We start from the raw sequence: 71,610 nt of genomic DNA, 5'->3' as shown, positions 1-71,610 counted from the left end.
CCCAGAGCCCAAACATACCCCATGAGGGGCTGGGAGGAAGCAGAGGCCTCAGTGGCCCAGGCAGTGGGCTTGATTCCTGAGGGGCCACACTGCGCTCTCTGCTTCAAGGCAATGCCGTGCCCACAGGCCAGTATCCCTATTGGAGCCTGACAGGGACTCAAAGTCCTGAAAAAGCTCAAAGGCAAATGTCTCCTACATCTGGAGAGGCCGAAACTGCCCTCACCAACAACAGTGAGACACATGCACCGTTCACACTGGCGGCTTGAAGCCTGGGGTCAGCTCCACAGAGTCCCATAGGGCCCCATAGGCAGTGATTACACAGTGTGCTAGTGTGCACTGGCAGGCACACGCACATTCATGGGATGGAAGTTAGAGGCAGAAGGCAAAGGCAGGAAGCCATCAGTCCCTTTAGCCGCAAAGGATCCACTCTCTAGGCAACTGGAGAAAGAGCTCCAGAATGCTGGACCTTCCGGAAACAATCTCTGCATCCCACCAACCATGGCTCCAGGAGAGCACCAGGATCAATTGCAAGGGGCCTTTGTGGGGAACACAGGGCCCAGCAGGCTGGGGAACATCCTCACACACTCATACTCGCTGTATAGACACCCATTCACACCCACCCACACTCACCACACACAGGCTGACCTCCACACACTGCCGCACACAGGTCATGCACACACTGCAGACACCAACATGTGTGTTCACACACACCCCATGCTCGCACGTGTTCTCATGCATACATTCACACATACACACTCACCCACGCACACACCCACACACACATTCACACACACCCCCACACTGGCTCACACACAGCACACGTACACATTCACAGTCACTCACACAGACCCAGCACAGCTTTGAGCCAAGGAGTGATGCGGAGACAAGACCTTGTTCATTTATAGTTTCTGTGAGCGTGGGGGAAGTAGGACTCTGTCCCCTCCCACCCTTGGAGGTGTTCAAGACAAAGGGACGCAGAGAAATACCCAAGAGGGCTTCCCCACACCAGCAGGGAGGCGCCCAGCCTTGGTGGGCTGGCCTGGGCCACTTCCAGAAAGGTCTCAGGAGCTGCCTTTCTCCCTGTTTGTGGAGGATGGACTGGGCCTTCACTGCTGCTCCTGCCCCTGGGGCTCAGGTCGGGGCTGGACACCACCACAGTCAACCCCCGGTCACGGCTTCTTGGAATTGCTGGGGAGGGGGAGGTGGTGCTGGGGAAGGGGAAACACCGGTTTCTCAGGGGCTTACGAAAAGAGCTTCTCAAGTTGCTGCTCTTTTCTTGAAGACAATTCTGTCTTCACTACAAGGTCTCTGGGAGCCATATCCCTGTGTCCCCTGTATGGTCAGTCCTGCCCCCACCCCAATATAAGCCCAAAGAAGGTCTTCCCACCTGATCAGCCAGAGACCCTGAGCCCCCAAGAGGTTTGCCACAGGAAACCTACCTACCCACCTTCCTGGGGCCTCCCAAGACCCCCCACACCTCGCCCATAAGCATAATGTTGTAAACTTTGGGTGAGGCTGGGGGCTCTGGAGACAGGAGCAGGAGGAGCTCCTGGGCTGGCTGTGAGGCAGCTGGGCCTCCGGGTCCTGGCATCCACCTTCCAGACCATTTATTTCCTAAAGCTCCTTCCCAAGCAACTCATCCATCCCGGCATGCCCAAGCCAACCTGTGCTCAGGCCCCCCTGTGCTCAGGCCCAGCAGCCATGGCCCTACAAACAGGACCCCTGTATTTTATATGGTCCCCGGATGTTCACAGGGCCACAGACCCAGCCTCGGATCCCGCATGTCGGGGCCCATCGGCCCATTGTTCCTGCCTGACTGTGTTCTTGCCAAGCTGCCCCAGGGAGCCAGTCAGGGGAGGTTCCTATAGCTTCTTCATGCATCCTGGAGGAAGCCAGTTCCTCTTGTGAATTCCTGGCCACCACTTCCCAGAACTCAGCATCTACACCTCCAGCCCAGCCCTCCTGCACAAGAGCATGGAGAAGAGAGGATTGATGACTTCTCAGAGAAGGGCCTCCCCCACCTCCTGGGAAGCAAATGGGAGAACCTATGCTCTGACAGGCCAGATGCTTCTGACAGGAGAAAGAGGGAATTCCAGTGTCACCTATCACTGGCCAGTGACTTCACAGATCAGTTTGGCTCCAGGACCGCACCTGGCAGAACGCCCTGATGAAGCCCAAGCCTCCTCTGTGCTTGCCATAGCCTCAGCCTCAGAACAGGCAGCACAGACTTCAGGCCCTGGCCCTAATGTTAACGTGTGTTTTTCTTTCTTTAACCCTAAAATGGACCAGCAGCAACTCCTTGCACCCTGGAGCCTCCCTTCACTCACCCACTTACTCCCACCCCTCCACCCCCTTACTCCTGCTCCCCTCACCCTCTTGGCCTGGCTGTCTGGGCTGGTTGTTAGTGAGACTCTGCATTTCTCATGCTCACTCTGATCCCCATTTTAACAAGCCCAGCTGTCCCCAGTGGGGTGCCTGGGTCTGGAGTCAGCTCCTCCCCAGGGTGAGTCTATGGAAGAAGTAAGAAGGCTGCAGATAATTGGGTCTCTCTTTGCTTATCATGGGCCTCAAACTCTTATTGGGATTCCATGGTACTTAGGGAGTGGGCAATGGGTCCCCTCAGAGTGCAGAAGCTGGGCATGTCCCACCATGCTAGGCAATGCTATTCATTCATTCATTCACTCATTCATACAACCAACAAATATCTACTGAGTGCCAACCTAAGGAGGCAGTAGTCTAATGTGGGACAGACCCACAGAGATCAAATTCAATGAAAGCACACGGTTAAGGAAGGTAAGACCCTGTTGCTCATTCCTGGAGAAATACTGGTCAAATACTTCACTTACAGTCTCCCAGACTGTAAACTCCTGGAAGGTGGTCATCATATCTAATTTTTTGTTTCCAGAGCCTACTGCTAAATCTAACACACAAGATTTCCTTAATAAAGGATTGATGAACTGGGCATGGTGGCACATGCCTCTAGTTGCAGCTACTTGGGAGGCTAAGGCAGGAGGATTTCTTTTTCTTTTTCTTTTTTTTAAGATGGAATTTTGCTCTTGTTGCCCAGACTGGAGTGCAGTGGTGCGATCTCAGCTCACTGCAACCTCCGCCTCCTGAGTTCAAGCAATTCTCCTGCCTCAGCCTCCCTAGTAGCTGGGATTACAGGCACGTGCCACCACACTCAGCTAATTTTTTGTATTTTTAGTAGAGATGGGATTTCACCATGTTGGCCAGGCTGGTCTCCAACTCCTGACCTCAGGGGATCCGCCCACCTCGGCCTCCCAAAGTGCTGGGATTACAGGCGTGAGCCACCGTGCCCGGCCTGCAGGAGGATTTCTTGAAGCCAGGAGTTAGAGGCTGCCGTGAGGTATGATTATACTTGGAGTCACTCATAGCAAGACTACATCTGTAGAAAAAAAAAGATTGATGGCTGGCTGAATGAATGAATACATGAACCAATGAATGTATTCAAGTTGTAGACCCATGGGCCATGCCCTCTGGAAGGAGGCCTCCATTTCTGGAAGTGCAGATAAGTACACTCCTGCCCACCCTCCTTTTAAAAAATGATTGAGTACAGAATTACAGGTTTTCACACTTTACAAGGCAGAAGGTTGGATGCTAAAAAACTCCAGGCAAAAGTGACTGTAACTGTTGGAGAGAGAAGAGGCCATGGTGGCCTTAGTGTTTATTTAGAATGTGAATGGAGTGTGAGCAGGATGGGCAGTGAGCTTGGGGAAACTCACATTCTCATGCTCCTCCAAAACCTTTCAGAAGAATGCCGTTTGGTACTGGTCTTTCTCATCCTTCCAGCAGCCCCCGACACACCTCTACCTCACCTGTGAGTGTGTGCATATATAAATATATCAACCATCACAAAACTCAGTTCAGTTCTATTTAACCCAAGGGTTATCAAACTTTTACCAAGGGCCTCCTTGTGATAAATATATCGATAAGACACAGTCATGGTTCTCAAGCCCCTGCTCACAGCCTCGTGGGTCTGGCAGACAACCCAAAATGTTAAGTACAGTGTGGGAAATATCAACACAGGGTGGTCCAATGCTCAGCAAGTCTGATCTGTCACAATAGAGTCTATTGAAAAATGGAAAGCCCCATGAAGACAGGGGCTTGTCAACCTTATATTCCCAGCCCAGGCAGAGCACCCCACAGAGACAGAGTACAGGCTCAATGAGAGTAGCTTAAACAAATGAGGACTGAGTGTGAGCTGATTTCAAAGAACCAAAGGAAGTAGTCAAATCAAGATAAGAACCAGAACAACTGGCCCCAAAGGAAATGAAGCTAATTCAAGGAACTCTGTGATAATTTTAATTTGTAACTTCAGAGCAACCCAAGAAGATATGAATGGAGGCTATAAACCAAAAACAGGTGAATGCGGAATAGGAACAATTAAAGAAGAAGAAAGTTTCTTGGAAATTAAAAGTATAATCACTAAAATAAAATATTTAATACAAGGGCTAGAAGAAAAGGTGAATCAGTCTCCCGGAATATAAGCCAAAAAGACAGAAATGGAGACAGAGAATCGATCTAAGAAGCCTAAACTCCAACAGAGAAAATAAAAGAGAAGATGTTATCAAATAAATAATGAAAGAAAGTTTCCCAAATCTGAAAAAGGACTGAAACCTTCCAGTTTGAAAGGGCCCACCAAGTACAATGACGGAAAAATGGGTTGGGGGAAAGCCCACATCATAGATATATCTTCATTAAATTACCAGGGCCTTCATATGCAAATACAAATGATATTTTATCCACAGACCATTAACAGCTCCCATCTGCCATATTTCTTGTGGTGGACAGTGTCCTGAACTTTGTGGGCATCTCTGTCTACACGACAGAGCAGACATAGGCTTGTATAGACATCATCCTTCACCTGCCTTGGTTTTTTCTAAGGGCAATAAAAGCAAATAGTCTGCAGTTTGCTCATCTATTTATATTCCTATTGTCATTTCCCTTGCAACTGTCCCCCCAACACTGAGTAAGTAACTTTCTATAACCTTCTTCTGAGAGGTTAAAAACATGGACTCTGGAGCCACACTGTCTGAGTTTGAATCCTATCTCTGCCTTTTACTAGCTTGGGCAAGTTATTTAACTTCTCTGTGCTTCGGTTTTCTCATCTATAAAATGGGAATGAAAATAGTACCTACCTCTGAGGGTCACTGTCATTAATGTCTTAAGTGCTTATATCAGCACCTGTTCTAAAAGTAAACACTACATAAGTGACTGCTATTATTACTTAAAGGCAAAGAAGTAACCAATAGATGAATTGCAAAATATCATCAAAATAGCCATGTGAATGGAGGAGTGTAGTGGGGAGTGGGCAGCGCTGGAGAAGAGCTAGGTTCCTGGTCTTCCAAACCATGGCATTGGTGCCCCCTGTGGATGATAGACCAATATGTGCTGCTTTAAGCACACCATTTGGAGCTATGGAAGGGATCTTCAGTAGAACTAAAACCAGAAAAGATGATTCCCTCTGGAGGTGGGACTCGGGGTACCAGGGGAAGATTTCTCATTTTAGGCCCTCTGTGCTGTTTGATTTTCATATATACATATATTATGTATATACACACACACACACATATATATATGTAACTTGTGTGCTTTAAAGACAAGTAGTCTTTCAGTTTTGAAGAAGTTGGTAACAAAGCCTTCCAGGGCCAGTTGTATGCTGCAGCGGGCTCCCATCGGCTCATGATTTGAAAATCCACGGGCCATGGTGGAAGTATTTACACCAAGGGAATTAGCAAATGCTACAAGTGAGGGCTTTCTATACAGAGACTTGGTTTCTCAGCACATCACTAGAAAAGCCAGTTATCCCTGTGGTCACTTAATCCTTTTGACACCTCCTGCTTAAAACTCCAAAGATGAGAAGGGTGGTGAGCCCCTCTCATGGTCTGTGTTCATCCTGAAACTCAAGTGAACAGAAAATTTCATCTTTCTGCTCTTTAGGGTGCTTCTGGTCAGCTTGAGCCCCTGAGAATTCTGACATGGCCAACTGAGCCAAGGTATCATCCTACTGACATTCTGCCCCTGTCATAGTAACAGAGATTTGGGACACTGGGTGCCATTTACTCATTTATCCAAAATACACATATTGAGTATCTATCACATGTCAGGTGCAATAGACTGAGGGAGCCCTAGTCCCAGCTGCAAATCCCTTAGTGCTGCCTTCTGTCTCATTGGTAGAGCAAAGGCCCTAGAAACTTCGTAGCATCTGGAAAGTGATGCTGCCTCCGGAACATCGAAATCACCTGGGCTTGTTAAACACAGATGGCTGGGCCCTACCGCACCTCCCACCCTCAGTTTCTGAATCAGTAGAAATCACAGGTGGGGCCAGAAAATGGTACATTTCTCACAAGTTTTCAGGTAATGGTGATGGTTTGGGGACTGCACTTTAAGAACTACCAGTCCTGGACATTCCAAACCAGCCTACGATTCTCCAAGGCAGGAGAGAACAAAGAGAGGAGGTTTGTGTTTCTACCCTTGAGCTAATTTACTTAATTACTGTCTCTTGGCTTAATCACTGCCCTTAGCCAGTGAAAGGGTTGGTTGAGAGCAGTTCCTTGATGTGGACTACAAACACACTTGTGAAAATGCACACACATTTGCATTTACTCACAGGCAATTCCAGACTTCAGCGATAGTCCCTCCAGGTCTTTAGCACTGTGGTTAAGTGTGTGAGGCCTGCAGTCTCAAACCCTGGTCTCAAACCCTAAACTTCAGTCCCAGCCCTACCACTTGCCAGCTGTCAGACTGGGCAAATCCTCCACTCTCTCTGAGCTGTCGTTTATTCAACTGTAGGCTAATAATAGTATCAAACTCACAGGACTGTTCTGGGGCCTCTGCTGAAGAGGGCGATGCATGGAAAGTGCTCAGTACTCAGAACATGTCCAGCACCTGGAAGCCAGCATTAGCCTTGACAGAAATAACAGTACTGCTGCTACCGATTTGTGTTTCTAACTAAATATTAACATTTGTACTAGAGGTGATTTGGCGGGGTTGGTGTTCCGTTTTTTTTGTTAATTTTTTTTTTTTCTTTTGAGATGGAGTCTCACTCTGTTGCCCAGGCTGGAGTGTAGTGGCGCGATCTCGGCTCACTGCAACCTCCACCTCTTGAGTTCAAGCGATTCTCCTGCCTCAGCCTCCCCAGTAGCTGGGATTACAGGCGCCTGCCACAATGCCCAGCAAATTTTTGTATTTTTAGTAGAGACAGGGTTTCGCCATGTTGGCCAGGCTGGTCTCGAACTCCTGACCTCATGGTCCACCCACCTCAGCCTTCCAAAATGCTGCTGGGATTACAGGCGTGAGCCGCCACACCCGGCTAGTGTTCTATTTTTAATGCGTGCTCTGTGTCTGTCACCAGACTAGTATTTGGGGGCTAGGGCAATCACCTTCATCCTTCCTCTGTGTCCTCTAGCAATGCTCTGTTCCCAGGGGATTCTCAAGCCAGTGCATGAGACAGAAGGAAGAGAGAGCACTTGGAGAACTCAGTTGTTCCAGCTCCATGCTGTAAATGCAGAAGGAGTTAAGAATTACAGAGATGTCTGGCTCAGAAATTTCCTTTCTCTAAAATAGCTATTTTAAAAAAAAAAAAAAAAAGGATGGGAGAAATTTAGTTTGTATATGTGTTTGTGCGTTTTTTACTGTCTGTGCCCACTCATCACGTATACTGTCAAGAGAGGTTTTAAAATGTATGTTGTAAATTCCATGTGGTCAAGGGCTATGTCTGTCCCATGTGCCACTGAATTCCCAATGTCAAGTACGTTGCCTGGCACAGGACTGGCAGTCAAGGTATGCTGGTGACTTGAATGAATACTGACCCAAGGGAAAGGACTAGACACTGAAGCTTGAGGAAGAAAAGAAGAGATTATGAATACTGGAAGCTGGATTTCTCCAGCTGGTGACGAGGTGGTCCTGAAAGAAAGAGCTGAAGCAGTAGCTAAGAGCAACGGGTGTGGGCACTGGCTGGCAGGTGGTCTGTAATCCTGAGCTAAGTCAGGACCTCCCAGTGAAAGCAATCACAGCTGCTGATGGCCCAAGGCCCTGTGGAACCACTCCTCCTTCCCACATATGCCGTTTCTGTCTTTGCTCTTGCTGTTTCCTGGATCTAGGATTGCCAGATTTAGCAAATCAAAATACAGAATGTCCAGTTAAATTTAAATTTCAGATAAATAATGAACACCTTTTTAGTATAAGCATGTCTCATGCAATATTTGAGACATATACTAAAATTGTTTTACTGTTCATCTGAAGTTTAAATTTAACTGGGCGTTCTGTATTTCTTCTGGCGACTCTGCCTGGGCCTAGAGTACCCTCTTCAGCTTGTCCGCTGGGGGATCTTCTCCTCCTTTCAAGGAGCTTCCTCTAATACTCCACTCCACCCCAGGCAGAACTCACCATTCTAGCCTGTGCTCCACGTCATATCTGGTCATCACGCACAGATGGCCATCTCCCTCCTATGTCCCCCTCTGTGTCCCCTGCCTGTGGGTAAATCTGTCGCTTAACACCCGCAGAACATAGAAGGGTGAGTGTTGAGAAAAGGGATGGAAAAAAGTCAGAAACATATATAGAGGATAACGAGAACAAGTCTTAGACTTTGTAGGTATGTCCTGCCTCTGATAGGTGACCACACTAGCACTTGATTTCCTTACATGATTCTTTGTAGATTCTCTGAATGGTGAAAAAGAGAAGATGGCTTACCAAAATCCAACGGCAACTTTCTTCCCTAGCAACTCAGGCCGTCCTTCAAGGTCGTGTCATCCCATCCCTGTAAGCATTCTCTACCCTACAATGATCTGAACCTCCTGAACGATTTGATTAAGCAGAAGTACTCTCAGTGGGCACAAAATAGTAGAAAGAATGAATAAAATCTAGTATTTGATAGCACAACAGGGTGACTGCAGTCAATAAGAATTTAATTGTACATTTGAAATTAACTAAAAGCATATAATTGGCTTGTTTGTAACACAAAGGATAAACATGAGGGGATGCATCCCCATCCATCCACCCTGTGATTATTACACTTCTATACCTGGATCAAAATTTATCATATACCCCATAAATATATACACCAACTATGTACTCACAAAAGTTAAAAAATAAAAATTAGGCCAGGCACGGTGGCTCACGCCTGCAATCCCAGCACTTTGGGAGGCCAAGGTGGGCAGATCACTTGAGGTCAGCAATTCGAGACCAGCCTGGCCAACGTGGTGAAACCCTGTCTCTACAAAAAATATAAGAATTAGCCGGGCATCGTGGTGCACACCTGTAATCCCAGCTACTTGGGAGGCTGAGGCACAAGAATCACTTGGACCCAGGAGACAGAGGCTGCAGTGAGCCAAGATTGCGCCACTGCACTCCAGCCAGGGAACCCTGTCTCAAAAAATAAAATTAAATTAAATTACAATTAAAAAAACAGAAATGCACTCAATGGAAAGAAGAAGGACAGCCAAGGACATAAATCTCAAATGGCTTTGTCATAAGAGAATTTGGGAAGTAGGGGAGTAGCTGATGGGGAGACCACGGGCTGTGCCTGTTCTCACACCTTCAGAATCCTGGGGGGAGTCGTGTGGCCACCAGCTATCCTCAACGGGTTTCACAGGCTTTTCATAGGCGGCAGGCATTCCTGGGATGTGTTCCTGCAGATAGAGGGCTCCAGGCGCCCTCCCCACACTGCCTCTCTCATGAGTCACCGCCTCCGGAAGGATAACAAGGCTACAGTATCGCCACTGCAGGGGGCCCCCGGGGCGGGGAGACTGTCAGCTTATCTCCACAGCCCTGGTGCCACGCACTGCATCCACAACTAATGGCCAAGAAGCCAGCATGTGACCAAGCTGCCTCACCTCCGCACTGAGCAGCTCCTAGAGGACCCAGCAGCCAGGCTTCCTGGCCACAGGCCGGCCCCAGGACCCTCTCCGTGCCCGGTCAACATCGCTGAGGTTGCCCCCCTCAGTCCCGGGCTACTGTGGAGCTGGAGGGAGTTTCCACAAGCAATCCCAGTCAGAGAACTGACCCCAAAGCGCCCTGCACACCCAGGTCCCTGTACCTCCTCAACCCTGCCCAGCCATTGACCCTGTTCCTTCGGCTGCCAGGGCTCTGTGTACCCCCACCCCACCCCAGCTGAGAATCCAGAGCAAGGCCCTTCTAGACAAGTGATCTCAGCTGTTCAGTCTCCAACCAAGGGATTGCTGGGTTTGGATCCAGTGAAGGATGCAGCTAAAAGGGGGGCCCTCCAGAGGCATTGGGGTGTGGGGAGGGAGTCAAAACGATCTTCCTGGCCCAGAGCCAGAGAAGTCTCATAAATGTCTGTAGGGGCAGAACGTGGCTGGAGGGCAAGGAGAAGACAGTGGAGGGGGTGAGATAAGATGACTCTGTGATGTAATTACATGCCGATGTTCCCCAGCAGTGCCAAGGGTGTAAGGCTTTGCTCTCAGAGCTACTATAATTATATCCCGAATGGAAATAATAATAGTAATTCCCTGATACATGTTGCCACTAGAGCCAGGCTGTTGAAAGAGTGGGAAGAGGGAAAGAAGCACCCCTTCTTCCAGAACAGCCTGTCACGCTCCCAGATCGTTATTCCTACGCCGGGTCAGACCCAGCTTTTTTCATACTGTTTCTCCCACTCCAATTCAGGAGACTTTCCGAGTGCAGGGGTAGGGGTGACAAGAAAGGAAGTTATCTACACTGGCCTAAGCACTCGCTGGTGGATCCAGAGGCAGGAGGCAGGTTCTCTGGCCGCATCAGGAAAGGGAGCTGTGAACTAAGCCCTTTGTGCTTTTTCTTGATCTTCCTTGGGACAGGGTTGGCTGGGTCATGGCTACTGCCTGTGACTCCAGATCAGAGGAGGGAACTCTTGCCCATGAGTGTGGACCCTGGCCTCATCCTCTACATCCTCTCATCCTCTCCTAACCCCAGACAGAGAGCCAATGTCGAGAAGAGAAGCAGAGGAGCCTAAGCAGAGACAGCAGGTAGACCCTTGTCCCGACACCTTAGTGACTGTCCTTACTCCTGGGTTGGGATGTCAAGGCAGAGCCAGGAAGGCTCAGCCAGGAAGCCCTGGGAAGACACACACACATAAAATGGAAGTCAGCATCAAACCCTTGACTTTTGGTCCATCTCCCACGGCCAAGGCTCCTTCTAACTGAGATGTCACCACTGGGCAAAGGAAAGGGAAGATTAAGAGAGGGAGGGGCTAGGCATTGTGGCTCAACCCTGTAATCCCAGTACTTTGGGAGGCCAAGATAGAAGGATTACTTGAGCCTAGGAGTTTGAGATCAGCTGGGCAACATGGAGAAACCACATCTCTACAAAAATTAGCTGGGCATGGCGGTGCACGCCTATAGTCCCAGCTACTTGGGAGGCTGAGGTAGGAAGATTACTTGAGTCCAGGAGGTTGAGGCTGCAGTCAGCCAAGATCATGCCACTGCACTCCAGCCTGGGAGACAGAACAAGACTGTCTCAAAAAAAAAAAAAAAAAAAAGAAAGAAAGAAAGAAAGAAAATGAGAGGAATGACCTCCAATGCCCTGATGGGGAGAGAGGAGGTAACAGCGCAGCCTACTGAGTTTCCGCTGCTGAGCTGATTGGCAAATTTTGACCTTGGCCTTGGCAGACATGCCTGCTGTGGGCAGTGGGGCCTGTGGACAGAGGAGGGCAGGAACAATAGTTTATAGCTTTGTTTTACAGGAGGAAGCAGCAATGGGCCCAGTTCCCGGAGACTGTCCAGTGAGCTAATAGCTGGGGCACATTGTTGGCTTCAGGGGAAAAGCACAACAGAGGTCTCTGTGTGGGCCCACCACAGAAACCACCGATAGTGCTCCATGTACAGCTCCACAACCACATTCTCGCCCGAGCTCCACACAGTCCCCCGGGGCCTTGCTCAGAAAGGCCACTGCCAAGCGATGCATCTAAGCGCGGTGTGCTTTCGAGGCTTAGAAATTCATGGTGGCAGCTCTGCCACCTGTAGCCAGGCCTGTGGCTGTAGAGGCCTAGAAAGGAGAGGGTGCCCACTAGGCTGGGGTGGGAAGGCTATGAGTAAGGGTGAGTCAGGAGTCAATGTTGGAGGAGCTGCTGCAGGCTGCGGTGGGATCAAAGTTACCGTAGCCTCCCCATCCCCCACCTGGCTGCTGGTCAGTAGAGGCTAAAGGAGGGTACACGACATCGCCTTCCTGTTCCTCCTCCCATGGAATTCCCCTCAGCAAGGGCCACCAACAGCACAGCCACCCCGTGCAGGGGACACTGCCAGACAAAAACGCTAATGGCTGCAAGCAGAAGGTGCTGCCAGTGGAGTCTTGTGCCAAGATAGGTACTGACAGCCAAGGTACCCTTGGGTCACACCCTGTGCAGTGGGGATTGTGGGTTTACCATCCCAAGCTGTGAGTTTTCTGTGGTTTTCCCTAAGAAACCACAGGTTCTGTTACAGGCCTGGGATTTTTCCCCTGCTGCTGCAGAGTCATGCGTCAGAGGGGGTTCTCTGAAAGCCCTCTCTTCCACCCCACCCAGAGGGAGCCACATGGCCTGGTCCCGGAGGAAGACAGTGAGGCGGCAGCCTTCGTGGGGCTGTGCTCTGAGGCGCGGGCCCGTATCAGCAGCTGGGCAGGAGAGAAGGTCCCTGCTGGCAGCTCACTCAGCCCCACAGCTCCTCTTTCCCCACGGGGAATGCAGCCAAGGCCACAGGCCTGTGCCTGGCTGGAGAACGCTCAGTGCTGGCAGCATGCTTGAGAAGCTCGGGCTGTTCCCCTCACCTCTATCTTGGGAAGGTTCCAGGGGAAGCTGTCTCTGGGGGAACGGCTCCACAGACTGTGCAGTCGGGTTCTGGAGGTGCAGAGCTCAGCCACTGGGAGCTGGTGTCTCAGCCCAGCCACTTCCTATGTGTGAAACTTGGGTGAGCCACCTGGCCTCATCAGGTCCCAGCTTTGTCAGCTGTGGATTGGGGAATGTCAGCCTGCAAGGATGAACTAAAACCAACCTATAAAGCAGCCCTTAGTGCCTTGGCAGCACATAGGGAGGGGCAGGAGGAGGGAGATGAAGAGATGAACTCAGGTCAGGAGGTCAGTGGGTGGAGACTACAGTCAGAAGGAGCTGTAGGAGAGACCATGAGCAGGAGAATGCAAGAACCGGGAGATGTAGAGTGCACGGGAAGGGAGGCAGATGGGACGATCCTTCACGGCAGTCATCATTCATTCATTCAGTCATTTAACACATACGTAGTGAGTGCCAGCTGTGCAGCAGGCCATCTGGCAGGCTCTGGACACTTGATTGAATGAGATAGTGTCCCTGCCCTTGGAGCCAAGGGCTCTGTGATTCACTGGACCCATAGAAGATGGGTAGCTCTTGCTTCTGGGTCCCTTTGCCACCTACACACATATCCAGAGGAGACTATTCTTCTGGCATCAATAAATGGAAAACGATTTCACTAAAAAACTGTCATTACCGCAACCTCTCCAGTGTCAATGCTTACTCCATGGGCAGCTGCCACGGCAGGGCGAGAGTGAGGGGGCAAGACCACAGGCAGCGTGGCCCCCAGGACTGCCAACCCTTGTCCCTGGAAAGCCTTGTCTCTACTCATAAGGATCTGCTCTTCTCCTGGTTACCCAACTCCCACCCTAAAATGCCTAGGGCCACAGACTGGAGAGCAGAGAGGAAACCCTCAGAGATCTAGGAACGTGGCAGGAGAAAGAGCCGAAAGCTTGGAGACAAAGGCAGCACGGAAGATTGGGGAGAACTCTGGAGACCAAGACAAGGGTTCTTGGTTGAAATCTGGGCTCTGACACTGACAAGCTGTGTGACCCTGAGTGTATATACTCTCTGAGCCTCAATTACTTCACTGTCAGATGAGGATCACATCTCCCATGGTAGCTGGAGGAGCTGAAATGTCTGTTAGTGTGCAAACCCCAGCGTCAGAATCCAGCTCTTTACAAGCAGATCAAGGGAAAGAAATCTGTATCTTCCTCCCTGAAGGCACATGCACGATTAGCTGCTGCCACAGGCATTCAGGAGCCCATTTCCAGGGTGCTTCACCACTGCCGGGCCTAGCAGCCCGGGCTTCCATACTGTAGTCAAAACGGCTGGCCTCAAGAGTTTCGAGACCAGCCTGGGCAACAGAGTGAAACCTCATCCCTACAAAAAATTTAAAAATTACCCAGGCGAGGTCACATGCCTGTGGTCCTAGCTTTTAGGAGCAGGGAGGCTGAGCTAGGAGAGTCACTTGAGCCCAGGAAGTCGAAGCTGCAGTGAGCTAGGATGGCACCACACCACTGCACTCTGGCCTGGGCGACAGAGCAAGACTGTCTCAAAATAAATAATAATTATAAGAAGGCTGACTTAGTTTTTTGTGAGAGTGATTACCACCCTCTCCCAGGCCGCTGAACTTGCATAAAAGAATGGGTTAATATTTTGCCCCCAGGGACTTTAAATCTGCACAACCCTTTTTAGTTTCAAGGTCTTTTCTCATTCACTACCAACACCACAGAGTAGATAGGGTAGGTATTAGGAAACCCATTATGCAGATGAGGAAACAGAGGCCCAGAGTTGTTAGATAGTCCCAGGGTCACTCAGTTGGGGAAGATCCCCAGAGTTGCCATTCGGTTCAGGGCATTTTCTACCAAATGGTGTCATAGCTTGGAGGGGGACTTACATGTATGAACCTCTAGCTCATCCATCAGCTGAGGCAGATGGGGACATGTGAGAGCCCTGGGGAGGCTTATAATTTGGTTCTCCATCTCTGCATATCCACACAGCATTTATTCAGAGTATATGGAAACCCAATTTTTCCTTTTTTTTTTTTTTTTTTTTTTTGAGGCAAAGTCTGGCTCTGTCCCCCAGACTGGAGTACAATGGTGCAATCTCGGCTCACTACAACCTCTGCCTCCCGGGTTCAAGCGATTCTCCTGCCTCAGCCTTCCGAATAGCGGGGATTACAGGCGCCTGCCACCACACCCGGCTAATTTTTGTATTTTCAGTAATACAAATTTTGTATTTCAGTAGAGACGGGGTTTCACTATGTTGGTCAGGCTGGTCTCAAACTGCTGACCTCATGATCTGCCTACCTCAGCCTCCCAAAGTGCTGGGATTACAGGCGTGAGCCACTGTGTCTGGCCAATAAAAGTCTTTCTTTAAAGGTCAAAATAAGAGATTTATGACATACTTTGGATATAACAAAACATTTTAACCTAACCAAATTTGTATTTCTTTTCTGTTTTTCCACCACTCATAAGATTAGTCACTCACACACATCAGGAAAGAAGTAACTCGCACAGATAGAATTACAAAATCTTGCTTTAAAATTGCTGTAAAACATACTTTAAATTTTTTTCCAGCATTCACATCAGTAGAATAATTCCCACTTTCCTGTGGTTCTGTTCATTTTTGTTTTCTTCTGTAATTTTTGAAACTGGGCAGCTTCTCGGGAGATGCATCAATTAGGTGACTCATAGCTGTAAGAGACCTAAACCTCAATACAACAATGAAGAAACTCATTGCTTCACAGATCCGCAAATCTGGAGGTTCCTGGATTGCCAGCTTCAAAGCAGCTCAGTCCAGTGGCCCAGCGATCCATGCAGCCATGTTTTCCTTCAAGCCTTGCTTCAAGCTGGCTCATCTCAGAGGAGCAGAATTAAAATTAAAAACAGAATTAAACAGAATTTAGGCTGCAGTGACCAGCCTAAAAAGTGGAGGTGATGCCCATGTCCATTGATAGACGAATGTATAAACAACATGTGATGTATACGGCCAGGTGTGAGGTGTGCGCCTGAAGTCCCTGCTGCTCCAGAGGCTGAGGCAGGAAGATTGCTTGTGCCAGGAGTTCAAGACCAGCCTGGGCAACATGGCGAGACCATCTCAAAAAACAAAAAGAGGTTAAATGATAAATTTTATGTTACAAATATGTTACTGCAATTTAAAAAAAAATGGCTATAGTAGCCCCAGAATTGCCACCATATCCCCTTGAAGAGAAAGACTCCCTTTCAAGGGAAAGGACACTTCTTTTCCAGATACTACTAACAAACCAGCCCTCTCAATAGCGTCACATTCTCTCACTCCTGAAACATCCCTGTGGCCAGGAAGCATGCTCTGCACTCCTGGGCTTAGGCCCGGATTCCTGCCCCAATCACTGTGACAAAAGGCCTGTGATGACCCATCAGGCCAACCCCAATGGAGGAGTAGAGTCAGCTGGGTGCAGTGGCTCACGCCTGTAATCCCTGTACTTTGGGAGGCCGAGGTGGGAGAATCATGAGTTCAGGAGTCCAACACCAGCCTGGCCAACGTAGTGAAACCCTGTCTCTGCTAAAATACAAAAAATCAGCTGGGCATGGTGGTGGCCTCCTGTAATCCCAGCTACTCGGGATGCTGAGGCAGGAGACTCACTTGAACCCAGGAGGCAGAGGTTGCAGTGAGCCGAGATCGCGTCACTGCATTCCAGCCCAGGACAGTGCGAGACTCCACCTCAAAAAACAAACAAACAAAAAAAGAGTAGAGTCAACCTCCCCTGCACCATCTGGGACAGGGGCTCTGTGGGGAGGCAGAGGAGCATAGGGGTAGGGGAGCAGGGCAGAGTGGACACCTGCACAAAAAATGGAGGCAGTGAGAAGGGGCAGGGACAATGGAAGCTGGTGGGGAAGCAGAGACTGTGGGCCATGTGCCAACATCCGTTCTTTCCTCTTCCTGGACACACCACCAGACCACATCTCCCAGCCTCCTTTGCAATGGAAGGGACCTGGATCCCTAAACAACTGTGCCCAAAACTAGGGCCACTCACTCCACCATTGTTACATAGAAGAGAAATTATCATCTTTAAGCTGCAGCAGGGGTGGGCAAACACTCGTGCCGCCTATTTTCGTAAATAGTATTTTATTGGAATACATCCACAATCATTCATCTACATATTGTCCATGACTGCCTTCACTCTGCAAGGATCGAGTGGAGCAGTTGAAGCAGAGAACATATGACCTGTGAAACCTGAACTATTTACTCTCTGGTCCCTTAGAGAAAGTTTGCTGGTCCCTGCCCTACATCAATATTGGATCTCTTTGTTACCGCAGCCTAGCCCTCCCTTGGCTAATGCAGTACACAACCAACACTGCTCACAACAGGAGATACATCGAAGTGGTTTTGTTTTCTTTTAATTTTTTTTTAAGACAGTCTTGCTTTGTCACCCAGGCTGGAGTGCAGTGGCGCAATCTCGGCTCACTACAACCTCCACCTCCTGGGTTCAAGTGATTCTCCAGCTTCAGCCTCCCGAGTAGCTGGGACTACAGGCATGCACCACCGCATCCGGCTAATTTTTGTATTTTCAGTAGAGATGGGATTTCACCATGCTGGCCAGACCGGTCTCTGGCTCCTGACCTCAGGTGATCCGCCTGCCTTGGCCTCCCAAAATGCTGGGATTACAGGTGTGAGCCACTGTGCCCGGCCTTAATTTTTTTTTTAGAGACAGAGTCTCACTCTGTCACCCAGCCTGGTGCAATTATATCTTGTGGCGGTCTCCAATTCCTGGACTCGAGCGATCCTCCTACCTCACCCTCTTGAGGAGCTGGGAGTACAGGTGCACGTCACTCTGCCCGGCTAATATTATTTTTATTTTTTGTAGAGACAGGGTGCATAGGGAAAGCTCTCTGTGTGTTTTTCATCAACTGTCACACCACAACAATCATCAACACGGAAGACGTCTGTGACCAAATGTGTGGGAGTTCTCCCCACACACCAAGCAGCAGACACCAGCCGGTGTCCTCTAATTCTGTCCCAACACTATCTATCTGGAGACAGTGTCAGGCCCCACAGGTTGAGGGCTCAGACCCCCAAGACTGCCCCCTCGCCCCGCCCCACACAGTAGTTGCAAGTCCAGGCCTCTAGAGCTTTTGACTGACCAGCTTCAAGTTGGGCTTCCCATGGCCCCCTCTTTGGGTTCGATTAATTTGCTGGAGCGGCTGACAGAACTCAGGGAAACACTTATTACATGTACTGGTTTATTACAAAGGATATTGCAAAGGATACAGGTGAAGAGGCATGTAAGGCAGGGTATGAGGGACGGGGTGCGAAGCTGTCACTCCAGGAACCTCCCTGTGTTCACCTATCCGGATGGAAGCTCCCTGAGCCCTGTCCTCTTGAGCTTTTATGGAAGCTTCTTGACAACAGCATTCTTTCCCCCAGGGCATAGGGTGGGACCCTCTCATGGGACAGTCTTAAAATCCACAGTCAGAAAGGCGAGGGAATGTTAGTGAAAAGAGGGTAGGAGAAGGTCAGATGCTGCCCCTGAGACCTAATGCACCCAACATCTAACAAAAGACTGAAACAAGGGCTGTGGGAGTTATGAGCCAGGAACCCTCCTGGACAAAACCCAATCTATTTCATAACACCACATTGGGTGTCCCAGTGTTGCCTAGGCTGGTCTCAAACTGGCCTCCAGCAATAGTGTGGGGATTACAGGCATTAGCCACGGAACCCAACCTATCAAAGTGTTTGTTTGTTTTTTAATTGAGACAGAGTCTCGCTCTGTCACCCAGGCTGGAGTGCAGTGACTCGATCTCAGCTCACTGCAAGCTCCGCTTCCTGGGGTCACGCCATTCTCCTGCCTCAGCCTCCCGAGCAGCTGGGACTACAGGTGCCTACCACCACGCCCGGCAAATTTTTTGTATTTTTAGTAGAGACGGGGTTTCACCGTAGCCAGGATGGTCTCGATCTCCTGACCTCGTGATCCACCGGCCTCAGCTTCCCAAAATGCTGGGATTACAGGCTTGAGCCACCACGGCCGGCCTCTGCTTTGTTTTGTTTTTGAGACATAGTCTCGCTCTGTCACCCAGGCTGGAGTGCAGTGGCGTGATCTCGGTTCACAGCAACCTCCGCCTCCTGGGTTCAAGCGATTCTCCTTCCTCAATCTCCTCAGTGGCTGGAATTACAGGCATCAACCACCACGCCTGGCTAAATTTTGTATTTTTAATAGAGACAGGGCTTCACCATATTGGTCAGGCTGGTCTCGAACTCCTGATCTCCTGATCCATCTGCCTCTGCCTCCCAAAGTGCTGGGATTACAGGCGTGAGCCACCACGCCCGGCCTCTCAAAGTGTTTTAAATTCAGTTAATAAGCCTCTTATTCCCTGGAAACAGCTCCTGTCATGGCACGGCCCACTTCAGGAAAAGTTGTACCAGGCAGCCTGTGAGAACATTTTCAATAGATATGAGTGGACCAGGGACAAATACATATTTTATTACTACTCAATGGCTGCACTTTCTTTGGCAGAAGCTAGACCAAGTTTCACATCACAGTTGAGAATATACATGCATAGAAACTGAGTTATCTGGTTCCACACTCGCTCCAGCGATGTTTGAGTCCCGATATAGCTCAGCATGCCAGGGCCCGGGACCCACCCCTGATCATGGCTCTGGACATTGTTTTCCATGCTTTTCTCAGGCTGGTTTCTGCCTGCCCCAACCCTGGCCATGGCTGACAAGGGGCCTGGGGGCACTAGAGCAGAGAGACCTGCTGGTCCTTGGGGTTTCTTGCAAGGAGGGACTCTACATCCTCCCTTGGGGACTGACTGATCTGTCAGTACAATGTAAACTTCTGACTCCACGGGTCTGTAAGTCAGTTGCCTCTAAAGGAAAATATCCCGGGAGTGATGAAAACTTGAAGGGTGAGGATTGGATATAAGCTCAGAGGTGAAGGAGGGACATTCCTCGGGTCGACTTTAGCGGACTGATCCACGGGGTCTGCCAAAAGACAGGCAGCTCGGGGGTTAAACCCAAGCACTTGGGAGTCAGATGTGTGAATCTGAATCTCAGCCTCTCAGCTTGCTGTGTGATCTCAGGCAAGTGACTTTTCTGCTCTGTAAATCAGGCTGATAGCGGGGGAACCTCTCTCACTGGGCTGCTAGAAAGATTGCATGAGATCTTGCTCAACAAATATTAGCTGTTGGCTCCAGAGTTTAATACCTCTGATCACTACAAGCTTTGAAGGCAAGATAAAATAACTTCAACATGTGAGGACCAGGAGGCCTTGGTGAAAAGCAAGCCTGCCGGGAGATAATGTCTGGCTGGGTCAGGATTTTTGGTGCTTATTGACTACTGGGCACTTCAGAGCAGAACTCATCAAAGCCGCTGTACTGGGACAAGGGCTAGGGTGGAGGGGAGGATTGGGAAGGGGGAGAGGGGAAACTGTCCTTCCTTCTACTAAAAGTTACTGGCAAGAGAATGGGAATTAACCAGGCCTGGAAAAGTAATTTAGGTATTAGAACTTTGAACTCTTTTTTAAAAAACAAAAACAGCTTTATTGGGATATAACTGACACATAAAAATTGTGTGTATTTAAGGTGTACAACTTGATGTTTTGACATATGTACACATTATGACGTGATCAGTATCATCAAGTTAATTCACATATCCATCACCTCACACAGTCACTATTTTCTTCTTTGTGTATGTGAGAGATGAAAACACTTAAGACCTATCCTCAGCCGGGTGTGGTGGCTCACGCCTATAATCCCAGCACTTTGGGAGGGCGAGGCAGGCAAATCACGAGATCAAGAAATCGAAACCAACCTGGCCAACATGGTGAAACCCCGTCTCTACTAAAAATACAAAAATTAGCTCAGCGTGGTGGCACGTGCCTATAGTCCTAGCTACTTGGGAGGCTGAGCCAGGAGAATCGCTTGAACCGGGAGGCGGAGGTTGCAGTGAGCTGAGATCACGCCACAGCCCTCCAGCCTGATGACAGGGTGAGACTCCATATCAAAAAAAAAAATTTATCCTCTTAGCAAATTTCCAGTATATAATATAGAATTGTTAACTATAGTCCCCACGCTGTACATCAGATCTCCACAACTTATTCATATTGCATAACTGAAACTTTGTACCCTTTGACCAACATGTCCCCATTTTCCGTCCCCTCAGCTCCTGGCAACAGCAATTCTACTCTCTCCTTCTATGAGTTCAACTTTTTTAGATTTCACGTATAAGTGACATCATACGGTATTTGTTTTCCTGTATTTGGCTTATTTCACTTAACATAATGTCTTCTAGGTTCATCCATGTTGCCGCAAATGTCAGGATTTTTTAAGGCTGAATAATACTGCATTGTATGTATACACCACATTTTTTAAATCCATTTATCCATTGAGGTACATTTGAATGGTCTACCCTCCTAACCAAGACCAACCCTTTAGCCCAACCAAGCTCTTGGAAAATGTCCAAAGTTGCTGTGAAGCCCCTGGCTGAATCCTTCTCATCCTGAGACTCCACTTCAGCATCACCTCCCCAGGGAGGCCTGGGCTGGGTTTGATCCCCAAGTCCACCCATACGGCACTTTGCATTGTTAAAAGAAAAACTTCAGCCAAAGTAAATTTAAAGGAGTGTAACTGAGCAACGCACAATCAGGCAGCCCCCAAATCACAGTAGATGCAGAGATACTCCAGCGCAGCCACGTGGTGGAAGGGAATTGATGGACAGAAAGAGGAAAGTGACGTACAGAAAACAGAAACGAGGTACAGAAACAGCCAGACTGGTTACACCTCGGTGTTTGCCTTATTTGAACACAGTTCAAACAGTTGGCTACATTTGATTGGCCAACACTCAGTGACTGGCACAGGTGCAGGCTACGGTCAGTTTACACCTCCACTTGTAATAGTTCACAATGTACAGAGAAACCTTTAAGCCGAACTTAAAATATGTGAAGAGGCAGCTTTAGGCTAAACTTGATTTAACAGCATATTCCCATCAAAAACTCATCACACACCTATTTTGCATTTATATATTGCAGTAAATATTTTTTAAGTGCCTACCATGTGCAGTTACTTGTTTATTGTCTATCTTTACACTGGACTCCCAAAGTCAGGGCAAGATCTTGCCACCACTGGCTCCTTGGTGCCCTGCATCGTGCCTCGTCCATGGAGCTTCTCCATCCAGTGAACATTGTCATATTGTTCAGTGAACGTCAGGGACCTCAAAGAGTCATGATTCCACAGCATAATCACAGCTAACATGTATTTGGTGCTATGTACCAGGAATGGCATAAATGTTGTTTAGTGAATTCACTCAACAACTCTGTGAAATAGAGTTTCCCTTCTCACTTGTTTGTTTAGTTTAAAAAAAAAAAAATTGTAGAGATGGGGTCTCACTATGTTGCCCAGACTGGTCTCAAACTCCTGGGCTCAGGTGATCTTCTTGCCTTGGCCTCCCAAAGTGTTGGGAGGACAGATGTGAGCCATCATGCCCAGACCCCTTCCCACTTTTGCATCTCTAAGCTTCCACCTTGCTGGCCCACACACAGCTGTGGGTGAAATCCAATAGGTTCAGCAGCCATGAGCTAATAGCACTGCTCCTCCTGCATAAAGAGTTACTGTTTTGAACCTTTGACTTAGCTTAGAAAACAAAATCAGTAGACCCCACTCTTCCATGTTTTTAAGGTATGGTCTCCCGAGTGGATCTTGAGACAGCTTTCATCTCTAGGGTCAATTAGGGTCTGGGCATTGCTCATGCGAAGATAGAAGACTCCGAAACACGCAAATCTAATGCCCCGTTTTTGGCTTCCAGGAGGAGGCTGGGGTGGGATGGAATGGAAAACACAGAGAAGCAAACAGCCCACCAGAAAGGGTGAGCCCTCCTGCCTTCACTGCCTCTGGCCACCAAAAGAGACCAGAGAAATGGGCTAAGGGAAGGAAAGAATTGGGTGGGGATAAAAGCGGGGATCTTAATAAACTTAACTCTCAGAAATAAATGTAGAGTTCAGATTCCACCTGGGCTTCCAATGTCCTTCTCAGAGGCAGTCAGCGAGTACCAATCAGGGAGTGGGTATGAGAGCTCAGCTTGGTTCTAGAACCTTTGTAAACTCATGCTTGCCATTTTGATGATCACTTACCTGATTTTCCAGAGGAAAACCAACTCAGGGAAGCAGGGAGGAGAAGCCCATGAGCCTGTGTTGGAGGCAGAGGAGGGGAGGTCAGCGTTCTACCTCCAGCCATGTCCTAGCCAGAGAGGGGAGTGACAGCTTTCTCAAAGAGAGGAAACTGGGCAGATCCCTGGGGACTTGATCAAGGATGCAAGGCAGGGGAGCACAGGGGGGCTGTGGACTGAGAAGGGCCTAGAGGGTGGCAGTGGCTGGGCCTAGGGGTGGGCTCCATAATGACACAGGGCTGGGGCAATGGACATGGCCTAGCTCAGAAGCCTGGTGGATGTGTGTGTGTATCCGTCCACCCCAGCTAGCAATTCACTAGCTGTGTGACCTTCCTCTGTCTCCACTGATTGTTTCCAAGCCTCAGTTTCCTCACCTGTGAAATGGAGATAATCCAGCAGTTGTGACGAGAAATATGAGAAAATGCATGTCTGCAGCTATTACAGGGTCTGACCTGGAATAAAAGCTCCATGAATGCTGGCTGTCCTGTAGCCTCCCCCACACGTGCCCCCTGCTGGAAGGCTTTCCTCACCATCTCCGTCATAAACAAAGCCAAGGTCAAGGCTGCAGCCCATGGTGAGAGCAGGGAGAGCTTGTGGGAAGTTCACTGCCCCGCCACGCCCCTGAATGCTGAGCCTCTTTCTTTGGTGTGGGCTAACATCCGTGAACTCAGAGGCCCAGAAAGTGCGAGACACGCCAAGGCTCGGCCCCTGGGTATCTTTCCTGGCACCCCTGAGCAGCCTGGGACACAGGTTGCCCTGGTGAGATGAGCCACAGTCAGCACCCCAGGCCTTGGCATTGTGCGGGCAGCTGGTATGAGCGCTGCCTCACCCTGCACAGAATTTGCCAGCTTCACAGCATTCCCGCCAGCCCAGCCTGCTCCTAGACCCAGCCAAGTTTCACTCAGGTAGTGGGCATTCCCATTTTGGGCACCGTGTCCTGTCCAGAGGCACCGGCTGCTGAGGGAAGCATGAGGTCCTTGGAAAGGAGCTGCCTCACCAGGCTGGTGTGCTGGGAGCGCTCAGCCTCTTCTGCACTCCCGCCACCCCCAGCCCTGCATCCTGCCCCAAGCTGGCTGCTTGCCAGCTTCTCAGGTCTCATTGACTTATTGCTGTTTATTTTGGAGACTTCTGGGAAGCAAGGCTCCACCTGAGGAATCTTTGGCTGAGGGGATTTGTGATACCTGAGACTTTGAACTTTCAAGAAAACATAAGGCTTCACTGGCTACTTCCCCGGGTGTGGGGACAAATGTCGCTGCAGTGCCATGGGCTTGCACCAGGCCCCTCCTCCTCTCCGAAGCAGCTAAGGCAGAGCTCATGGACAGGGACCTGCCTAAGCAGCTGCCATCTGGGGGTCGATGGCTGCCTGGTCTCTTGCTCTATCTGGAAAAAGAAACCATAAGCATTTCGTATTTCTCTTATAATTCATTTGGATTTGTTTTCACATAAAAGTAACGTCTAAGGGAGGATTAGTCAAGTAAATTGCGCACATGTTCTTGTGATGACCTATTAGCAGATGCCACAGATTTACCCCAGTTTGAGAAACAAAGATGAGAAGTATCTTTTGTAGGCCAGGTGCAGTGGCTCACACCTGTAATCCTAGCACTTTGGGAGGCCAAGACAGGTGGATTACCTGAGGTCAGGAGTTCAAGACCAGCCTGGCCAACATGGTGAAACTCCGTCTGTACTGAAAATAAATAAATAAATAACTGGGTGTGGTGGTGCTTGCCTGTAGTCCCAGCTACTCGGGAGGCTGAGGCAGTGGAATTGCTTGAACCCAGGAGGCAGAGGTTACAGTGAGCTGCGATTGTACCACTGCACTCCAGTGAGACTCTGACTCAAAAAAAAAAAAAAAAGAGTATCTTTTGTAAAACCTCTGTTCAATAATTGACTTTGAAATGCACAAAAAATTGGAAATACACCAATTTTTACATTTTTTTTTTTTTTTAAGAGAGACAAGGTCTTGTTCTGTTGCCCAGGCTGGAGTGCATGGCAAGATCATAGCTCACTTTGGTCTCAAACTTCTGGCCTCAAGCAATCTTTCCACCTCAGCCTTCCAAACCCCTGAGATTATGGGCATGAGCCACCCAGCCTAGATCCCAATTTTTAAAAATTCTAAACTGAACTTTTAAAATCCCTATTAAGGCCGGGCGTGGTGGCTGACTCACATCTGTAATCCCAGCACTTTGGAAGGCCGAGACAGGCAGATAAGGAGTTTGAGACCAGCATGGGCAACATGGTAAAACCACATCTCTACAAAAAACAAAAACAAAACAAAAACACAACAATTAGCCCGGCGTAGTGGCATGCGCCCGTAGTCCCAGCTACTTGAGAGGCTGAGGTGGGAGGTTTGATTAAACCTGGGAGGTCAAGGCTGCAGTGAGCCAAGATCATGCCACTGTACTCCAGCCTGGGCAAGAAGGCAAGACCCTGTCTCAAAGAAAAAAAAAAAATCCCTATTAAATTTGGTAGAATTGTGATATAAGCAGGTTTATTATAGTGAGTTTGGAAAGAATAAAGAAAAAGAACAAAGTTACTCCCTCACACAGAGATAACCCTTTTGGCATACATTTTGGTATGTTTAAGATATCATACAATTTATACTACTTGGTGTCATAGTTAGCACTCTTATCTAAGTATTTCTTCCCAATCAATCAATTAATGTTCAGTAAGATTTTTTATTTTTATTTTTTTGAGATAGAGTATCGTTCTCTCTCCCAGGCTGGAGTGCAGTCTAGCTCACTGCAACCTCCACATCCCAGGCTCAAGCGATTCTCATGCCTCAGTCTACTGAGTAGCTGGGACTACTGGCATGTGCCACCATGCCTAGCTAATTTTTGTATTTTTAGTAGAGATGGGGGTTTCACCATATTGCCCAGGCTGCTCTCGAACTCGTGTCCTCAAATGATTCATCTGCCTCAGCCTCCCAAAGTGCTGGGATTATAGGCATGAGCCACCATGCTTGGCTGGTAAGATTATTTTTAATTTTTAGTGGCAGCATATAGTCCATTGTGTGGTTGAACAAAGGTTTTGTTTGTTTTTTTGAGCCAGAATCTCACTCTGTTGCCCAGGCTAGAGTACACTGGCATGCTCTTGGCGCACTGCAGCCTCTGCAATTCTCCTGCCTCAGCCTCCTGAGTAGCTGGGATTACAGGTGCCCACCACTAGGCCCAGCTAATTTTTGTATTTTCAGTGGAGACGGGGTTTCACCGTGTTGGCCAGGCTGGTCTTCAACTCCTGACTTCAAGCGATCTGTCTACCTCAGCCTCTCAAAGTGCTGGGATCAAGGTGTGAGCCACTGTGCCCAGCCTAAAAGTTTTTTAACCGTTCATTTTTTGACATTTAAGTTGTTTCTATTTTTTGCTCTTATAAAAAACATTCAATAGCCACTTTTGCACAAACATCTTTGCACATTTATCTGGCAACATACTTAGGATAAACTTCATAAAAGTGGCTGCTGTGCAGTAGGACTTCAGACTACTTATTTGAAAGCTGCTGTTCTTACTGTTCAGCATCAGAGAGAATCTGATGAACTCTATGGACTCTCAGACAAATGCCCCAAATGCTGTTGACACTTTCAGAGGATGTACAGACAACCCCAAAACACACTCAAGGATCTTGGGTTAAGTTAATATTCCTGTGTTAAAACAATGGCCCCGACAGGGATTCCTCCAGGTGGGAGGTCCCCAGAGATGGGGTCATGTTCAGAGGGCAGAAGTCGTTGTGTCTGTGTGACCTTGGATGGGTCACTTCCCTCTCTGAGTCATTATTTTCTCCATGAGAACAATATCTACCCAGTCTAGTTATAGTGTTGTTTGGGAATCGTCTGGTATTCTGTCTTGTGAAAGTGCTTTGAAAACTGCAGCTAAGTAACACAAAGGTAAGAAATGACTCATGCCAGGAAAGGGAATAGCACGAGGCCCAGCTCTGATATGCAAAGGCCTCTGAGCTTCTTAGAGAATATTATTGGCTCTCACATCACCAGCTGCTCCCAGTGAACTTGGCCTTCGCCCCCAGGAATGGCTGATAAAGGCCTTCACTGCTTTCCACTTCTGAGCTGATGGGACCGTTTTAGCTGACCCAGCTAAAACCACGATTAAGTGGCTGGATACTGGAAAAGAAGTGTCGGGGCTCATGGTTCACAGATACATTTCTGGGTTGTTATAAAAATTAATAATTAGGCCGGGCGCGGTGGCTCCATCCTGTAATCCCAGCACTTTGGGGGGCCGAGGCAGGCGGACCACTTGAGGTCAGGAGTTCAAGACTAGCCTGGCCAACATGGTGAAACCTTGCCTCTACTAATAATACAAAAATTAGCCAGGTGTGGTGGCTCATGCCTGTAATCTCAGCTACTCAGGAGGCTGACACTGGAGAATTGCTTGAACCTGGGAGGTGGAGGTTGCAGTGAGCTGAGATTGTGCCACTGCACTCCAGCCTGGGTGGCAGAGCGAAATTATGTCGCAAAAAATATGTATAATAATAATTCATCCTCTCCTGCATGCTGGAGGGGAACTGCCAGCAGCCTCCGAGTTATGGAGAGCAGCAGGCCTGGCCACCAGGCGCCCAGTGAGTCCTGGCTCTGTGTGAGCCCAGGCCAGCCCTTCTCTCTGCTCCCCCCCACTGGGTCCCCATTGTAAAATAAGGGACTGAACTTGATGAAGGTGAATTTGCAACTGAAAAAATAATGTAATAATAAAGCCAGATCCCTTCTAAGAGACTTTAAAGGTCTTCCAACTTGTCTTCTTCCTGCTCCCGGTAGATTATGCCACTTGTCCTCAAGCCCCAATGTGAACTTCAGGCCCTGGACACCTCAGCTTGCACACACGTGTTTGTTTGTGTGGGGGTGGGTGGGTGTGCATGTGTGTGCTTGGCAGAAGCTGGAGGAAAGGGGCAAAAAAGAACCCTCACTGGGAACCTTTTTCTAAATACAAATGGCTGCCCCCTTCTCCCTGGGAAATAGCTGAATGGGGTGAGGGATATACTGCTTTGGTCTTCCGACCATCCAGATCCCCATCTCCAGACTCTCCAGGGCAGAGGGCAGGGCAGGGCCGCAGGGAGATTGGCAGGACTATTTTGAACGCCTGGTTCTCAAAAGCACCTCCCTGCAGTGCTCCTGTTCAGAGGTCAGGAGGTGTGCAGCGTCCTTTCATCCTCTCCTTGGAGAACAAGCCTGATGAGGCATGGAATATCTTTCTGACGCCCGGGTTCCTGGCTCCGTGGCAGGCATGCAACAGAAGCTCTCAGACAAATAAACGGGACCTTCCCCCATACTTTGCCTAAACCTTCTTATGTCCTTTCTCTCCTCCCTCTTGACCAATGTGGGTATCTCCTCTCTTCCCAACTTCTGCTCAAATTGTAGCTTCTGGGGATGCCTCCAACTGAACCCCCAGGCCTCCCCAGGTCTGTGGCCCCCGCCCTGTGTCCCTGCGTCTTTACTGATCCCAGCCAGAAGCTGCCGGTTATGCATTTTCATCCAACAGCAGTGAGGACTACTTATTAGTTTATTTATTTTTGAGACAGAGTCTTGCTCCGTCACTCAGGCTGGAGTGCAATCGCACAATCTCAGTTCACTGCAACCTCTGCCTCCCAGGCTCAAGCGATTCTTGTGCCTTAGTCTCCTGAGTAGCTGGGATTACAGGCACGCGCCACCAAGCGCAGTTAATTTTTGTGGTTTTAGTAGAGACAGGGTTTCACCATGTTGGCCAGGCTGGTCTTGAACTCCGGGTCTCAAGTGATTCATCCACCTTGGCCTCCCAAAGTGCTGAGATTACAAGCGTGAGCCACCACGCCCAGCCAGTAAGGACTATTTATTAAGCAGCATTACAGATCACTTTTGTTATGTCTGCTAAAAACAACAAAAAAAATGCACACACTCTACCCAGATGATCAAAGGTGTTGTTTCTGATACTTGTAACAAATTGAATATTGCCACAATCTCTACAAGATTAGTGAGAGAAACATTTGATAGGCTAATCAATTGACTGGTCTGGGGTAAATATTCAGTGAATCCAAAGTTCAACCCTAATGAGCCACTTCACTTCTCCTGGGCCCTCTTGGTAATATGGCACCAGGAACCCTAGAAGTCCTCATGGCATTTCTCAAGGGAGTGGTGGGATGGGTCCCCAGCTGGTCCTTGCACAGCTCTCTGCTCTAGGTGACTGTCTGGTCCATGAGCTGGACTGGCCCAGTCTGCCCCTGGCAATCCTGGGGACATCTGCTGTTGACATCCTTGGTGAGTGTAACCTCCGGCTTACACAACCCATTGGATACTTCCTCTGTTCTCAAAAACTCTGCTGACCCCCAAAGTACTGTTGTGACTCCCATTAAGCCCAAGACCCATGTAGACCCTATGCCCCCAGCCAGATCCTCATTGGAAACCCCCATAGGAACACGCAAGAAAGTGGGTCTCTTCCAGTTCCTCCCACATTACGTGGCATCGAGGGCTTTGGGAATGTCAAACCAAGTACTCCCCTGTCCCCAGCAGAGCACCCTCCCTTTTCCCAACCCACTCCCCACTAACAAAGTTCTAAATGGGGGTCAGGGCACAAAATACTCTGTCTTTGCCTTTTCTCTCAATCTATTCAACTGCTCACCCTACTCATCCCCCACCAATCCTGTCCTCTACCCTGGCACTTTAGCCTGCAGTAGGAAGATCAGCCCACATGAGTGTGACCACCCAGGTCCCCAGCCTCAGCCTGTCTTCTTCCCGCGATTTCCTGGGCCTGGAGGGGAGCTCTAATCCCTTTCAATTTTAGCCTTGATATCCTTAACGTTTTTTGCCACTAGACAGTGGGCCACAGACAAGCTGCGTTAGTATCCCGAGAGCTTATTAGAAATGGAGGCTCTCAAGCCCCACCACGGACCTGCGGAACGAGGGCTTGTATGTTAACAAGGTGCCCAGGTGATTCAGAGAAGCGGTGCTGGCTTGCAGCACATCCTGGCGGTGTCTTCTCCTTCCCTTATGTCAGACTCCGGGATCTGGTCTGCCAGGCCTGGTTCTTGATATGTTGGTGGAACTCAGCAAATTTAGGAAACCTTTCTCTCTCGTCAAAGCTTGACTTCTAGATGCTGCAAACTCAATTATCTTGCCTCCAGGCCTTGGATGTCACCGGCTGCATAGGACTTTTTCTTTCTCTTGACATTCTTTCCATAACAATCCCAATCCTCCTCAGGGCATTCTTCTTAAAAATGGCACTGGGGAGAGAGGCAAATATACAGAATGGAGAAAGAGAGAAACATATGAACGTACTTCAAAATTACTCTCCCAGCTACAATAGCTTTTGCTGACTTGAGCTTGGGGTGATGCCAGCAAGCTACATGGAGGGTAGAGGTGGGAAGGGGTGGTACACACTTCATAGATGTCACACAGGAACACACTCCTTCTACCACACTGTCCCTTGTCTAAGGATGCAAAGGAGAAAAGCCTTACCTTAGATCCAGAGTGGTTCAATATTACCTGGGCAAGTGAACTGCCTTTATTTTACTAAGGGCCTCTAGGGGATAACTATCCATTTGCCCTTTTTTGTTTTGGCCACTAGGAAGCTTAGAGCCAGATTTGTGGTCCAACAACAGTAAGTGTATGATCATGCTAATTCTCATGCTGGACTGATCCCTGGCTTCACCCTAGCTTGTCTTCTTCCTCCTTACTTTTAATATATGCATTTCATTATAACCAAGTATTCATATAAGCCACTTTCAATCTTTCCTGAAGCCAAGTGGAATAACTTTATAAGTAGGCACTGTTCTAGGTCCTTGACTATGGCTTATTCCCTCTTGATCTTTGCCAGTGTTATTATCCCCATTGCACAGATGAGGACACTGAAGCTCAGAGAGGTGAAACTAGCAAGCCAGGCTCAGGACAACTGTGAGTGTCTAAGCCAGGGCATCTCAGCTCTCTGTGTTCAGAGTTTGGGCCCCAGCAGGGACCACCTGGATCCTGTCTTGGCAGCAGGCGGCCAATACAGCGCTGAGAGGGAGTTGAGAGGAGGTGTGGGTCAGATTTCTGGCAAGCCCTGAGGCTGTCAGTGAACCACTGTGGGGTTCCCCCAGCATGTGCTTCGGGGCCACACCTTAATGGGGGTCTTCTTTATGTTATGACCACTCCCCCAGTTAATCAACCACAAGGTTTTTAAAATTTTTTTTTGACACAGAGTCTTCCTCTGTTGGTCAAGCTGGAGTGCAGTGGCGCAATCTCGGCTCACTGCAACCTCCATCTCCCAGGTTCAAGTGACTCTCCTGCCTCAGCCTCCCGAGTAGCTGGGATTACAGGACCACACCACCATGCCTGGCTAATTTTTGTATTTTTAGTAGACATGGGGTTTCACCATGTTGGCAGGCTGGTCTTGAACTCCTGACCTCAAGTGATCCACCTGCCTCGGCCTCCCAAAGTGCTGGGATTACAGGCATGAGCCACCGAGCCTGGCCTTAAGCATGAGGTTCTTAAGGATAGCGCTGGGGCCAGTGATTCTGTGACTGGAGCTGGTGAACTGCTTTGTGGGAATAGGTAAGGGCTTCAAAGGTGTGTGCCCACGTCAGCTGCAAGGCCTTGAGTTCTCCAGGCAGGAGCTGACTCTCCACCTTGCTGGCTGATCTAGGCAGACTAGTTCCCTGAAGACTCAAGGTAAGTTGCCTTCTATAATGAACTCGGGATGAAGGTAAATGATGACACAAGGCAGCTGTCTGAAAAAGAAAGGTTTATTTATCTCAACCAATAAGAAAGGATTCTTTTTTTTTTTTTTTTGAGACGAGTCTTGCTCTGGCTCCCAGACTGGAGTGCAGTGGCGCGATCTCGGCTCACTGCAAGCTCCACCTCCTGGGTTCGCGCAATTCTCCTCCCTCAGCTTCCCGAGTGCCTGGGACTACAGGCGCCCGCCACCACGCCTAGCTAATTTTTTTTTTGTATTTTCACTAGAGACGGGGTTTCACCGTGTTAGCCAGGATGGTCTCGATCTCCTGACCTCGTGATCCGCCCGCCTCAGCCTCCCAAAGTACTAGGATTACAGGCGTGAGACACCGCGCCCGGCCAAGAAAGGATTCTTTTTAATTGGAAAAAAAATTAAAGAATAGTACATGTATTCAGATCCCATTTTTCCCAGTGTGTTTTTGTTGTTGTTGTTGTTTTTGAGATGAGGTCTCACTCTGTTGCCAGGCTGGAATACAGTGGTGCAATCATAGCTCACTGCAGCCTCCACCTCCCAGGCTCAGGCAATCCTTCCACTTCAGCCTCCTGAGTAGCTGGGACCACAGGCACGCACCACCACGCCCGGCTGATTTTTTGCATTTTTGTGTTTCACTATGTTGCCTAGGCTGGTCTCGAACTTCTGAGCTCAAGTGATCTGCCCACCTCAGCCTCCCAAAGTGCTGGGATTACAGGCGTGAGCCATTACAACCAGCCTAAGTATGTTTTAAATATACATACTCAGATGCATTCACTCAGACACACACACAGACCCCCATACACAGAGACACCATCCCCACCCCACAACACACACACACACACAGAGACACACACACACACACACAGAGACACACACACACACACACACACGGTCTGGAAAGGACCACCAAACACCAAATTGTTAATAGCTACTTCTGAAAGCAGAGATAGAAACTAGGGTAATGGGTGAGGAATGTTTACCTTCTAATTTTCACTATACACACTTTCCATACTGTTAGAATTTTTTACAACGATGTTGTCACTTCATAATTTAACTGTTTTGTTTTTTTAATAGACTGAATCATCTGTGAACACCTCCTGTGAACGTGTGACTAGGATTATGGAACACTCTGTTGCATCAGAATGGCCAGAGATTGTCTCAGAGTCCGGGCACTGGGAGGAGGGGGGATTTGTTTCCTGGCTGGGTGGTCGTAGGGCATCAAGGGATGAGCAGCCTTGGTTGTCTGGGATTTCAGCAGCTCGAGGGAAGCTGTAGGGCCCCGGAGCTGTCGCTGTGGCTGTGGTGTCAGAAATGTAAGCAAGGTGCCTCCAAGGAGGTTAGCGAGGGTGCCCCTCTGAATGCGGGGTGGAATGCAACCTTTCGCATGGAGGAGACTCCTCAGCAGCTGACCTCTGTCCTCCCCGTGTAGAGGGAGGGAGGCTGAGGCTGGGGCTGAGCAAGCGGTAAAGTAAGCCATGTGTTTCATCAGCTAGCCAGCAGCAAGCACAGCCCTCTGGGAGGGCTGGTTCCATCCTCCTCCCTGGTGTGAAATGCATCAGTCTAACAGGGATTCCTATTTTCCCAGCCACCAAGTCACAATGAGCACTAAGCTCTTCTTCTTGGTGCATATAAATTTGCTTCATTCTTTTTTAAACAGCTGCCTTGTATCGCCTTTTGCATTCAGCCCAAGTCCAGCCTAGGAGGACAGTCACTGAGGGAACTAGCTTGCCTAACTGAAAGGGCTTAGCCCTGGAAGGAGGAGGGTCTTCTGGAAACATAAAACATTTCAGGGGAGGGCAGTCCTGAATGAGGTGTCTCTAGGGGGTGGGGGACACTGGAGGGCCTGAGGGTACTGGGCATCTGTCCTGGGCTTTTGAGGAAATGCAGAGCCATGCTACAGATGATGCTGAGCAAAGGCGGGAGAGAGACGTGGGGTCCTAGCGGGGTCACGTGAAAACCCCTTCTCCGGCCTCCTCCACGCTAACCCATCTCTCCTGGTACGCAAGTCTGGAAAGGCCACTGGCCCTAACCATGCTGGCTCTGCGTCCACCTTCCTCTTCAATTAAAATGTCTTGGGTAAAGCCATGGGTTATGACGCTTAACCCGTCACTGTGGGAAACTAGATGACTTGGGGAACAAAGCCAACCTTTCGCTGTCTTGAGGAGGCAGGCAGTGGAGGGTTATTGCCAAAAGCCTGAGCTCTGGAGCTGTGATCTCTGAGACTCAGTTTCCCCGTGTAAAATGTGACTCGAAGGATATCTACTTCACAGGAGTATCGTGAGGATTGAAGGAAATAATGGGGAGAAGGCATTTATCCAATGCCCGGCATAGATTCTCGCAGTAACTCCCAATTACTCAGGCTAGTCGGAGAGGGTGGGACTGCGGCTCTAGCAGAGCCATGGCGCCACCTTGCGGTTTTGTCTGCCAGGACAGCTGGTTAATCAGATTAAAATCCAGTGACCCTTTTTCAAGCGCCTGTGAGTAGGCTGTGCTGGTTGAACTCATCATTATTTAAACATGTGAACTGTGTAATGGTAAGTACAGTGCTAGTGTCTAGCAGAACATCTTAGAAAGATCTTACAGTGTGATGCTGGAGAAACACCATTTGGGAGGAACCCGCTCTCCACGCCCTCATCAAAGTGACCCCCTTCTAATCTACCATGACTGCCCAAATACTCCAGACGTTCCCAGCTTCAGCGACGAACTGGAAACAAGGTTTTGTTAGCTTAAGAGCAAGAAGAAGGGATTCATGATCAGATTTAAAATGTCTCCTCAGTTTCCTAGCCCCTGCCCCCTTTCAAGTCCTGCCATATTGCTTCTCCCAGTTTCGCTCAAACCCCCGCTCCCCTCCCCAGCCCCCTAGCCCACCACTGGTCTGCTGTCTTCCCTTCCCTCTCCCCCGGCCCCCTCAGGTCTCCCATTCCATTTGCTTTTCCCCTCCACCCCCACCTCCACTGTAACCTGTTATGGTTAGTCTCCTCCTCTTCCTGCTGCACCCCTCATCACCACCTCTTCTGAAATTGCTAGCCCCCCACTCCTGCCCCTCTCTCCCACTTTGCTCTGCTCCTTGTTGCTGACATGCCCTGTGGCTGACTAGTTGCTGACTGTCATGCCCCATTTGAAGGGGGCAGTAAGGGCAGGGATTTCAATGTTTCTTCATGGCTGCATCTTCAGCACCTGAAACACTGGCTGGCTCATAGTGGGTGCTCAATAACTGCTTGTCGGTTGAATTAAGCCATGAATGAAAATAAAGGTGAAATCTGGGATGGGGAAAATTAGAGAAACTATCCAGCATGCCTCAGCTTTCAAAATGAGAAGAAAACGTATTATTTTCTAAGGGAGAAAGGAGTTTCCTAGAGAAAGTGATGGTTTCACAGCCGAGTAACCTGCACAGCCACACAGGACCCCACGTGTAGAAAAACCTGGTATTCGGAAGGGCCTGGCACCTGGAGTCTAGCGCTCTGAGGTTGAGGTCTTGAAATTCTTAATACTTGTATCTTTTTATTTATTTATTTATTTTTGAGACAGAGTCTCACTCTGTCGCCAGGCTGGGGTGCAGTGGTGCGATCTTGGCTCACTGCAACCTCCACCTCTCAGGTTCAAGAGATTCTCCTTCCTCAGCCTCCTGAGTAGCTGGGATTACAGGCGCCCACCACCACACCCAGCTAATTTGTTTTGTATTTTTAGTAGAGACAGGGTTTCACCAAGTTGGTCAGGCTGGTCTCAAACTCCTGACCTCAGGTGATCCACCCCTCTCGGCCTCCCAAAGTGCTGGGATTACAGGCATGAGCCACCACGCCTGACTAACACTTTTGTCTTTGAATTTGCCTTTTGTAAGTGGAGTCCAATGGGACAGTGGGAGCCTGCGTGGGGGCTCAGGGCCTCGCCTCATGCATGGTCCCACTTGCCATCAGCCCCCATAGACTCCCAGGATGGTTCTCAGACCCCTCCCTACCCTCTAGTGCACTGGGTCCCACCTAACCTCCCCTTCCCATGACCAGAAGGGGCCTGGGCACACGCAAGGGAAGGGTCAGCGTTAAGTGTCTAGGCTCCAATGCATCCTCAGGCAGGGCATGGCGGTGGCTGCTGTCCTGAACCCATTTCCCCTCTCCCCCATGGCAGCCTCATGGCATGTCTGATGGGCAGCCAGCTGGAGGCCATGTCTTGGCAAGGGCCATCCAGGTACCCTGATCCAAGTATAAAGTCCCAGCCTGGAGGTTTAAAGATCCTTGGATGTGGCCAATCTGCCATGGGCTGGGGCCGTTGGCCTGTGTGAAAGGAAGATGCCTGGCTTTGCTCCTCCAGGCCTGGCATTGCGTAGGTCTGGTGACTGGAGGAAGGGAGAACTGAGCAGGTGTCAGAGTCAGGGGTTCCCAGACGCCTGAGGGTCTGGTGTGTCTGTCTCCTCTGGTCAACTTAAGGCACCCTCAGAGAAGAGTCACAAAATATGAATTGTGAAATTCATTCCCTATCTCAGCTGAATGCTCTGCCATTTGCATTTAAAATTTGCATTGCACAATATAAATGGTAAAATTCATGCTAATCATTTCAATTTTTAATGTTTCTTTACTTAGAATATTAAATAGCAAATAACATCACAATAAGCAGAGAAAGAGAGAGAGAGAAACCTTGGAAGAAAGGGAAAAGCTTTATAGGTACCTTTAGGGTACTCGTTTCCTGCTTTTCGAACAAGAGTTCCACATTATCATTTTGCATTGGGTCTTGCAAATTTTATAGCTGGCCAGGAGTTATACTCAGCATTCATGTCAAGGTGATTCTGTTAGGATTAAAGGCCTGGTAATCAGTTTCTGATTGTGTTTGGATAGCATCATTTGTACTTGATGGAACTATGCTACCAGCTGTATAATAATCCTACATATATGAAGGAGCTATTTCCTCTCATTTATTATTAACCCTTTATTACTTGGTCTTATTTCATTAAGCTAAAAGGACTAGCATTGCCAGGAAAATCTCACAAAGGAAAAGGCACAGCAGAGACTGCTAATTTATACTAAAAGTCAGATATATATATATTTAAATATCCATCAAAATCCAAAATAACTTTCCTTCAAGGCTGAGATATATCCCAACAGGTGTGAGCTTAGATCAGGTTTCTCAAAAGTGGCACTATTGACATTGGGAGAGATACAATTTCTAATGCCATAATCCAAACTGTTGTAATCCTGAAGTCCTAAAAGGTCAAAAGCCATAAAGTCTAAAACCTGGAAATCATAATCCTGAAAGAGCAGAATTCCAAAAATGCAATTCTGGAAAATATAATTTAAAAATTCTTTAAAAGATATTTATTTACGCTTTTTTTTTTTACATTTACATGAGTTTACATTTTTAAAAGGGAATTTATTTGAGAAACATAAAAACACAGAACACTTCATAAGTCACTTTATGCAATAAAATAGGCAATAATAACATACATTTTTGTGCAAGCATAAACATTCATATATACTAATGAAAGTTGCATAATTATATCAGTAATGAACAGACAAGCCACATTCATAAAGAAATAGGTCATAAAGGGGCTGGGCGCAATGGCTCATGCCTGTAATCCCAGCCAAGGTGGGAGGATTGCTTGAGCCCATGAGTTCAAGACCAGCCTGGGCAACACGGTGAGACTCCATCACAGGAGGCTGAAGTGGGAGGATTACTTGAGCCTACAAGGCCAAGGTTACATTGAGTTCTGATCACACCACTGCACTCCAGCCTGGGCAACAAAGTGAGACTCTATCTCAAAAAAAAAAAAAAAAAAAGGAAAGAAAAAAAAGAAATAGGTCAAAAAGGGAAATGTGTAAATGTATATCCCTATGGTTGGTAAATGTGTGCACCCAGTTTTATGCCTTCAGTCATCTGAAATCCCATAACAACCTAAGAGTCTTTTGATGAGATCTATCAAAAACAGGATGGGTCACTACTGCATATGCAGCCACCTAAAGAGCCAAGATGTTCAAAAAGTTTACCTTTCACAAATGCAGATGTACAAAAAGGACATCTCTTCGCTTACTGAGGACGCGTCAGTGTTTTTATGTACAGGAACAATGCTTACACACAGTCAATGCTGTGATAGTGTACTTTCATGGCGTCAAATTTGCAAAAAAACCAGAACTTTCTAAAAGTCTCTACACAAATTATGCCTCCAGTATCAGAAATGTTTTGAAGATGAATTATATAGCATAGCAAATTATAAAAAAGAATGCTGACAATTTTAAATAGTGAAAAAAAACAACAGAAAACAGAAAAAAACAAGAAAATTTGACATACAAAAAAGTGTATTACAGGAATGGATTCTGGGCAATTGTACTGAGATAGTCCGTAAGAGCTGGCCAACCTCCACAATCATTCACTGTATTTTAAAGTCTTGCATCACAAGGAATAGCTGCTTTTTCTCTTTTAGGGCATGGCTCTACTTGGAGAGTATGTTCACATTCATTTTCTACGTGGTGCTGTTCTTCCTGGCATTCTTCTATGATTCCATGTACACTGACATGAGTGTTCCCTACTCAATTTCCTTATTTTCTGTGTCATGCTTCTGTGTCGTTTTCGGTACTCAGAAATCTGTTCTGCATGCACTTGTTAGACCACAAATTTGACAGAAACAATACTGGTGATCAAACAGCAACACCATTGTGTATTTTCTTATCCTACCACGTATATATTTATTTTCAAACCAGTCAGTAACTTTGCTGGCGTCTTCAGGCAAATGTGGCTTTAATTCATTAAAAGTTTCTAGAAAGTCATCAGCTGGAAGGAATGCCAAGGCAGGCGAATGACACATTTTTTCCCCACCTCTTAATACATACTGCACACAAGGAAACCCCCTTCTGCCCACACTCCCACCCCCAGCTTTAAGAGACAGGGTCTCTCTTTCTGTCTCCCAGGCTGGAGTACAGTAGCTTGATCACAGCTCAGACAATCCTCTTGCCTCAGCCTCCCAAGTAACTGGGACCACAGTCACACACCACACCTGGCTAACTTTTTAAAAAGTTATTTCTAGAGACACTGTCTCACTACATTGCCCAGGCTATTATGGAATTTCTAAGTTCAAGTGTTCCTCCCTCCTTGGCCACCACGCCCAGCGGGAAAGTACATTTTTAAACTGAAGTTTTTTGTTTTGTTTTCAAGGTTACACAATAATTTATTGAGAGCCTCCCTCCTCTCCCTGCCCTTGCAGTCGCTAGGTCACTTTTTCCGCCTGTAGATTTTGTGCACCAGCTCCAGAAAGATGGCGCACTGTTCAATGAGACCCATAATGTGGCTGTAACTGTCATCCTCATACTACAAGAACACGGCCAGCAGATCCAGCTCCTCATATAGTGCCTCCACCTGGGCCACCTTCTCGGCCTCCTTCTGCCCATAATTCTCCTTCAGGATCTGGTACTGTTTCGGAGTGGCCCATGGCAGACACTGAACCACCAGCCAGCTGCATTTGTTGTCCTAGATGTCAGCGCCAACTTTGTCAGTCACAGTGGAGTCCCAAAGAGGTCAAACTGATCATTCTGAATCTTTTTTTTTTTTTTTTTTTTTGAGACGGAGTCTCGCTCTGTTGCCCAGGCTGGAGTGCAGTGGCCGGATCTCAGCTCACTGCAAGCTCCGCCTCCCAGGTTCACGCCATTCTCCTGCCTCAGCCTCCAAGTAGCTGGGACTACAGGCGCCCGCCACCTCGCCCAGCTAGTTTTTTGTATTTTTTTTTAGTAGAGACGGGGTTTCACCGTGTTAGCCAGGATGGTCTCGATCTCCTGACCTCGTGATCTGCCCGTCTCGGCCTCCCAAAGTGCTGGGATTACAGGCTTGAGCCACCGCGCCCGGCCGATCATCCTGAATCTTAAAGAACTCTCCCATCTCCAGCAGGATCTTCTTGGCATTGGTGTGTGCCTTCTCGCCATCAATGCCTGCCACATGCATGGCTGCAGCTACAGGAAGGTAGAAAGAGTAGAAAGCTGTCTTGTACTTGATATTTGTACTTCTTTTCCATGAATCTGCCAAGATCCACATTGCCCTAGGGGGCTATGATGAGGTCCAGGGTCTGCCCAATCTCAGTCTGATAGGAACTCTGCAGGAAGAGCTCAATCAGTCTGATAGGAACTCTGCAGGAAGAGCTCGATCAGTTTGATAGGAACTCTGCAGGAAGAGCTCCATCGGGTTCAGGTAATAGGGCTGCTCCCAGCAATAGAGCTTCAGCAGGCGGCAGATACATGCTTCCAGAAGCACAGCATCATTGACAACATCCAAGCCCACGCCCGGCTTCTGATACCAGTAGATCTGTCCCCAGTGGGTGAGGAATGAATCCGTGATGTCATCTGCCACCAGTAAGAAAGCTTGCAGCAGTTCCACGCACCAGCCCAGGGCCCGCTGGAGACTATCAGCATCCTACCTCCTTGGCTCCACCAGCTCCCGGAATGAAAAACCCTGGTGATAACTTGCCTCCAATGGCATTGTACTCCAGGACCTCCTTGAGCTGGGCAATAACATCTCCCGTCTCTGGGTGCCCCATCTCATCCTCAGTCAGCACTCTAACAATCTGGGAGAAGTGCTGAATGAAATCCTGATTTTCTTGGGCATAAGCATCTGATTTTTGGTCTCCATTCATTCCTTGATGTGGGTTCCTGCTTCTAAACTGAAGTTTTTGTCATTGCTGTATCTCATGGCCTATCTACTCATCTAATTTTCTATCAAATGCATTGCGCTGAATGGAAAAAACAAACTTTATTGGTAACACTTTGAAATTCACTTTTAGAAGCTTTGATCACATCTAATTCCAAATCTGTTGTTATGGTTTGGGGATTCAATTGAAAGCTGTTTTCTTCTGCAAAGTGCAGCAAATCTTTAAATAATTGTTTAAATGACTAGATGAGTTCTAGAATCTTCAGAACCAACAGGGGCATGAATCATGTATGGCTGATAAAAACCAGTGCAGACAGTTTGAAAGTGCCATCCACTAGCCAAAGTGAAGCATGTGATAGTTTTTCTGTTAGATTTAGTGGTAAATATAAGCAGTCGGTCTTCTTCAACACTCAAATCTCTAACTAAGAACAGTTTGGTTAATGAGTTTTGTGACGCTGGAGGAACCTCAATGTCAGCAAGTGTCTTTGGTTCACAAGGCTGCTCAGCTTGTCGAATTTTATTCTCAGACAAAGGGCGTTTTTTGAAGGCAAGCGTGGCACTATTCATGAAGGAGCAGAAGTTATATATAACTGAGTAATTTGGCGGGAGAGATTTCTCGTAATTTTCACCTGAAAAGTCACTTTTATGATCTTCAAAACACTGAATATTGAGGAAAGATATACCCCACCTAGTCTACTGAGACTCACATATTAACCTCCTCTGGAAACACCCTCACAGACACACCTAAAATAATGCTTTACCAGATTTCTAGGGATTCCTTAATCCAGTCAAGTTGACATATAAATCAACAAGTTCACCCCTTATCAACTTGATATCCATCCACATCTCTTAAACCATACTTAATGTGCAAATGGAGACAATAACAAGGTAATAGTTCTGCCTGACATGACATGGTTATCCTGTATACAGCTGAAACTGCACTAATCCCTGCCTTGGAATTTGGCTTTCAGGATTTTAACATCTGGGATATTTTAATCTTTCGGGATTGTGATTTTGGAAGTTCACACGTTAGGGATTTTGATCTTTTGGGATTTAAGACATTAGGGATTTTGGTCTTTCAGAATTTTAGCATTTGAAATTGTGTCATTTAGGATTATGATCCAAACCCATTGATATTTTGTTGTCAGAGGCTGTCCTGTGCATTGTAAAATGTTTACAGTGTCCCTGGCCTGCACCCACTAGCAGCCAGTAGCACCTTACCCCAAATCATGACAATCAAAACCACCCCCAGGCATTGCCAAACGTCCCTTGAGGAGCAAAATCACCCTGTTCAGGACCACTGGCTTACATACATGGATTAACGAGATGGGAGGTAAAGCGCCATACAGTTTAGGACTGGAATGCCACTCTCTTGAGCATCAGATCCATGTTTCCTTCCGTACCCTATGATGAAGACCTATAAATCATAAACACAACTCCCATCAACTAAGAGACCAACAAATGCAAGACACATAAATACAGGGAAACTAAAGAATTCTTTTATTTAGTGGGAAAGAAGTAGGTAAATGACAGACAGCTCATATTCTGTTAAACAGAAAAAAAAAGAATACAGACATCACAGTGATGAATTTTCACAAAGCTAATAGATTTGAACTACAGAGCAATGGAATATTTATAAGCAAGATGTCATGGTATTAATGACCAAAGTGCATCCAAATAGGTTTTCTAAGCTCAAAAACATTTAAAATCTCAGACTTAAAATTTAAATCTATATATAACAATTGTAAGCACACCACTCAGTCGTTTAAAACTATTCAGTGACTGCTACTCCTGCATAAATATTTTTTCCTAACATTATTTTTTTTCTCCCAAGATTTAGAATGTCACATCTCATGTTCCTACTAGTCATCACACACAGGATTAAAAAAGCCCAAGCAAGAAAGTATTTTTTTATAATGTGTTCTTAAAAGAAGAAAGAAAAATTAAATGTGAACAATTTGTACAATAGTTGCTGAAGAACAGCAAAACCAATTCCGAAATATCACGTGTACTATACAAAAAGGCGTGGCTCACGGAACCAAGTATATAACACTACAGCAGTTGAATATCAGTCTTTAAAGGTTGGTAATATTACATCCTGTACACAGCTCTGTGTCTCTCTACCTGGCTAGCGCATACCCAGAATCTGTCTGCTTTTTAGCTGGTAATTTTTTTCAATATCTGACAGGGCTTGAGCCCGCAGCTGGGCAGCATGAAGCCTTTTCTTCAGATCCTTGCACTTGGACTTAGACGTGAGCTGACTCTCAGAATTCTCACTCCTCATGACGTTCTCTTTACTTTCCCCACTGAAATGAACTTTCTTCTTAATTACTGAGGATGGAAGATTAAGAAGTTCTTTGGAAGGAAAAAGAAAAAGGGCTTTGAGTTACTTGAACAGAGTTCAACTCCTTCATACTTATACTTATCAAAAAGTATTTGCTCTTATGGTTCACATTTGAAATCTAGGTACCTGTTTTATTTTCTCTGGGATGGGAGGTTAGGGGTGTAGGACCGGCAGAAATCAGCCTTTTAATCCACAGCATTGAAAAAATAATATTGGAATGTGCCGAAATTCAAGGAACATAAGTTTTATTCTCTTAACAACGAACAATCAATTTTACTCTTAAAGTTAAACACACTGAGTATTATGGACAATATAAAACTTTTGGAAATCAATGTTATTTATCTCTATCCTTGAAAATAAGTGCCATTCTATGCAGAACACCTTACCTACAGAAAAGTATAGAAGCACAGTTTGTTTGTTTTTTTTTTTTTTGGTTTTTGCTTTTTGTATATATTTTTTTAAATAGAGAACACCTACAGTTTTGGTTAAATGTTCAAGAACACTTAGTTCAAAGCATCTTAACTGACCAGAAATTTGTCTCCAAAAAACCTAAACAAATTTGGTGTGGAAAAGATAAATCAAGTAAGAGTAGTAAAAAATGTAAACTATTCTTTTCATGGAAAAAATAAATAATAATCTTATTTACTTAAAGTGGCAACACTATTAACTGCTGACAGAATTAGTAGGGGCTGGAGGCCTAAACAGATCCTAGATCTTTTTATTTTTCCTCTGTATGTTCAAATATTTACTGAGCTCATAGGATGGGCCACTATGAACCAAACAGGACCTATTCTAGTAGGAGGAGATAAACCAAACACAAATAAACAAGTACTGGTGGGGAATATTTGATGGTAATATGTGCTATTAGGAAAAATAACCCTGGAAACAGGGACATGCTGGGTGGTAGGTGTAATGATACAAAGCCTCATACGGTCATTTCTGAAGTAAGAAGCCACAGGGCTATCTGGATGAAGAGTGCTCCAGGCAGAAGAAATAGGAAATGCTGGCACACAGATGCACTGCCTTCCAAGGGTCCTATGACTTCCTGCTTCATACATCGCTTCTGCTTCAAAGCAAACTGGATTGCCTTTAGACTTTATCTCCACTGTTTCAAATCTATCCACCTTCTTATTATCACAAATACCTATAGATTTGTAAGTCAACATTGTCTTACTGACGGGATAGTTTTGTTTTTGTTTGAGATGGGGTCTTGCCATGTTGTCCCCGCTGGAGTGCAGTGGCTATTCACAGGTGCAGCTGTAGTGCACTACAGCCTCGGACGCCTGGGCTCAAGTGAGCTTCCTGCCTGAGCCCTCAGAGTAGCTGGGACTATAGGTGCACCACCACACCTGGCTCTTAATGGGATAGTTTTATAAGAAAAAAGTGTTTTTAAAAAATGTTTAAAATTCTTCCATTAAATAGAATAATGACTATTTCATCAAATAAGAAAAGTTTTAAAAAAAGATACTGCTGCTTGCTGTGATGATTTCAATACACTTGTGATGGCTTCCTCATGTGTGGATTTTATAGCCCAAGGATGGGGAGAGGATATTTCCAACTGTCCTGAGTTCAGAATAGTACCAGCTCCCCACTGCTATGATGCTTATCTTATAGCTCTGATGTGTTCACTACTTTCAGCACTCAATACTCTAAAATGTCTGCTTGCCCCAGTGGATACTTGATTCCTATGGCTCATTTTAAATATTTGCCATGATTCACATATAAGTAGATTCCCATATTTATCTGTGTATCCTATAAAGTAAAACACATCATGCTTACTTAGCTATTTTCATCTTTTGCTCAAAGACTATCAGGGCAAATGTAAATAAACTCTTTAACTGAAGAGCCATCCCCAACAGGGTCTTAAGTAATTTCCTGCAATGGGTTTGATGCATGAAATTCATCCAGTATAATTTTCTCCTCATTTTATCACCCTAATCATGATTTAAGTATACTTTGTCTTTATGGATGACAGTGTGGAATCTATGAAAAGCCAAAATAAATATGTTTATAATATTGAAATGGTAGATGGCAATATTGAGAAAAAAGAAGGTATCTTAACAGAGATGAAGCCAAAGTTTCATACAATCTTTGTTTCATTTACTTCTATCAGTAGTTTCATTTCTTTCCATCACTTGTTCACTACAAAGTTATTGTGATCATCAATCTAACTTTAGTAGGGTTTTTTGTCTGTTTCATTTACAAAATGCTGCCAATACTCACTAAATTGATCATATCTCAATTTATTAAAGATAAGAATAATAGCTTTCATATATGCTGTCCTACATGGAATAAGGGAGTTAAAAAAAACTCTAAATTTTATTGAAAATTCAGATGCTCGATTTTTGAAACCAACAACTTTTAACAGTTAGTTTGTGCCCTAAAGAAATCAAGCAAAAAGATGTTTCACAGTTTGCATTTTACATAGAGTCAACTGAATTAGTGAGAGGTTTCTATAAAATGGAGAATGTTAGACAATGGTTCACTGGTATATACGATAACCACATCTCAGTGTGGCACAGTGAAGGGACAATGCCACACAAAGGCAGGACCCTGAGAAAGCTGAACATCTATATACCAGACTTTAAATAAAGAAGGAAATGCAGAGAACATATGTAGATATTAAACAATGAAATTTCCACAAATACGTGTTTCAGCTTGAAAGGGTGTTAGCAAAGATCCAAACGTGACAGCCTATTCTGCAGGTGGCTTATCATGCCTTTTAAGACATGCTTTCTAAGAAAGATGCGGCATGACAGTATTAAAATTTTGATTTTTACTTGAAATGCAGTTTATCTCTCTGAAATCTAAAACACACAATAGTTTTGTAAATGCCCTAATTTTAAAAAATAAGTATCAGCCGGGCATGGTGGCTCATGCCTGTAATCCCAGCACATTGGGAGGCTGAGGTGGGCAGATCATGAGGTCAGGAGATTGAGACCATCCTGGCTAACACAGTGAAATCCCGTCTATACTAAAATTGCAAAAAATTAGCCAGGCGTGGTGGCGGGCACCCGTAGTCCCAGCTACTCGGGAGGCTGAGGCAGGAGAATGCCGTGAACTCGGGAGGCGGAGCTTGCAGTGAGCCAAGATCGCGCCACTGCACTCCCGCCTGGACAACACAGCGAGACTCCATCTCAGAAAATAATAATAATAATAATAATAATATTAATAAGTATTAATTACTAAACATGTGGTTTGATAAGGTTAAGAAAATCAAACATGAAATTCTGTGACTCATTGCCTCAGGTCTATGAACCCAGGAAATAAATCATTGCTATAACAGAATTTTGTTTCCATTGAAATGCATATATTCAATGAAATCCATCTTAAAATTTGAGACTTTGTAAATGAAAAGGGCTACCTAAGCCACTTTGGGAGCAACACTGGTGCACATTTCTTCATTTGTAGCACCAGCTTCTGTTGACCAAGTTGATTCTCATACCTGGACTACTTGCCAGAGACAGGAACTTCTGTTCCTTTAGCAAGCTGTAATTCTTCAACAGATTTTCTGCTCTAGCCAGTTTGTCCTCTGCTAGTCTTTCACGAACACAAAGCTCCTGTTCTTTCTCTTTAAAAAGAGAATAGACAAAGAAAAAAAAAATTAACAAGTGACCTTCACTAAAAAACGATTTACATTTGGCAATCTTATCACTACTAGCATGCTTGATACTGATAAGCAATGTTTGGGGAAAGGATTCTCACTATGCCTCAGTCAAACTGATTGTGTTAGTTTTTAATTGAGTGTTTTAGTAGGCTGTATGTTTATCTTAGATTTTCTTGAAAGGACTTGTTTAAACAAATACAAAGTTAGCTTCAACCTTTGGTCATCTTTTGTGGGAGTAACTCAATTGGGAAAACAAAAAACTAAAGCTATCTCTGCTCTTCATTGAAGATAGGCAACAGCTAATTTTCAGGACATGATCTGGCCTCACAGTACAAAAATCTTCTTTTTTTCTGGTTGAATGACCACACCCAAATAAAAGAAAAAAAAAAAACGCAATTCAGTTAGGCGGTAGTTCATAGGATTAGTATTAATAACAAAGGTTACTATTTATTCATGGCCCAAAATTCAGAAAGTATTCAGATTTCAGTTGCTATATGAAATTATGGCTGGGCACAGTGGCTCACGCCTATAATCCCAACACTTTGGGAGGCCAAGGCAGGTGGATCACCTGAGGTCAGGAGTTCAAGACCAGCTGGGTCAACATGGCAAAACCCCATCTCTATTAAAAAATACAAAAATTAGCCAGGTATGGTGGCAGGCGCCTGTAATCCCAGCTACTCAGGAGGCTGAGGCAGGAGAGCTGCTTGAACCCAGAAGGCAGAGGTTGCAATAAGCCAAGATGGTGCCACTGTACTCCAGCCTGGGCAACAAGAGTGAAATTCCATCTCAAAAAAAAAAAAAAGAAAAGAAAAGAAATTATGAAACACTGGGGAAAGTTATAAGAAAAAGTTTTCTTATTTTTTACAGAGGTTTCTATGTAAGTATAGGTTGTACCTATACAGTAAGCATATCTCACAGGACTATATAGTATTTCATTATTTAAAGCCTGGATTAGGTATAAAGCTGCAGAAGTAAAATCAGGTGAGTCATGAGGGTGACAGGTGACAAATATGACCCATCTCTCGTCTCCTGATGTTAAAATGAAGAACCTCACTCTGTAGCTACCTTGCGTAACCCTAAATGCTTGCTAGTAGCTCTCATCTTGGTGGAGTAGATACACTTTCAACATCAAAACTAAATTAACACCTAATCAGTTAATACTCGTAAGTTAACATCAATACCCACCAGAGTATTATTTATAGACTTAAAATATCTTGTATCTAGACTCTCTATTGAATTGCCTGAACAGACCAGGTGTGGTAGGTCACATCTGTAATTCCAGCACTTTGGGAGGCAAGGTGGGAGGATTGCTTGAGCTCAGGAGTTCAAGACCAGCCTGGGCAATATAGTGAGACCCCATCTCATTTTCAAAAATAAAAAGTTAAAAAAAAAGAAAAGAATTGCCTGAACATATCTCATCTACATACTGTAGGGTTTTAGACCTGGAATTCTGTTGGAGTGGCCATTTCAAAAGACAAAAGTCATGGTTTTTATTATGGAAAGCAGCAATTTTAAGACCTTCCTTTACAGTGGGAAAACATTAGGGTATTCATAGTAGAGATGAAAAAGAAAAAAGTAACTCTACAATAAAGTATAAAGCCATCACTGTTAAGGCCCAATATTATATAACTAGCAACTGATCTCAGAGAAAGACATCCAACATGAAGGTGCTAGCAAGCCTGATTATTAAAAATCTACAATACATATTTTGGTTTCTCAAGTATTTTTAAAAGCTTCTAATAAGATCTGTATGTATAAAATATTCTGCTCAAAAGATATTCAGACACATCAAAATAACCCACTTGGTAGTTCTCCTTTGCTTTGACCCCCATTCAGACTTACGCTCCAATCTTTCTTCTCTTGCTTTGAGAGCTCGCTCTCGCTCCTGTAACTGAATTTCCTTTAGTTTCAGCTCACTTAATACAGGGCTGGAATCCTGCAATTTTTCTGGCTCTCCTAATTGTCGCCCTCTTCTCTCAAGATTTCTTCTTTGCTCTTCTGCAACCAAATCTGCTATTAAAGGGTTCTCGAGAATTTCTTCAACAGAAGGTCGATGGTAATCCTGGGGAAAAAAAGATGCAGTATATAATCAGATTGCGTAACAGAAGAGTTCTCCAAAGACAGCAGTTACAATAAAAGGACATATATGTATTTCCAAGACAAAAGAAAGGACTCCTTTATGGCTAGGTCTTAAACACTTGGAAAAATAAGTTCACTGGTGGTTTTAACCCACAAGGTTCTGGGTCCACAAGGTAATGCAGATGTTAACTTACCTTTTTTCCCTTTTCCCCTTTTCACCTTTCTAAGAAGGTTCAATCCCTGAAGATTGGTACATCTTGTGCTGATGCTTGGTAGCACTGCTAGAGTGTGTTTTAGGGGAAGTACTGTCCTTGCATCTCTAAACTACATTTAGCAAGATACTCTCTCACTGACTCTCAATCCTGTCACTTCATCTGTATCCTTGTCTGTGATCCTACAGCATTTTCCTTCTTCTCTTATGTCAGCCTGATCCCCAGAACATTTCCTTCCCCATTCTATAGCCAGAGTTTTTCCACATAATCTCTTTATTGATTTTCCCTCTGCTTTTTAGCTGTCCTCCCTCCACCCTCCATCACCCCTCCCCTTCTTCTGATCTTCTGATCTCTAATCTCTCAATTAGAGCTAGAGGCAGAGTAATAAAGTCTTATCTCTGGCCCCTTCCCTCACCACCTGCCACTGTGAGGTAGGCAAGGACAAGGGGAACGAGGATTTGAATTCTTTTTGCAATCTTTCCTTGCTACCAACCCATCTGTTAGCATGGCAGAGTGGGCAGAGAAATAAAGAAAGCGCAGAAGGTGGGCCAGCAAGGATGTGCAATTTGCCAAATTTACATATGTTTTCACTTGTGTTAACACAGTATATTTAGCTAAGAAACTATATTTAATGTTTCCTCAGTCTCCATTGATCTACAAGAGAGAATGTATGTTCCAACACTTAACTGACAGCTAGAAACAGACAATATATCATCTTATCATCTTTACCTTTAAGTTTAACATCCTCGTAATAATTCCATTCAATTCATCAGAGTAACGGTATGGAATTCGCCTGAATTTGCCCTCTCTGATTTTCCCAGCGAGTTCTTTCTGGCTAAAAGCTGTAAATGGAGGCCTGGGATTAAAAAAGAAGGAAAAGACGACGACGACATTTTCAAATTGTAAAAATGAAAATATACAATAGGAACTAAATCAAAAGCACAGTTTAAGCTCCAGTTTGTATTTTAAGTTTCTACTTGTGGGATTTTCTTCTTATATGTTTCCCAACCTTGGCACTATTGACATTTGAGGTCATATAATTCTTTGTTGTCGGGGGCTGTCCTGTGCATTATAGGTATTTTGTAGCCTCGCTGCCCTGTACCTCTAGATGCCAGGAGCACTCCCCAGCTGTGATAACTAAAAATTTATCCAAACATTGTCAAATGCCCCACAAGAGGCAAATTTGCTTCCCTTATCCCTGGTTGAGAATCACTGCTCTACAGAATAGTTTCAAAGGGAAAAAAACGAAAAGAAGAACAAAGGAAAAGAACTGGAGCTCTTCCCTGCTCTAAAGATCCCCAGATCTCTACCCCGGTCTTGTTTCATTTCTTCCACATCCTTACAGTAGCTTTACCTTATCTGCCTGACCTATGTGTTCTCCCTTGAGCTAAGTGTCAATCTAACAGGAAAGCGCCTAACCAGCCAAGACACTTAAACAGTCAAGACCCAGCCTCATGGCTTACAGTTTTAATTTGTGAATAGTTTCTTTTAGCCTGTCCATCTACCTTAATTTTAGCCAAAGTACAATTCTTTCAGACTTGAATATACTTTCATTAGCGTGGAGGCTCAAAAAACTAGACCCAGTGAAATGTGACAAACAGTACAAACCTTAGACTAGGAATCTGCCTTCATCATACTTACATTAATGCACATAGTTCATACAGCAAACAGCCCAGTGACCAGATATCTGATTTCTCATTGTAGGACATGCGATTCATTTGTTCCTATACAGGGAAAAAAGGTAAGAAAGTGGAAGGTGTTAAGAGTTTATTTTGTTTTGAAACTTATAAAACACATTAAATTACTCTTGAGGTAAAAACAGAACTTCAAAGTTTTTAGCTTATACTTTATCTTGAAATTTATAATGGAAAAAAAAGGCAATGCTCTTGTCCCAATACACTGTCATATATAATTCATTCACTCATTTTTCATTCACAAATGAAAGTGCTTAGTATAGACTAGGTACTGACAATTCAGAGGTGAATATGACAGACTTCTACTCTCAAGGCAAATTAAGAAACACCATTTTAAAAGAACTAGAGAAAATTTAAGAATAATCAAAATATGTATCTAGTCCACATTTAAATGGATATAGACATAAATAGCTAATTGAATTACCCATTTGTATTTTTTCTTAGTCCACTGCATAAATCACAGTAGTAACTAATATTATCATTACCTATTTGTTTGCCTTTCTTCCACATCTACAGTAACAACAGCCTACCAGAGCTCTTATTCTTAACAGAAGGAATAGAAACAATCTCTAGTGGCTGGTTAGTGTTTTAAAGTCCAACTGGTGAGTCTGATGCCACTTTTTGACAATCAGTGCCTTAGGGAAGCTGAACCACTCTAATTACAAGGGCAGGAGGGAAAAGGAACAAAAGAATAGGTTTCAAGCTTTCCAAGAACCACTTCTGGATAATTGTCCTTTATGTTAAAAACATTCTATTTGGAATTTGATACAGTGAGAAAATGGTACTGTTCTGGCCATTCTTAGTCAAAACCAAAATCACTAATTTACAAAGTTTTATACTACAGTCAGATCTGTTAACATAATTTATAAAGATCTGGAAAATCCTAGAAAGGTGAACTACTAAAATACTAATAAATATTTCTTCATCTTTATCTGTTCAGATGTCATATACTAACACATTAGTGCTATCACAATTGACTTAAACTTTTTAAAAGCCGTCAGGCAATATCTAACAACAGCCATAAACTGTTTATACCTTTTACCCCAGCAATTTCATTTTATGAGCTGCATGTCAAGGAAATAACCAAAAAGGAAGAAAGAATAATTAATACAAAGATATGCAGAACAGTACTTCTAAGAATGGTGAAACATTTTAGAAACAAAATATCCCGCAATAGAGGTAATTGGTGAGTGGACTCAGCACGTTATTTCAGGAAAAGGCAACAAAAAAATAACAGGTACAAAAAGTTACATTGTAAAAACATGCTATCTCAGTGAGCAAACTTCCTGAGCTCTGATTCTGCATGCACAAGAATCATTTACAGAGTCTGTTAAAATGCAAAGTCTAAAATAAAAAGTACAATATTGAAAAAAAAAAAAAAAACAAAAAACAAGAGTTCAAGAACCTACCCAGAGATCGAAATTCACTTGATGGATTTGGGTTTGGTTTAGCACCCAGAACTCTGCATTTTAAACAAACACTCCAAGTGAGTCTGATGCAGATGACCAGGACCTACACATTGGAAACAGCTCTTGAGGGCAGGGACAAAATCCATTTCATTTTTGTAATCCTTGAGTTTAATGCATTGTAATCATTCCATAAAAGCTTGAACTGAATATGCTTTAATTTGCATGAATGCTCAAAAAATTGAACCCACTGAGAGATGACAAACAGTGCAAACCTTAGAGTAGGAATCTGTCTTCATCATACTTACATTATTACACATAATTCATGAAGCAAACAAAAACTCATAGACTTTATTGGTCTGGTGGTCCATGTGGAAAAATATAACAGTATTTTCAATTCTTAAACAAACAGAAAACTCAATTTCCCTGCTTCAGAATGCTTAACATTAAAAGATGTTTTGGCTGGGAGCGGTGGCTCACGCCTATAATCCCAACAATTTGGGAGGCTGAGGTGGGCAGATTGCTTGAGGTCAGGAGTTTGAGACCAGCCTGGCCAACATGATGAAACCCTGTCTCTACTAAACATACAAAAATTAGCCGGGCATGGTGACATGCACCTGTCGTCCCAGCTACTCTACTCGGGAGGCTGATGCAAGAGAATCCTTTGAACCCAGGAGGCAGAGGTTGCAGTGAGCCGAGATCGTACCACTCCACTCCAGCCTGGGCGACAGAGCGAAACTCTGTCTCAAAAACAAACAAAAAAACAAAAATAAAAGATGTTTTAAAAAGTATCTAAATTCTGAAATACTTACAGGAGACATGTAATAAGGTGTGCCAACAAATGTTTTTGCAAAACTCGTGTCGTGGTTTAATATTCTAGCTAGCCCAAAGTCTCCAAGCTTGACGTTTTGCTTGCCATCCAGGAAAACATTGGCTGGTTTCAGATCCCGATGCAATACAGTATGACCACCATCACTTCGTCTGTGGCATTCCTTCAGGGCCAGAGTCAACTGAGTCATCACTCGAAGAACAAACTCTTCATCTAAGTATTGCCTGAAACCAAAGCAGTTATACAGCATATAACTTATAAAAAAAAAAAAAATTATTGCCAAGATGGGATGATATAAATTATCCAGTGTACTAATAGGGAAATAAATTATTTATTTATTTATTTATTTATATTTTTTGAGACAGAGCCTTGCTCTGTCACCCTGGCTGGAATGCAGTGGCATGATCATGGCTCACTGCAGCCTCGACCTCCCAGGCTCAAGGAATCCTCTTGCCTCAGCCTCCCAAGCAGCTTAGACTACAGGCACATGTCACCATACCTGGCTAATTCTTGTAGAAACAGGGTCCTACTATGTTGCCCAGGCTGATCTTGAAATCCTGGGCTCAAGTGATCCTCCTGCATCGGCCTTCCAAAGTGTTGGGATGACAGGTGTGAGCCACCACACTCAGCCTATAGATTGTTATTTTGATATAAAATATGGGTGTTGATTCACCGGGAATTTTCTAAAGTACTATGGACCAAACAAATGCAAGTATACTCTTCCATATTACTGATCCTAAAACAAGATGCTTAAAATAAATGAAAGTAGACCTAATTTCAGCTTACATTTTTAAAAGATTATGCTTACCTTTCCTTGGTTCCCTTTGTAATTACACTAGCCAGATCCCCTCCTTCACAATATTCCATTACAATGTACAGTGTTGTGTTGGTCCGGTCAATAATTCGATCATAGTAACGAACGATGTTTGGATGTTTCAGTTCACGAAGCAAATTCACTTCAGAAACAAGCATCTGTTTCTCAGTTTCTGTCATGGAGCCATAGTCAAGTTCTTTCCAAACTAATATCTAAAATAAGAATTTCCAAGGTATGAATGAACTCATTACGCTCAAAAACAAAGAATGAAAGTTCCAAGATTTAAAAAATAACCTTCCTTTTAATTATATCCTACAATCAAGGTCATTATCTAATTTAGTTCAATGAACTTAAGGAACTGTGAGTTTACTTCCATAATCTTCTTTCAATTTCTAAGCAGTAAATGATGTTGTAGGGAGATAAAGGGGAATAAGGCACATGAGGTCTCCCCCAACCCCTACCCTCAGTTGGTTAGTGGGAAGTTGGCAAAAAGGTACTTTAGTCAAAATTGGGGTGGAGGTGGTCAAAGTCCCTGCCCCATTCCACCTCAGTCGTGTTTTCCCAGGATGAGACACCTTGGAAAAGCAGCCAGGCAGTTTCCTGTCCAATGTTACTTTCTGTAAAAGGTCTACCTGTATACACTGGGAAATATGAATCCAATAATCCGAATAATGGGTATTTTGAGGGAGTCTGACTGCAGATACAAAGCTTCGGGTTCTGGTGGTCCTGCCCCTTTCTTGTGTCTGAGAGGGCCACTCTTAGAGCTCTAAAAACAGCTCAGGAGTTAGCTACGTGTCACCAATGGAAGGTCCTTAGCAACCCAAAGCAGGAGAAAGAGAGAAATGGGGAGAGAAACGGGAAAAGATGGAAATACGTATATCAAAAGACGCGGTCTCCCATCCTTTAAGCGACCCAGGACAGGCTGTCAGATGCAGACCCAGTAAAGACGGCTGAGTCTTCCGGGCACCCACTTCCCCAGCCCTCTCGGTTCCCTTCGGTGGCGCAGGGCGCTCGCCCCTAAGCAGGGGCTGGCACAGGGAAGGGACCACGCTCACCTTGCCGTCACTCTTCCTCCGGATCTTCTGGCAGCGGCCATAGGAGCCTGTGCCAATGGTGTATAACACTTCATAGTCCTCAGCCCGGGACGGCATGGCCGGCCAGTCGCCAGAGTCGCGCTGCCTCACGCAGGTTGCGCCCCCAAGTGCGGAGCTCCAGGGACCGGGACCGGGAGCTTCAGGGACCAGCACGGAGAAGCCCCCGAGCAGCGCTAACCCGTCACCCTTGCCTTCGGCCCCGTTTAACTGTCGCGGGCCCTGATCTCGCAGTCTATTGGCAGGCGGTGGGCCCGCTTCGCCTCTCTGATTGGCTAAGAAGAACACAACAATACCCTAGGCATCTTGGGAAAAGTGTCACTAGGCAACCGCGTCGGCGTCTGCTTTTAACCTGTGGGAGCAGGGGGCGGAGCTAAACCAAAGGGAGGGCGGGAGAAAGGAAGCGGCAGCAGGCGCCTCTTGGCAACTCTAACCCTCTGGTAGAGATCGCCAAGGTAACCGAGATCGAAGGACCTCTCCTCAGGCTTCTTTGCACACAGCTTCCACCAAATGCCTTCTGACCTTTGCACTCTGGCCCCTCACACTACCTACTCTCCCCGGAACACGCCTTCCTCGCTCAGGTTCCAGTACCCTGAACCTGGGTGGGGTCACGTTGAGGACACGCTGAGAGCTGAATACAAATTAGAAATTAGACTGGGCGCCGTGACTCACCCTCGCCCGTAACCCTAGCACTTTGGGAAGCCGAGGTGGGTGGAACGCTTGAGCCCAGGAGTTCAGACCAGCCTGGGCAATATGGCAAACCTCGTCTCTACTGAAAATACGAAAATTAGGCCGGGCGCTGTGGCTCACGCCTATAATCCTAGCACTTTGGGAGGCCGAGGCAGGCGGATTGGGATTGCTTGAGGCCAAGAGTTCAAGACCAGCCTGGCCAACATGGCGAAACCCCTTCTCTACTAAAAATGAAGAAAAAAAAAATTAACCGAGCATGGGGGTGCATGTCTGTAATCCCAGCTTCTTGGGTGGCTGAGTCATGAGGAACTGCTTGAACCCGGGAGGCAGAGGTTACAGTGAGCAGAGATTGCGCCACTGCACTCCAGCCTGAGTGACACAGTGAGACCCAGTCTCCAAAAAAAAAAAAAAAAAAGAAGAAGAAATACAGTCGCTCTTTGACCAAGCACTTTACACGTCTTGTCCCGTTTATGTGTGCCAAACACATAATTCACCCTATTGACAATACTTCATTGAACACAGATTCTTTTTTAGGCACCCACACAAACCAACTTTCCCAGCTTACGCAGCCAAATGAACAGTCCCATGTTTACCAGGGAAGGAGCACCTAGAGGCCTCCATCCAGGGCTTGTTGGAGGAATACGTACATTACCAGAAAGCTAATAATTTGGCAATGCATAAACAGGCCAGTTTTCTTTAAATATCTATTTGGCATAGGATTAAAAGAAACCTGATTTTCTATTAATAAGAATTTAAAAGCTCTTTATGTTAAAATAAGGGACTTATTACATGCACTGAATATAACATAAGATAACTGGAATTGCCAACCAGGAGAATTTTTAAATTAACATTCAAGGGTACTGTCTTACCTCAGGGGAATAGGACAAATTTAGGTTTCAAAAGTTATGTAAGGCACTGCAGATGGCTATGTTAATTAGCATCATTTTTTATTTTTGTGCCTCTTACAGATGGGTATCCATAGAGCTTGCTGTGGTTTGAATGTATCCCCCAAAGTTCATGTGTTGAAAACTTTATCATTAATGCAAAAGTGTTAAGAGGTGAGAGGTTTAAATTGATTGGCTTATGAGGGCTACGCCCTCACGAATGGATTAATGTAATCACAGGAGTGGGTTATCTTGAGAGTCGGTTGGTTATAAAAATGAGTTTGGCTTTCCCTTGCTGTTTCTCTTACCATGTGATGCCTTCTGCTATGTTGTGACCCAGAGAAAAGGCTGCTGCCAGATGCTACCTGTTGATCTTGGACTTCCTAGCTTCCAGAATCATGAGCCAAATAAACTATTGTTTATAAATTGCCCAGTCTGTGGCATCCTGTTATAGCAACATGAAACTGTATAAGACAGAGCCCTGGCCGGGCACGGTGGCTCACACCTGTAATCCCAGCACTTTGGGAGGCAGAGGCAGGTGGATCAGGAGGTCAGGAATTCAAGATCAGCCCGGCCAACATGGTGAAATCCCGCCTCTACTAAAAATACAAAAATTAGGTGCGATGGCAGGCACCTGTAATCCCAGCTACTTTCCCAAAGCTGAGGCAGGAGAATGGCTTGAACCCGGGTGACAGAGGTTGCAGTGAGCGGAGATCACGCCATTGTACTCCAGCTTGGGCGACAGAGTGAGACCCCGTCTCAAGAGAAAAAAAAGAAAAAAGAGCCCTTTGGTTATCCTGCCCCAAATCCAGTCCTGCACCTTCTCTCTGGCCACTTCTGCTTTTGCTCTAAACACACACTTTCTCAGTTCCTCACCACCACCACCATCTTTGCACCTGTGATTGCATTTGCCTAGAATACCATCCAACCCACTCCCTTATCCACTCCAGTCATGTCTGCCTAGAGGACATAACGTATCCTTCAAGATTCAATTCCAACTTTCTGTCCTGTAATCTGAGAAGCCTCTCTGGTGTACTTGGACAGTCAATCCTCTGTCTACAGTGTTCATAGACCACTTTATACATAAATCAAAGCTTTTCATTATTTGTTTACATGGGTCTCACAGTAGCTGAACTCCAAACTGCTTATAGCCAGCGTAAGTCCTGTAATAGAGAAGGCATGCAGTAAAGCTTTGTTAAATAAAAATCTGAGAAAGACCCTTATTAATAATTATGCAAGGATTTTGAGTGGCCTCTCAAGCAATTTCCAAATGCCCCAGCTCTAGGCAGAGACTAAATATCTGGGAAGGAGCCATCCCAAGAGTACGGAATGTGGCTCCTAGGCACATATGCTCATTCAACAAGTATTTATTGAGTACTTGCTATGGGCCAGGTATAATGATAGGCATTGACATCCTGGGTTTTCATTTTTAAAAAGACAGTGGAGCCACAAAGACAATAATAAAGAGTAGCATAGGAGGCTGGGCACGGTGTCTCATGCCTATAATCCCAGCCCTTTGGGAGGCCGAGGCAGGCAGATCACCTGAGGTCAGGAGTTCAAGACCAGCATGGCCAATATGGTGAAACCCCGTCTCTACTAAAAATACAAAAATTAGCTGGGTGTGGTGGCACGCCTGTAGTCCCAGCTACTCGGGAGGCTGAGGCAGGAGAATCGCTTGAACTCGGGAGGCGGAGGTTGCAGTGAGCCGAGATTGCGCTACTGCACTCCAGCCTGCTCGACAGAGCGAGACCCTGTCTCAAAAAAAAAAAAAAAGAAAGAAAGAAAGAAAAAAAAAAGGTGGCATAGGAATCATGTGACAAACCCTAAAGATTGGCCAGAGTTAGCCCGCATCATGAGTGAGGGCAGGATAGCCTAGCAGAGACCACTAGACACCAGAATAGAATGAGACACTGAGAGATGAGGAGCATGTGGGAGTCAAACAGGGACAGGTTACAGGGAACATCGCTTCCCCCATAACTTCTTTCCTTTTCCCTTCATATTCCATCCATCCTTTAAGTCTCAGCTCATGTGCAGTTTCTTCTCTGAAATTTTTCCTGATTGACTTCAACCCACTATGATCTTCTAATTACTCTTTAGAGTAATCAACTGTGTTTTTACTCATTTAGAATTATACTAGGCCATATTACTAGCTTCTCATGTGTATCCATCTTGTCTGCCTTATTACATGGAAAATTCATCCTCCAACAAGTATAAATAGGGGCTCAGCCAGGTGCCAGATGCTGAGGATACCACAGTGAATAGGACAGATATATAATCCTGTAGGTAGAAGAGATGGATATAACCTATAACACAGAGAAACTCCACTGTGACAAATTGTGGCAAGAATTAAGAAGAAAACAAACGAAGAACTGAGATGATTCCATTTAAACAGAGGACGAAGATGAGCAGCTGTATAAGAGTGGGGCCAATCCTTGAACTTCTCTATACCCACTCTCCCTACATCCACGGTCTAATTCACTGTCTTCACACTTTTCTTGCTAACTGTGCTCATGTTGTCAGTTTTCATTTAAATTTGGTGAAATCTTAAATAAGAGAATGTTTGCACTTGCATTTTATCCCACAGGCACTCTGTACATGTCCATAGGGACACTGATTACTATTACTATTATTTTTTGAGACAGGGTATCACTCTGTAGCACAGGCTGGAGTGCAGTGGCACGATCACAGCTCACTGCAGTCTCAACCTCCTGGGCATAAAGCGATCCTCCCACTTCAGCTTCCTGAGTAGCTGGGACCACCGGTGCACACTACTATGCCTAGCCATTTTTTTAACTTTTTGTAGAGATGAGGTCTCACTAAGTTGCCCAGGCTTATATTGAACTCCCGGGCTCAAGCACCTCAGCCTCCCAAAATGCTGAGATTTCAGGCGTGAGCCACCGCGCTTGGCCTGATTAATTTTAATTTTCTTTTTTCTTTCTTTTTTTTTTTTGAGATGGAGTCTCGCTCTGTCACCCAGGCTGGAGTGCAGTGGTGCCATCTTGGCTCACTGCAACCTCCGCCTCCCGAGTTCAACAGATTTTCCTGCCTCAGCCTCCCGAGTAGTTGGGACTATAGGTGCGGGCCACCATTCCTGGCTAATTTTTGTAGTTTTAGTAGAGAGAGGGTTTCACCATGTTGGGCAGGCTGGTCTCAAACTCCTAACCTCAAGTGAGCCACCCACCTCGGCCTCCCAAAGTCCTGGGATTACAGATGTGAGCCACTGCAGCCAGCACCTAATTAATTTTTAAAAGAAGCTACTTGAAGATTAATGAGCATACCAAACTTAATGTGCCAAAAATCAAGTTTCTGATCTTCATCCCAAATTTGTTCTCCTCTCTATCTTCGTAGTCTCCAGTAACCAATGCATCTGATTTTGTTGCTGTTTGTTTGATTTACTGCAGTATTCCCAGCACCTAAAATGTGCCTGGAACAAAGCAGGCACCCAGCACTTGTACATCGTGAATGGGTGAATGAACGAAGCCATACTTCGTTGCCCTCAGCTTCTTTTTTTTATGTTGCTTTAAAGACCCACTAGAGGGCTGTATATCACTGCATAATAAACGAGGAGCTGGCGCCTGCGCGGCAGCACTACTCCGCCTGCAGAAGCCTGTCCCTACAGGAAATCCCCAGATTTGCATGTGTGAGGATTTAAAAACAGACAAGACGTTTGTGTATAAGTCTTATCTCCACAATTACTTGAAGCAATTTGAAGTCAGGGATTATGGAAATTCTTTCGAGTGATTAAAAAAGATTTCTAGAAAGGAAAAAGGAGAGATTCTTTGTTTATAACAATCAGAAGCTAAGAGATGCTTTTAAAAAAAGATGCATGACATACTATATGCTCAACAAATAAACACGTTCTAGAAGAAAGAATGAGGTGTTAGGCAGACTGTTCTTAACAGCCACATACCACGTGACATAAACAGGACAAGATGCAGACTGAGAGACAGCTTCAGCTAAATGGCAGGCAGCTGATGGAAGAATATGATGAGAAGAAAGTTATCTTTGAAACCAAAGTGTTTAGTTAAGAGCTCCACCACATTTTAAAAGGGAATAGTTTTAAATTTATGCCCAGGGGTACAAATTTTTTATTTTATTTTATTTATTTATTTATTTATTTATTTTTGAGACTGAGTCTTGCTCTGCCGCCCAGGCTGGAGTGCAGTGGCACGATCTCGGCTCACTGCGAGCTCCGCCTCCCGGGTTCACGCCATTCTCCTGCCTCAGCCTCCTGAGTGGCTGGGACTACAGGCGCCCGCCACCACGCCCGGATAATTTTTTATATTTTTAGTAGAGACGGGATTTCATCGTGTTAGCCAGGATAGTCTTGATCTCCTGACCTCGTGATCCACCCACCTCAGCCCCCCAAAGTGCTGGGATTACAGGCATGAGCCACTGCACCCGGCAACCCAAGGGTACAAATTAGGGAAAAACATATTTCTGTTCAATATAAGGATAAACTTTCAAAGATAGACATTCATAATTTTCCATGTTTTTTCCTGTTATTTGTAAATTCCGGATATTTATTATCTCTAAGAATATTCATCACTTAAATGTGATAAGACAAATGTTAAAACTAATTATGGACGGTGAGGCCTGCTAGAGTCTGAATGCTTGTGACCTCCCTAAATTCATATGTTGAAACCTAACCCCCAAGCTAATGGTATTAAGAGGTGGAGCCTCTGGGGGAGTGATTAGTGCCCTTATATCAATACAAAAGGCCCCAGGGAGTTTGTCTGCCATGTGTTTGCCCTTCCACCATGTGAGGACACATAGAGCATGCCATCTATGAGAAACGGGTCCTCATCAGACACTGAATCTGCTGGCACCTTCCCCTTGGACTTTCCAGCCTCCAGAACTGTGAGCAATAAGTTTCTGTTGTTCATAAATTACTCAGTCTAAAGTATTTTATTATAGCAGCCTGAACCACCTTGCAGAGGACCATAATGTGTTTCTGAGGGACTAAGAGCTTTTAGAGAACACACCTACCTTTTCCACCGGGGGGGCAGCACAGTGATGGTAGGAGCAGTGAGCTTGAGCTGCAGGTTCCCAGGCTCTTCTAGTTTTGTCTCCTTTGTGTGTTTGTTTATTTATTTGTTTGCTCGCTCTGTCACCCAGGCTGGAGTGCAGTGGCGCCATCTTGGCTCACTGCAGCCTCTGTCTTCTGGGTTCAAGCAATCCTCCTGCTTCAGTCTCCCGAGTAGCTGGGGTTACAGGTACCCGCCACCATGTCACTAATTTTTGTATTTTTAGTAGAGGCGGGGTTTCACCATGTTGGCTAGACTGATCTCGAACCCCTGACCTCAGGTGATCCTCCTGCCTTGGCCTCCCAAAGTGCTGGGATTGCAAGCATGAGTCGCCCTGCCTGGCCTAGTTCTGTCTTAATGAGTTATGTGACCAAGGGAATCCATTTCACCTCACTGGAACACTGGGCTGTTTAGTCATTGGTCTGAATCCGAATGACAATTTTTGTTGAGTAGCTATGTCTGCGTTAACTTTTCAACATCCCTTCTCTGGGCTCTATAAAATGAAGTTGTTAAACCCTTCCTGATCTAAATGTTGTGATTCCATCCCCTCTCACCAAAACTTCACTGGAACTGCTGTGTAAATCAGCTCTTTCTATGTAGTATGATAATTGCTCTGAAAGAGCTTTGCCTAAAATGCAAAGGGGAAGACCCAGATTTTGATAAAGATGGCAGGGCATGGAGGTCAGGGCAAATGTTCCTGGAGAGGTGACACTTGAATCCCATCTAAAGGAGCAGTTGGAATGAGGAGAAGGGAAACTGTGGGTAAAAGCATGGAGGCCTGCTGTGACCTGCAGGTTGGGCTGGTGGACCAAAGGGTACCTGTGGTTCATTACCTGTAAGATAGGTGGATGGACAGGTGAGCAGCAAGACCCAAGAGTTGAGGCAGTCTTCTGAAGGTGATGGACTCGCAGTGGAAGCTTTGAGCAGACGAGCACTACTAGATGTGTGCTCTAGAAAGACTTCTCTGGTAAAGAGTGAAAGTGGGGCATAGGAATATAGTGTGGGAGGCTATGGCAGCAACGCTGGGGAAATGACACTGACTAAACTGAGGCAATGGCTGTGGGAATGAAGAGGGGAGTCCAGAAATGCCTGGGAGATGGGTTAGATGACACGTAGTGATCAATTGTACATAAGGTAAACAGGGAGGGAAATTCCTGGCTTGAGTGACCAGGTGGATGGTAGCGTAGTTCACCACAGGAGGAAATGCTGGGACAGGAGCAGCTTGGGCAAAGCTGATACTGAGTTCATGTTGAGCCCCAGAGGCCTATGAGGAGCTAGCTGGTCAACAGGCAGTTGGATACAAGGTCTCAATAGATTGGTCTAGGCCAGAGACAGAGAGCTGGGAGGTGATAACAGAAGCCACATTTGGGGTTGAATATACTCCAAGAGTGGCAGAGCGGGAAGGGAGACAGGAAGGAACCCTGGAGGTTATTCTGTGCAGGAGGAGGAAGAAAACTCAGTGAAGGAGACCAAGGGAAGCATCCAGAGGACTAGGAGAGAATATGGAAAAAATTGTCACACAGGTTCCCACAGAAGAAAAATGGTTTCCAGAATGCGGAAGTGGTCCATGACGCCAGATGTTGCAGAAAGAGCAAATAAGGTAAGGGCAGAGTTGTAAACACTTGGTTTGGTCATTTGGAGCACATAGCGACCTCCCTAAGAGCATTTGCAAGTTGAGTGGGGCTGAAACCAGCCAGCAGAAGTTACACTAGGACAAGATAGTGAGGGGGGTTGATAGAGTGTGTGTGGACAGCCCGGTCAGCCTTCCAGAGCAGCCGTGGAACCTACCCTTCTGCGTGTTTGCACCTTGTTCCTGTGCCCCAGGAGAACAAGAATCCTGCCCAGGAGGCCTTCTACTCCCACATAGGAGGGCACCACCCACATGGCATCAGCCTGCAGCTGATTTCATATTACAAGCTCATGACATATCACCTTATAGGACATGTCACAACTCACGCCTTCCCCTTATCCGCCATCAGTGAGTTCCCCAAACAAGCTGTGCCACTGTGAAAGTGGTGACCACACCAATCTGAATTCAACCCAGCCCAGACCTTGGGAAGGGCTAAGGGAGTGGGCAAAACGTGGCAGGTGGCTAAGCATTTGCTTAGTGTGAGGAAGGTTCAGAAGGAGGTCAGTGATACAGGGCAGGCAAGGCCGAAAGTGGAGCTTAGCCTGCTGGGTTCCTGGCTTTGCCCAGGAAAGAATTCAAGGGCAAGCCAGAAGTAGAAGAAAGCTTTATTGAAGAGGCAGTGTTACAACTCCATGACTGCTCCTCGGAGGAGGGCTAACCTAGGCAGGAAGTAGCGGCTCAGGGCAGTTTTGCAGTCTGTATTTATGCCCACTTTTAACTGAACGCTAAGACCCAGTACCTCCCTGTAATCTGCCCCTGCAGATTAAGGGGCGGTTTATGCAGAAATTTCTAGGGGAGGGGTAGGCACTTTTAGGTCATGGGGTCATTACCATGGAAAGGAGTGGTAACGCCCAGGTGTTGCCATGGCTACAGTAAACTGACATGTCTCAGTGGTGGGCATGTCTGATTCAAAGCTGCTTTCACCCTGGCTCTTTAGCTAGTCCTCAATCTAGTCTAGTGTCCAAGCCCCACCTCTGAAGTCGAGTCCCACCTCAAGATGAGAAACTTTTGTTTTGACTTTCAGGGGATAGAACAGAAAGACGTAAGCATTGGCATGGGCCTGTTCCACAGCCAAAGCAGGTAATGAGCTCTCAGCTACTTGCAACAAACTCAAGTGTGCATTCGGTCCGGAAGGAAGAGTCCCCCGCCCTTTTTTGTTGCTGTTCAGTGTTAATCCTTTGGTGGAACCCACCAGGACAGCAGTCTCAATGCTGTTCTTTTTGACAGGGAGAGCATCCCAGGGCAGAAAGGAAAGCCTAAAGCTACAGCCTGTTCCTCCAGTTCTTAGAACGGCTGGTTACTGAGCTCTCAGGCCAGACAGTTGGTAAGCATCATCTAATTCTGTTTCACAACAGCCCATGAGAATTTACCAGTGAGAAACTTGAGGCACAAAGACCTTAAGTATTTGACTCAGGGTGGTGAGTGGCAGATACAAACTGAAGACCAACTGGGATCTACTTGAGATCCAAGATCTTGAAAGCCAGCTTATGTGGCTTACCTAGTTTAAGATGTTGGCCGGGCACAGTGGCTCACACCTGTAATCCCAGCACTTTGGGAGGCTGAGGGGGCAGATCACAAGGTCAGGAGTTCAAGACCAGCCTGACCAACACGGTGAAACCCTGTCCGTACTAAAAATATAAAAATTAGCCAGATGTGGTGGCAGGCACCTGTAGTCCCAGCCACTTGGGAGGCTTAGGTAGGAGAATCGCTTGAACCCGGGAGGCAGAGATTGCAGTGAGCCAACATTTCACCACTGCACTCCAGCCTGGGTGACAGAGCGAGACTCCATCTCAAACAACAACAACAACAACAACAACAACAAAAGATGCAGGGGATTTTTTAAAAAACAGCAGCAACAATCCAATTTCCAGTTTAGGTTCTGGTGTGATAGCTGTGCCATGAGGCCTGGCATCTACCCTCTGACCGGACTTCACCATCCTTGCCAGACCCCAGAGAGCTTGTCCACTGCAACAGCGCAACACGCTGAGGGCTGTGTGGCGGCACAGCGGCTTTGAGCTCCTAACCTGAGTCATGTGGACCTGAGACTGATGCCCAGCCCTATACCTACAAGCTGGGCGAGACCCCTGGCAGTTGCCTACGCCCCCGCTGAGACCCAGTACCTCCCTGTAAAATGGGGGAAATAATGCCTGTTTCACAGGGTTTCAACGAAGGGTGAATGAAATAAGGTATGTAGTGTCTGACCTGCTTAGATGCCCCAGACACAACAGCTACTATGGTTTTTAGTATAATTATTTTGGGGGAGGGACGAAGTCATAGAGGAAACCTAACACCTCAAGCTTTCTGCTGACTGTTGAGGCACCACGATGGGCATTTTACACAACCTCCAGCAGGGCCGCCCAGCCAGCGTTTCTGAGGGTGCACACTTTCCCAGCTGGCCTGGCTCTGTCACCTGGTTTCTGCTCTGCCTGTCCCCATGTGGCATCCTGCCCCAGGAGGGTCCTCAAACCTGCATTTAGGGGCATTTGAGTGTATAGCTGTCCTGTCAGCCCAAGACAAGGGGAGCGAGGCCAAGACATGAGCCTTCTCAGGGTGGTTTTCAATACACTCCCCAACCAAGAGGCAGATGTGAGCTGCTCCCAAGTGCCCGCACTCTCCTGCTGCTGCTCCTGTCTTCTTTCTCATCCCCCTTCAGCTACCCATTTAGGGCAGAGAGGCAGTCGAGGGGCAGCTGAGGAGAGGACAGGCCTTGGTCCATGGCCCTCCAGACCTAATTTCTTCCCCAGTAGGCCACAAGTTCCAGAACTGGCCTCACTCAGATCTGAGATACAATGCAGAGACCTCTCTCTCTCCTCTCTTCTTTTTCAGGAAACTTCTGGAAACTCCTTGGGGGAGATCCGCCATGTGGCCTCCGTTGAACTGTAGACTCCTGCATAGCCTTCCAAAGTTCTTCATTTGGTGAATATTATGAGAAATGACACGTATGTCTTTCTCCCAAATACATAGCTTGAACCCAAAGTACAGTGAAATCAGAACTGACCACACAGAATAATTGGGGGAAGGGAGTTGTGACATAAAGCCCTCATCACTTTGTAAAAGTACTTGCTACTGATTACATTAAAAACTAGTCTTCTTGAGTAAAACATGTTTTTTGTTTTGTTTTGTTTTTATTTTTATTTTTGTTTTGTTTTTTGAGACAGAGTCTCACTCTCTCACCCAGGCTGGAGTGCAGTGGCGCGAACTTAGCTCACTGCAACCTCTGCCTCCTGGGTTCAAGCGATTCTCTTGCCTCAGCCTCCTGAGTAGCTGGATGAGCTGGATCCACCTTGGGTCTGCTAGTGGTAGCAGTCAGGGGTCACCTGAGCCTAGCTCAGTGGGTGTGCTCCTCACACTGCATTGCTGCATGCTGTGGGTGGGCCTGTGCACACAGAGGAAATGGGTGTAGGCGGGGATTGAGGTCATTTTTACAAACAGATGAGGAAACCCAGGCTCTAGAGGGTGAGAAAATGCCAGAGCTGGACCTGTTGTTCTGCTTGATTCCAAAGTTCAAATCTTAACACGGCTAAAGAAATAAAACTGTATACACACACACACACACACACACACACATACACACACATATATATAAGTGTATATATATATTAATTGAGACAGGGTCTCATTCTGTTGCCTAGGCTGGAGTGCAATGGTGCAATCATAGTTCACTGCAGCCTCAAACTCCTGGACTCAAGCAATCCTCCCACTTCAGCCTCTTGAATAATTGTGATCACAGGCACACACCACCATGCCAGGTTAATTTTTTTGTGTTTTTAGTAGAGGCGAGGTTTCGCCATGTTGGCCAGGTTGATCTTGAACTCCTGACCTCAGATGATCCACCCGCCTCGGCCTCCCAAAGTGCTGGGATTACAGGTGTAAGCCACCAAGCCTGGCCATAAAACATGCTTTAAATTAGAAGATGTGGCTGGGCGCGGTGGCTCACGCCTGTAATCCCAGCACTTTGGGAGGCTGAGGCGGGTGGATCACGAGGTCAGGCGATTGAGGCCATCCTGAGTAACACAGTGAAACCCCGTCTCTACTAAAAATACAAAAAAATTAGCCGGGCCTGGTGGCGGGCGCCTGTAGTCCCAGCTACTCGGGAGGCTGAGGCAGGAGAATGGCCTGAACCCAGGAGGTGGAGCTTGTAGTGAGCCAAGATGGCGCCACCGCACTCCAGCCTGGGCGAAAGAGCGAGACTCGGTCTCAAAAAATAAAATAAAATAAAATAAAAATAAAAATAAATTAGAAGATGTTCTTTGCACTTTTGTTTTTCTGGAGGAATGTCATGGTACACAGAGCGAAGACCTAACTTAAGGAGGCCTTGGAGCCTCTCAAGCATACAATGATTCAGGTCTGTGCCGGGCTGTGGCACTGCCTTCTTCACTGCCCTCCACCCTGGGCAGAGGCAGAGGGCAGGATCGTCTGGTGCGCTGAGGCCACATGTCCACCTGGCGTGGCTGGTGTGATCCACACAGCTGAAATGATAAAAGCACCACACTCATCCGTGCCAGGCCCAGTGCTACTCACGCTTCTCCTTCACTCTTCACCACATTCCCAGGACTGAAGCATTGGTTTATTCCCATTTTCCAAAAAAAGGAAACCGAGGCTCATAGTGTTTAAACCTCAAGTCTCAGGCCACCATGAATACTTCTCATCTGCAAAAGAGAACACCCAGATGTGCCCACCCACCCTACAGATTCTTGGAGGCCTGGCTCACTTATCTCCGAGAAACCCCCTCTGGACCAGCCAGAAGCCATGAGATGGTAACGGTGCCTCCTCTGCAGGGGCTCTGATCCACCTTGGGTCTGCAAGGGGTAGCAGTCAGGGGTCACCTGAGCCTAGCTCAGTGGGTGTGCTCCTCACACTGCATTGCTGCATGCTGTGGGTGGGCCTGTGCACACGTGTGTTTGTGCACACAGAGGAAATGGGTATAGGCGGGGATTGAGGTCATTTTTACAAACAGAAAAGCTGTAGCATCTCCATAACTCAGCTTGTGGGCTAGATGCTTACCACAGAAAAAAGGAAGCCAGACAAAAACTGAACCACTGGACCACTGCAAGCCCGCCCCAGCAGGGAGGTGGTGCAGGACTCCCTGTCAGAAATGGGAACTCTCTGTGCTATCTTTACAGCTTTTCTATAAATCTAAAACTCTTCAAAAATAAAGCATTTATTAACAACAATGACAACAAAGCATTGACTAAGCTCTGGGAACTGAGAATTTTGTTCTTTATCAAATGGGGATTTCTAACACATCTTTTTAAGTGGTTTGGCAGCATCTTGGAGCTTCCCATTGCTAACAGTGTGCTAATGACGACTGCCCTTAAAGGAGGCCTCCTGCAGAGCGCTGGCCCACCTGGTGACCCTCCTCCAGCTGTCTGTGAGATAAGAGTGGTGATAACATAGCTGCTCTTGGAGGAGCACTGTGTGCCGTCCAGGGCCCAGCACCCCGAAGAGGAGGCACTGTTACCATCTCTATTTTACAGATGAGGAAACCCAGGTTCTAGAGGGTGAGAAAATGCCAGAGCTGGACCTGCAGTTCTGCCTGATTCCAAAGTTCAAATCTTAACCACGGCTAAAGAAATAAAGCTGTATATATACATATATATACACACACACACACACACACACACACACATATACGTACACACACACATATATACATATATATATATATATATATATTTTTTTTTTAATTGAGACAGGGTCTCACTCTGTTGCCCAGGCTGGAGTGTAATGGTGCAATCATAGTTCACTGCAGCCTCAAAGTCCTGGACTCAAGCAATCCTCCCACTTCAGCCTCTTGAATAATTGTGATCACAGGCACACACCACCATGCCCAGTTAACTTTTTATTTTATTTTATTTTTGTAGAAACAGGCTCTCGTTATGTTGCCTTGGCTGGTCTCAAACTCGTGAGCTCAAGCAATCCTCCTGCCTTGGCCTCCCACAGTGCTGGGATTACAGGCATGAGCCACCATACCTGGCCTCAAATATTTTGTAAATATGAAGTCTCCCTGTACCTCATCCCAAAGGGTATGGTTTATTACCATCTCTCAGGATTTTACACACTCGGAAAACCCACATACTTCGAGTTCGAGGAACCAAACCCACAGGCTAGAGTATGGCTGCCCTCCAAAAAATACCATGTGCAGTCTTTGTTGTGAGGTGCCTTCTCAGGGTGGCCCAAGATTTTCCCAGACTCTTCCATATTGGTGAGGTTCTGTGTGTCTCCAGGGCTGTCAGAGCCCTCATGCCTCAGCCATCCCTGTAAGGGCGGGACAGGCACAGGCAGGTAGACACTGACTTCCTTCCTACCTAGGTCACATGGCACATGGCAGGGCAGAGATAGGACCACGTCCAGACCAGGGCTGTGGTCACCAGGGAAGGCCATTAAACTACTGCATTATGTGACATTCTCTAGAAGCCACCTGGACAGGGAGGCCAGGGCAACTTAGGTTTAGGGCCAGGTTAACTGCCATGGCTTTTGGGGAGAGAAAGTGGCCTAAAATAGATACAGGAATTTAATACAAATACAACAGCACTCACTTGAATATGATTTTAACAGTCTTGTAGGTTCTGACAACTCAGATGAACCTGGCTTTTCATGAAATCAGCACTAACCAAAGCTGGCAGGTATAGTAATGGGAGCCCTTTCCTTCAACCCAGCCTAGATCATTCCCTCATCCCTTTTCTTTCCCATCCCACTCAGAACTCAGCTCTCAAGAAGCTCAGTTTCATGATGACCTTGAATTTAATCTACCTTCCCTCGGTGCTTTAAGAGTATTTTTTCTACACTAGATTGATTTAGGGCACCTTGTTTGTTTCTTTGTAAGCATTCTGGAGCCTTTCTCAGATGTCTATGTCAAGGCTTTACCTAAACTAATTGTATTGGATCATGGCTGTGCGCAGGGTAACCAAGAATTCTGGTTTCAGTGGGACCATCCCAGGTTTCAAGTCTGGGCAAACTCCTCAGCCCCACGCAAACCAGGAGGGTTGGTCAGCTTAGCTAGGAAGCGCCTCTTCGGAAGCCCTTCCAGCTGGTCATAGCTAGAGCAGTGTTGTCAGTAAGTGGTGTAGACCCTCACATGTGGTCCTTGGAGAGCAACAAGGTGTCCCCTGGGAGCTTGTTAGAGATGCAGACTCTCAGGCCCCACCCGGCCCTGCGCATCAGAATCTGCTCTTCAGCACAGTCCCTGGGGGCTCCCATGCTTGTCACAGTGGAGAACAGCTGTGCTGGGAGGGCGACTTCCTGCTGAGAAACACACTGTGGATGACATCTGCTTTTGAGGCACACTTCCAGGGGAGTTCCCCATTTGAACTTAGCCCAAAGCTTTTGGGAAGCCAGTAAAGCCCTAGACTAGACCAATTTGAAAACATCCCAACTTGGGGCAGAGATCAGTGATAGTCTCCAGCAAGGCTCAGGAGGGTTGCAGGCATTTGGGCACCTGGCAGAGCCCCCACACTGGCCTTTTCTCTCTGAGAATGCAAGGGAAAGGCAGAGTTAGAGGAATGGCCTCATATCTGCTCTAATTATACATACATACATGTATATGTGGTTTGGCAGCATCTTGGAGCTGTGTATCTCTCTCTCTCTCTCTCTAATATATATATATATATATATATTTTTTTTTGAGACAAGATCTCAGTGTTGCCTAGGCTGGAGTGCTGTGGAGCAATCACAGCTCACTGCAGCCTTGACCTCCAGGCTCAAGCAATCCTCCCACCTCAGTCTCTCCAGTAGCTGGGACTACAGGCTAGGCCTGGCTAATTCGCTTTTATTTTCAGTAGAGATGGGGTCTCACCATGTTGCCCAGACTGGTCTCAAGCTCCCGAGCTCAAGTGATCCTCCTGCATCAGCCTCCCAGAGTGCTGGGATTACAGGAATGAGTCACTGCCACGGGCCTCTAATTTGCATATAACAACAAATGATTCACAAGTGTTGGCACCTTAACTATTGTTAGCTAGAAGTTATTTGTGACACCTCATCTCCGATCTTAATACTCTGCAGTTCTCAACTGGGTGTTGATCAGAAGCTCTATAGAGCTTGTTGTTGTTGTTTTTAAAAAATGCCTGGGGGCACACCTCGTACTTCCTGATTCAGGGTCTGTGGTGAGGGCCCAGGTTTCTGTAATCTGGGGATGTCTCCGGTGGTTCTGAGGGGCTCCCAGGGAGAAGGCCACCAGGAGAGGATCCTGCGCCGCCTTCAGCCCTGGCCTCTCGCTGCCATCCTGCCTGTCACCAGGTGGGGGCGCACTCTCCCTCCTGGCGCTGAAGGGACAGTCCCGCCGCTCACCTACCTGGGTCTGCACGCTCTTTTTTGCAGCGGGAGGGAGGTGTGGATTATGAGTCTGGACCTCGGAGAACTCAAACCCTCGGGAGGCCTAGAGATTGCGCAGTGTCCGAATATAGAAATATTGACCCCGTTACTGAAACAGTAACAGCAGACTGCAGCTTTTCATGGACAGAGATGTTCCCGAAGGTGCCACGAGGCCTGTTGGCCCAGGCCTGGGAGTGCTTGCTGGGAGCCCTTCACTCTGCACTTCAGTTTCTGCCCCCCGCCCCCCGCCCGCTATGACTTGACTTTGAGAAGAGCCCAGGTGAGGTGAAGGCTCAACCCAGGACTGTGGGACTTTTTTTCATAAAGTGTCATGAAAGCTCCTCCTAGAAGCCTTTGTGGACATAGCGTCCCCTACGGTGCCCTTGGGGCTCTAGAGGTGAGCTTCCAGGGGCCAGGCGACCCTGCACCCCCTTCCCTGTAGGCCAGGTGGGACTGAAGGCACTGTGGCTGAGGAGCTGCCTGGGCAGCACAGCGCGGGGCACAGCGACCGAGAGAGCAGGCAGCGGGCCTGGCTCCAGCCCCGGCTTCCTAGGAAGTTGTGACCCTACAGCCCTCTGGGGACTCAGCTCTCCTTTCCATGTGGGGTGGGTTGGTGCAAGTGATCTCCGCCTTGTGCTCTGGCTTTAGCAAGCCATGATTCCCTGAGAGCTTTCATGTGGACAAGGGTCCCTGTCCGCTAATGCCCCTCAGAGAACACACGCAGGGCACATGTGTGCAAACAGACTTAGGACCCAGGTTCTGAGGAGTACGTTTCGGAAGGCTCATCTGCCCTTCTTCCCTGCTGGAAGCACAGGCCACTCCCACCCCAGCAATG

The 71,610-nt window shown here is 46.4% G+C and overlaps 1 protein-coding gene, 1 long non-coding RNA gene and 1 pseudogene across 3 annotated transcripts; 1 reads left to right on the top strand and 2 right to left on the bottom strand.

Annotated features, from left to right (window-relative positions):
- Positions 1–38,508: 38,508 nt before the first annotated feature.
- On the bottom strand, positions 38,509–41,520 carry LOC108582339 (annotated as a pseudogene).
- A 115-nt stretch (positions 41,521–41,635) lies between these two features.
- Positions 41,636–54,660, bottom strand: NEK2 (NIMA related kinase 2). Its single transcript, XM_003893130.4, has 8 exons — positions 54,199–54,660; positions 53,138–53,355; positions 52,313–52,553; positions 50,042–50,124; positions 49,130–49,256; positions 47,952–48,171; positions 45,948–46,073; positions 41,636–42,513 (listed from the first exon to the last, which is right to left on the bottom strand). The coding sequence occupies exons 1-8, from the start codon at positions 54,292–54,294 to the stop codon at positions 42,287–42,289; spliced, it is 1,338 nt and encodes a 445-aa protein (XP_003893179.1). The 5' UTR covers positions 54,295–54,660; the 3' UTR covers positions 41,636–42,286.
- LOC103878015 lies at positions 54,598–65,566 on the top strand. Of its 2 annotated transcripts, none has more exons than XR_001895665.2 (4): positions 54,598–54,689; positions 62,359–62,435; positions 63,693–63,789; positions 65,292–65,566. It is a non-coding gene; the product is annotated as an uncharacterized LOC103878015 (long non-coding RNA). The 2 variants fall into 2 exon arrangements; XR_002517502.2 differs by lacking the exon at positions 54,598–54,689 and adding an exon at positions 54,775–54,941.
- Positions 65,567–71,610: the final 6,044 nt, after the last annotated feature.

The sequence above is a fragment of the Papio anubis genome, chromosome 1, assembly GCF_008728515.1.
Source record: "Papio anubis isolate 15944 chromosome 1, Panubis1.0, whole genome shotgun sequence".
In the NCBI taxonomy this organism is placed as follows: domain Eukaryota; kingdom Metazoa; phylum Chordata; class Mammalia; order Primates; family Cercopithecidae; genus Papio; species Papio anubis.
This window is presented reverse-complemented; position numbering and strand designations above follow the sequence as displayed.

Coding starts and splice junctions, on each gene's coding strand:
- NEK2 (XM_003893130.4), bottom strand. CDS start 54,294: ATGCCGTCCCGGGCTGAGGACTATGAAGTGTTATACACCATTGGCACA. Junction 49,257..50,041: donor TATGAACTATGTGCATTAAT/GTAAGTATGATG, acceptor TTTTAATCCCAG/GCCTCCATTTACAGCTTTTA. Junction 48,172..49,129: donor CGAGGATGTTAAACTTAAAG/GTAAAGATGATA, acceptor TTTTTTCCCCAG/GATTACCATCGACCTTCTGT.